We start from the raw sequence: 70258 nt of genomic DNA, 5'->3' as shown, positions 1-70258 counted from the left end.
AGGATACAGGACATGTAATATTGGTATTGGGGTCCCGTCTGGTATCCTGATTGATGATCCCAAGTTTGCCAATGCGTCTGCTTCGGCGTTATCCTCTCTTGGTACCTGTTCAAGTGTAAAAATATCTAAATATCCTGCTAATTTTTTGAGAATACCGAGGTATTCGATTAATTTCTCACCCTTGACTGCGTAGGATCCATTAAAATGATTAGTAATTAACAAGGAATCAACATATACTTGCAAATTCTTGATATTCATATTCTTAGCCAATTCTAATCCTGCAATCAAAGCTTCATATTCTGCCACATTATTGGTAGCAGGAAATTTACACCTAATAGCCTGGGGTATTATGTCCCCCTGTGGCGATTTTAGTAGTATACCTAAACCTACACCTCTTACATTAGATGCACCATCAGTATATAATGTCAAGGATTCTAAGTTTTCTCCTAGCTGTTGCACTTCTAGGTCTACTTCATTCTGAATATCACTACTGAAATCAACCACAAAGTCTGCTAGAGCCTGAGACTTTATTGCATTTCTAGGTTCATATATTAGATCATAGGCACTTAATTTTACCGACCACTTAGCCATTCTACCCGACATCTCAGGTTTCCTAAGCACATTCTTAACAGGATAATTAGTTTTAACATGAATCCTATGTGTCTCAAAATAATGTCTAAGCTTTGTTGATGCCATAACTACTTTCAGCATTTAACAAACTTTTGCTAACATAATAAACAGGATACTGCTGACCTTCGTGATCCTTTACAAGGACCGCACTTACTGCATTCCCTGATACTGCAAGATACAGGGATAATGGTTCACCATCTTCAGGCTTCATCAATAGAGGCGCGGTTGAGAGATACTGCTTCAATTCCTGCAGGGCTGCTTCATGCTTCTCACCCAATTCAAATTTCTTATTCTTTTTCAAGATATCATAGAACTCTTTACATTTTTCCGAGGATCTTGAGATAAATCTATTCAAGGCTGCCACTCGTCCTGTTAACCGTTGAACATCCTTTATATTCGAGGGTGACTTTATATCCAGGATAGCTTTGATCTGCTCCGGGCTTGCCTCTATCCCTCTTTTTGTCACCATGTATCCTAAAAACATTCTTGCCCCCACTCCAAAATGGCACTTTGCAGGATTTAGTTTCATATTATACTGGTCCAGGATATCAAATGCTCCTTTAATATCCTGGAGATGATCCTCAGCCTTCTTGGATTTGACTACCATATCGTAATTGTACACCTCCATGGTGTCCCCCAGTTTGTCTTTAAACATCATGTTCACCAATCTCTGGTACGTTGCACCTGCATTTTTCAAACCGAAAGGCATAGCAGTATAATAGTAAATACCTGTTGGTGTCATAAAAGCAGTATCCTCCTGGTCTGAAGGTTCCATTTGGACCTGCTGGAATCCTGAGGATGCATCCATGAAGGTTAACATTTCATGACCGGCAGTGGCATCCACCATCGAGTCTATATGAGGCAGAGGGAATGGGTCTTTTGGACAAGCTTTGTTCAGGTCTGTGTAGTCTACACAAACTCTCCACTTCCCATTCTTCTTTTGAACCACTACCACATTTGCTAGCCATCTAGGGAATTTGACTTCTCTGATCATCTTGGACTTCAATAATCTTTCAACTTCCTCTTGGATAACTGCATTCCGCTCAGGGGCGAATTTCCTTCTCTTTTGTTGTATAGGCTTGAATGACCTGTCAATTCGAAGCTTGTGAGTAATAATGTCTTTGGATATACCTGTCATATCCTCATGCTTCCATGCGAATGTTGACATCCTGCATTTCAAAAAGTTAGTTAATTGATCTTCAATATCCTGAGGGATATTGGTTCCTACGAGCACCGAGATATCAGGGTTATCCCAATCCAGGATAACTTTCTTCACATCCTGCTCCGAACTCTCCACGATATCCTGGGCCCGCATCTTTAATTGCTATGCTGCACTTGATTTGGTCAAGGATTTCATTGAGGATGAGTAACATTCTTTCGCCTCCTGCTGATCGCTATCGACTTTGTCAACTCCCCAAGGGGTAGGGATCTTGATGCATTGGTGATATGTTGATGGTACGGCCTTCATATCATGGATCCAAATTTCATGAAAAGTTTATTTTTGTGTAACTGTTTAAATGAGAAATAAAACATTACAAATTTCATGAAGGCAAAGTTTATACATGTAAAGCTTGCAAATTCATGTGGGTCTATGGGCCCCTTTCCCCTGTTCCCTATTAATAAGTTGAATACATAATACTCCTATGGCCCAAGCAAAACATAAATGAACTCAAAAAAAGAATAAATGAACGATACAATTAAGAATCGAACCCGAGAACCTTACTTCCATTACGAGTTGCGGCTTCCAACAAGCTGTAGTCATCGTTTGTTATATTTTTCTAAAATAAATTTATATACAATATCTATAAATTTTTAAATAATTTTGGGCCCTCTAAGACTTTGGGCCCTATGCGGTGGCACCTCCCGCACAGGCCCAAAGCCGGCCCTGTGTTTGATTCTTTAGGATTGACACTTGGATATGATGAGAATCCGCTGCTACTTTTGGTTGAATTATGATCAGCTTTTTCCGTTGAATCACCAACACTGAAAGCAGTTTGGATTTTTGGACTTCTCTCAGATTCTGGAACCGGAACACCACCTTTGTAATACATCTTTACATCCTGTTGACCACTCGGATTACTCATCCTAGCAATCTTCTGTTTTTCCAGATCCTGACTTTCAATCTTTTCTATAAACTAAGATATAGTCAACCCATCATAAACACCAGTGTTTTTCAGAATCATCAAATATGTTCCCCACTCTTTCTGTGGTAACGCATCGGCTAACTTGTCTACCCACTCATCACGATCTTTTTTAATACTTAACATCGACATTGATCGTACAAGATGGCAGTATCTCTCAATCAGCTTCTTTGTGTCTTCACCCGGTAGACTGCTGAACAGATCAAACTCTTTCTTAAGCAACGCTTTCTTGCTCTTTATCATTTTCTCGCTTCCCTCAAATTTGACTTTAAGTGCATCCCAAATTGATTTTGCTGTTTTGTCGTGCTGTAGCAAGATAAAGATGTCTTCTTTGATTGCTTGCTGAAGCAGACTTATCATCATTTTCTCAGCTTTGTACATAGCCCGTTCCTGCTCCGTGAATTCTGATAACTGTTTGTCAACCTTCAGTTCTGTTTGAGGTAACACATATTTCTTCAATATACACTCCCATGATCTAAGATGATTCGCCTGACACCAGTTCTCGAATCGATCTTTCCACCCATAATATTCTTCGATACTCGTCAATTTCGGGGGCTTTTGGGTGGTTCCCGTTTCGTTCTCTAAGTTCATAGCCTGAGCAATCGCAGTTGGACCAGATGGTGTTGCAAACGCGTTGTAAAACTCTGAATCCATGATGACTTAGCACGTTTTCCAAGAAAAATGACAAATAAGCGAAACTAGTTGTTCACAGAAGCGAAACCACTGAATTGTACTTTAAGCGAAACTGTGATGTATCAATAAGCGAAACTGTAGAAGCGAAAACTCTGATATGATCAATGAAGCGAAACCAATAAGCGAAATTCCATCACCGACTCTTGAAGCGAAACCTTGAAGCGGAAACCCTGATGAATTTGAAGCGAAACCTTACTTATGGTGAGACACAAGCGAAACTCTTTCGTAATTTGAAGCGAAACCACTGAAAAATGACCGAATAAGCGGAACTATAAAGCAATTTCAAGCGGAACTCCAAAATGTCACTAGAAGAGAAACATTTCAAGCGGAACTACTAAGTGTCCAAACAAGCGGAACCTAGTTCGAAGATGTTTTGACCCATTTTTAATTCGAATTTTGGCATGAAACTTTCCAGGGTTTGTTTTTGATCAATTGCGCACAATCTGAGAAAATTTGACTCAGTTCTGACCGGTACAACTTTCTGAAATGAAAATAGAAGGTGTAGAAGTAAGAAATGATGATGAATTCCAGCTATTCTCTGTAGAAAACCTCCTCCAAAGCTCTGATACCACTTGTAGGATCGTGTTCTCGACCCGAACGAGTCGTTCAGAGGCAATCTCCTATGTTTCAGGTGCGGAATAACAAGAAACGTAGGTAGAAATAGCTTGTTCTTCACTTTAATCAACTGTTGTATTGATTTATCAACTTTTACAGCTCAAACGTCACACCGGCAGCACCTCGGTATGGAAATCACCAAAGTTACAAATGGATTCGCTTCAGGGGTTTATATAGTGATGAGGTTTCGCTTCAAGTGATATGATCACATAAGCAAAACCTATCACTTTGACATTCAAGCGAAACCTCACCCTTTAAGCGATACCTTGCCCTAAAACCTATACAATCTCATATTTTCTCATATATTGAGCCCTAATCTATACAATGCAATGATTGACTTGATCCAAGACGAAATCAACAGATGTAGTGCACCAACAGAAAGCAAAAACCACAGCTCCCAACTCAAGATCATGAGTTGTGTAGTTCTTCTTGTGAACTTTCAATTGTCTTGATGCATACGCAATAACTTTACCTCGTTGCATGAGAACACAACCAAGGCCTAAGTTGGATGCATCACAATAGACAACGACATCATCGTTCTCATCGGGCAAGGATAGAACAGGAGCATCACAAAGCTTCTGTTTCAGCGTTTGAAACGCTTCTTCTTGCTTGGTCCCCACTCAAAAGGCTTATTCTTTTGAGTCAAAGCAGTGAGTGGAACCGCAATCTTCGAGAAATTCAAAATAAATCGACGATAATAACCAGCGAGGCCAAGAAATGATCGAATTTCTGTAGGTGTCGTTGGTGTATTCCAATCCTTATTGCAGCAATTTTGCAAGGATCCACATGAATACCCTGCTCGTTAACTATATGTCCCAAAAAACTGAACTTCTTTAAGCCAAAATTCACACTTGGAGAATTTAGCAAAAAGTTGTTCCTTCTTCAGGAGTTCCAGTGTTAAACGAAGGTGTTGCTCGTGATCGGCTCGAGACTTCGAATAAATGAGAATATCGTCGATGAACACAAAAATGAACTTGTCTAAATAAGGTTTACAGACCCTATTCATTAAGTCCTTGAAGATAGCTGGAGCATTTGTCAAACCAAAAGGCATGACTATGAACTCGTAATGCCCATATCTCGTGCGGAAAGCAGTTTTGGGAATATCTTCTTCGAATACACGAAGTTCATGATACCCAGAACGCAGATCGATCTTGGAAAAACAGGTAGCACCTTGCAGCTGATCAAAGAGATCATCAATTCGAGGTAGGGGATATCGATTCTTGATGGTAAGCTTGTTAAGCTCACGATAATCAATACACATTCGAAAAGATCCATCTTTCTTTTTCACAAAGAGGACAGGAGCTCTCCAGGGCGAAAAGCTTGGACGGATGAATCCTTTATCAGATAATTCTTGAAGCTGTTTCGATAACTCATGCATCTTAGAAGGTGCAAGACGATAAGGTGCCTTCGCAATCGGGTTGGCATTGGGTACAAGGTCAATATGAAACTCGACTTGACGAACTGGAGGCAAACCAGGCAGTTCATCAGGAAACACCTCTGGATAATCCCGAACAATCGGAATATCCTGAATACTCTTGCACTTGCTTTTCTCCTCGGTGACATGTGCCAGAAAAGCAACATATCCTTTTCGTAAATACCCTTGGGCTTTCGTACACGACATGAGTTTCAAACCAACAGATGGTTTCTCGGCACGAACTTCCAGAACACCGCCAGATGAAAGAGGAATACGAACAATCTTATCGAAACAAACAACTTCGGCATGATGTTTGGTCAACCAATCCATCCCCACGATAATATCGAAACTCCCAAGTTGCATCGGCGTGAGGTCAATAGGAAAAAGATGGTTATCGAGGTTCAACTGACAACCACGAATAACAGAATCGAGTACGAGAGGATTACCAGTAGCAACTTCGACAGATAAGGGTTTCCTCAGTTTAGTTCTAGGTATAGCAAGCAAAGGCTCAAAAGATAACGAAACAAAACTCCTATCGGCACCAGAATCGAAAAGAACAGATGCAAGTTGATTGTTAACAAGGAACGTACCGTTAACAACCTCGTTGTCCGCCCTTGCCTTGTTTGCATTCAGATTGAATGCTCGTCCACGAGCGGGATTCATATTCGCGTTCGCGTTGGCATTCGGGTTGACATTCGCATTTGCATTCGCATTCACCAACCTCGGACAGTTGTTGCGGAAATGACCCATTTCTCCGCCATTGAAACACGAACCAGGTGGGAATCTCGCAGCATTCCCGTGAACTTGTGCTGGAACCTGAGCAACCTGATTTTGGCCAAAACAACAGATGTTGGCCAAATGCCCAAGTCTACCACATGTAACACACTGTTTGCAAGCCTGTTGGGCAACATGGTGACCATTACATCGAGCATAGTGAGGTGCGGTACCGGCATATTACTTCTTCGCTGGAGGTAAGGCTGGTGGGTTCTGAGGGTTCTGTGCAGTGACTGCAAAGTTCTGGGAAGCCTTGCGCTTCCTCGACTTTTTAGAAGACTCACCCTGCTTCTTACCCTTACCCTTACCCTTTTCTTGAGCAGAATCGGCTGACTTCTTTTTATCACCCTTATGGGTCAATTTCCCTTTTCTGACCTGAGACTCGGTCAGTGTAGCAGCTAACTCAATCGCTTGACGGACAGTGGTAGGGTTACTGCCAGTCACAATATCTTGCACAGAATCGGGTAATCCATCGATATACCTCTCTATTGCCTTTTCCAACGGGGTAACCATCGTAGGACACAACAAACTGAGCTCCTCATATCGATCCGTATAAGCACGGTGTTCTCCCCTGTCTTGTTTCAAATCATCGAATTCTCGTTCTAAAGCTCGAATCTCGTGACGGGGACAGAACTCTCTCATCATGAGCGCTCGGAGCTCTTCCCAAGTTTGTGCCATTGCTACATCGGCACCCCTATCACGCATCACTCTGTTCCACCATGTAAGAGCACGCTTCTCAAACACACTAGATGCAAACTCAACCTTACACTCACTCGGACATTGCACATGCCTGAATGTGCTCTCGATACTCTCGAACCACTGTAGGAGCGCAGTTGCTCCTTGCGACCCAGAAAACTTCAATAGCTTAGCAGAATTGAAATTCTTGAAACTACATTGTGCATTATTGTTATTATTGTTGTTGTATAACTCATGGATCTGGGTTACTACGCCAGGAAGTACTGCAGCCATTTGCCGAGCAACAAGGGTTGTGACTTCTTCAGCAGTAAAAGGTTGAGCATCACGTCGAGGAGGCATTGTCTAAAAAGAACAATGAAACATGAGAAACGAGTGAGGTCCACAATTGGAAAAAACAAAGGAAAAGAGGTATTGAAAACATTAACAAAACACAAGGAAGACGATCAGTCGTTCGTTACCTCGAACAAACAAACGATACGCAGTGACTAATCAAAGTAAATGGGTCATAATAATGTATCACCGAAGACATGCTCGCCTATAAGTGAACACTCACCCCACGAGTTCCCAGGTAAGAGTGACTGGTCCGATACTGCGGATTTGTACGAACACTCTAGCCTTAGACAGAAAACTCAGGGTACAGGCATTCACTCTTCCAGTTTGCACGTGTTCACATTATTTAGACCCAAACTTTGACGAGATTTTGAAAACTGAGAGAGTTCAAAACCTTATAATCAATCATACAAGGATAGATGAGTAATTTTCAAAGCGGATTTGTTATTGTGTTCTCGTTGTGGTTATCACCTAAGGATAGGTGACGGTATTGTTTTAAAATCTAAACACAAGTACATTTGCATTAGAGTCCTAGAAAGTTATACTCTAGGTCAAAGCATTACTAATAACCTAATTCCCTATAACCATTGGCTCTGATACCAACTCTTATGTCACACCCCGACCACGTAAAACAACAAATCGTGGCGGAAACATCGGGGAGTGTTGTAACAGAATTATTGTTTCACAACCATGGATACAAATGTTTCGTTTTATTGATTTATTAAATAATGTACATTGTCTTTAAACTAACACAAACAAGTTACATATCATCTATCATTGTTTTTATGTCACTAAGGCCACGTCCAGATCCTAAGTGAACATGCTTCCTATCAATCAACATCATGCAACACCACCTGAAACATATGTAAAAAAAACAAAGTCAGTAAGAAATGCTGGCGAGCACAAAGGTTTTATAAGAGTATCAGATTCACGGCTCGTTTATATGTTGCAGTACCTCATTAGACTACAAGAGTCAAAATACAAACCTCATTTTGAAAGTGTATTGCAACATGATTAACCAACTCAAATCAAGTTGGTTATTGTTTATAAAATCTCGTAACCATGATTCTTAACCCCAAAACATTTGTTTTAGTAAACCAATTCGTAAAACATCTCGTAAAAACTCGTTAATAAAACTCGTACGGTTTATATCATTTCGAAAACCTCGTTGTGTGACATCGTTTCAAATCGTTTCCCAAGTGAACTAAATAATGCCATGGAATATAATATGATAAAAGCACTTATATATAAGATGTACCAGCGGCGTATCTACCATGCTTTTATCATGCTACACCCGTCCCATTATCTAATCACAACCCAAAACCAATCGTTTAACCAAATCGTTTATCTCGTTTAAGTGCAAATCGTTTAACTCGTCCCAAAATCGTATTCATTTTAATTGTGAAACTACTTATGGTCGTCTCGCTAATAACATTCAAACCTTCATGACTCGTCTAACTCGTTTCTCGCATTAACAAACCCCTAAAGGGTAAGTTAACAATCATCAGATTCGGTCGTTACCTACATAACCCCCACACATAACCATGGGTGTAGTCTGATAACGGGATTTGTCAGATCCTATGATACCATAACCTAATACTGGTCAGTTTGGCCAAAATTAATGAATGTCATTCGTTATGTAACTACAACCAACAAGTTCGTTCACATTATCGAAATCGTTATTAGTTTAATATAAACCTTTTAAATCGTTTTTGAAACCATCGTTTAAAATATCGAAATCGTTTTAATACATATGAATCACCCCAAAACAATCGAAAACAGTAAAATGGGGGAACTATGTACTCACATCGAAGTGCAAAGTATCCTCAATCTAAAGAACTCAACAAGCTCAATCAAACGAAGGAAACTCAAGCAGCACCTAGTAATCGAATCACTAGTAAATAAATCGACACCTAAATCGGAAGATCGGATAAAATGACGTCTTGTAAACAAAATGAGTATTGGAACTCATGTGATATGGTTTAACAAAGCCTACGTTCTAGATCGAAACCTAACCTAAGTGCTTTTGACACGTTACGACCCATTAAGGTAGCTTACGCCACTTTAACGCGTCGTTCGCGCAAACGCGTGTTCGAGACGTCTAACTAGTCCTATGACAAGTATTATATGCCTAAACATGCTTAAATATGTTGCATAATCAGTTAAGTGGCAAAAATTTAAGTTACATATGCTTAAATACCAATTATGCATGAAAAGGGCATTTTGGTCATTTGCCTAAGGCATATAATCTACCTATCATACAACTACTTAAACTAGGTGACCATAAGGTATAACCTCGAAAGGTTATTCCCTATACAACTATGGTCACTAAACATGCTTGGTCGGATCCTAATGATCGACCAAACGGGTCGAGTTCAGAAGTCTAAGCGGTGGTTTAGACCGCTTGACTTACGACTCTAAACAAGCACTAAACTAAAAGTGACGAGCTAAGCATGTTAGAACATGCTTAACTTAGTTAGAAAACAGGTTTTGATATCAAAACAAAGTGTTTTGATACCTAAGAGTAGTTTGGTTGCAAAATACGCTTAAATGCGCATTTTGACCGAAACTACGACTCGTCACTACGCCTAGTCAACGTGGTAATCAGTAGGTATAGTCACTAAGGACTATAACCATCGTGATTACGCTCATGTTGTGAAGTTCAAACGAACTTCGTGTTGACCAACTCGTGGTCAAAGTAGAAAGTCAAACACTATTTGACTTTCACGCTCGAAAAGCGATAAAAGAACGAAGGAAGCTTTCAAAGGGTCCTTGCTAGGGAGAACTTGATCTTAAAATCTCAGGTATGAAGTATTGTAACTTCAACTTAGAGAAATCAGATCAAGGGTGAAGAGAAATGGAATGAGGGCATACCTATTGATACTTTTCGGTTCACCGTTAGGATCATTCCTTGCTAAAGAGGGAAAGATCTTGGCCTTACATGTGGGCTAGTGGTATTAGGATACAAGGGGTACACAAATACCAGTCCATAGCATGTAAATCAGGGGTTGAAAACCATTGGAACAAGAGGAAAAGACCAGATTCAATGTTTCTGCATTTCTGCTGATCTGGGAACTGCTTACGGACCGTAAGAAAGTGCCCATACGGTCCGTAAGAACCTTGCAGACCAGCAATTTTCAAAAATGGCAGATTTAGTCCCTGAAGCCCCAAACTTGGTTTTCGATGCATTTTTGACACGTGTAAGCCCCGTTAACCCCATTTCAAAGCTCTAAATGAAGTTAAAGTATAGAGAACTTAAAATATGCTCAAAAACTTCTCGGATGTCGGCTCGTTTGGTCGTACGATACCGTTGTTCGGTTAATTACGACGGAAGTCGTAACGAACGCAAAAATGATCCAGATTAAGCGACAAATGGAATTTTATCATGCCAATCACTAAATTAAAATATTTTAATGATTACATAAATTTTTGGGTGTCTGGATATATTCAGAACGTAAGATATTCGCGAAAATGCAAACTTATGCACTTTTCGACGCTTTTAATCCCTATTGATCAAATAAGTTTATTTTAGCATACCGAACACCTCAAAGCCTATTTCTAAGCTATGTAAAGGATATTTAGGGTATGTTTAACTTATGATCAAGTTCCAGAATGTTCGTTACTATACAAATCGGTATAGTTTCGCAGTTTGACACAAATAGTCCCTACGATCGAACAAACTTGTTTTCGACACACCAAACCATCCAAAACTTATTTCTAAGTTATGTGAAGGTTATTTAAGGTATGTTAAGCCTATTTCACTATCCTGGAGTGTTTGTCGCATTAAACTGATAGCGTTTACGTACCAGTTTGCGTATAACCTTCCAGAAAGCAATTTAAAGCTTGAAATCGGAATCGAATCAAATTGCAAAATCATCAAACACAATACACACATAATAACACCAAAACACATTGTTTTATTAATCATTAACATTGTTTTACATTTAACATCGATTACAGAGCACATTTGTCACACAAGAAGCTGTATGATAAGTTCCCTAAGTGTAAGTTTACAATTCAAGAAGTTCATTTTCCCAACCATTGACGTTAACGACCCAGAAAAATAGGAGATTTATTTGGACAGAAATGTAGGAGAAAGTTTTACGGTTGCTGAAGGAAAAGTTGTATGGTGCACTTATTCAATCTCTAGCTAAGGGAAATGAAAGTTTAGTTGTATACTATGATGTGTCACGTTTGGGCCTTGAATGTGCGTTTGTACAAAAGGAAAAGTGACAGCCTTTATGCCAGACAACTGAAAGTGCATGAGAAGAACTGTATGACTCATGATTCAGAGTAGGAGCTGTTACATATTGCCTTGGAGGTTTGGAGAGCATGTTTCAGGCGTGAGTGATGAATTTTGATAGAAGTTGGGATACTCATCTTCCATTGGCTGAGTTTCCCCTACAACTATAGCTATCACATAAGTTTTGAAGCCGCTTTGTTTAAAGCCATGAATGGAAAGAAATGTCAACCATCTCTCTTTTAGGCAGAGGTTGGCGAGAGACAACTAACCAAACACGAAATCACTCAGGAAACCACCGATAAGATTCTCTCAATTAAGAGAAGGTTGAAAATTGTCGATTGACCAAAGAAGTTATGCAGATAATCAAAGAAGACCATTGCAGATCCAGGACGACGATCGTGATCTGTTGAGGGTGCCATTGTGGAGAGGAGTTGTTAGGTTTAGGAAAAGGGGGAAAGCTGAACCCGCGTAATTTAGATACTTTCGAGAGCCCATCTCTAGTTGGATCAGTCGTTTATAGGCTCAAGCTACCTCAGGTGTTGAACAATGTACATAAAGTGTTTCATGTATCCAACCTGAAAGAGGGTATCTGTCAGATGAAACACTGACTGTACCCCCTGGTGAGGTTCATGTAGATGATAAACTGAATATTTATCGAGGACCTTGTAAAAGTTTTAGAATGGAAGAGTCAGAAGTTTAGGAGAAGTCGGATTAAGTTAGTAAAGGTCCATTAAAATTCTAAATGTGAACCAAGTTCACATGAGAGCGGCAGACCAGATATAATGGAAATATCCCTTATCTCTTCCATCTAGTGTGAAATTGAAACCTGTAGTGTAAAATTTCGGAGACAAAATTTTCTAAAGTGGGGGAGACTGTGACACCCGACTATTTTAATCCTGTACTGTACTAGTGTGACACGTGTTATGAATAAATAAAGGCAACACTTTACTAAATATGGTGTTAATATATATTATTTGAGGGTTGGTAAATCTAAAATTTGTTAAAAATTATGTTGGAAATAATAAGATGAACGCTTATTGTGTAACGAACAAAATGCGAAATGAACGTCGGTGACCGCCCGCTTAATGTTAAAATCCTAAAAATATTCCGTTATGATTAAAATTATATTTTAACCATATTTGTGAGGAAAAAATGATTAAAATGCTTAAGATCCCTATTTTGTGAATTTAAGTGCATACCGCGCGTGTCTTACAAAATACAGACGACGCAACCAGTCGGGCAAATAAAATATTGTTCAGTAATATTACGGCGAGTTAATTTTTATACGATGATAAAAATAATTTAAAACGCCTTAAAACGCGATAAAACGCAAGATAAAATACCTGGTAGTCAGTAAAATACCTGTTTTTAGCCTACTATACATATAATATATGTATGTATACATGGTGTATGTGTGTGCATGTGTAGGTGGTGGCCCAAAAGGGTGCCCACCTTTTCTTGTTTCCTTCCATTTTGCTAAGTGTTGCACAATGTATAATACACAATGATTAAACACCCTACAACACTTCATGTCTTCACGATTCAAAATTCACAACTCTTCATCTCTCCCTCCTCTCTCTCTCTTTGGGACGAACACTCCCACCATCACCTCCATTTTTTATTTTTGTTTAAGTCTTAAAGAATAAAGTTCAATCCAATCTAGTTTCAAGTTCATTTGAAGATCCAATAAGGTTTCCAAGGTGAACTCCAAGAAGAACAAGCCCTATCTCATCAAAATCTTATCAAAACCCACCAAAATCTTGAAAGGTATAAACTTATTTTCAAGTTCATGTATTTGTTTCTTGATGATGATGATGATATAAGGTTTCTCAAACACATGGATTCTCCACAACACTTGAACTCTAAACAACAAATAGGTTTTTAATCAAAATAAAATGGAAGTATGTGTGTGTACATGTGAGGCCATGAGTGTGTATTGGTGTGTGTTAGAGATGGTGTTTTGTTTAAATGTCAAGTTTTGAAACTAAGGATACTTAAAAAGTTCATGCAGATATGATTGAAAGTAATTTACATGAAAATGATTGTGATTAAAGTGGATTGATGAAAAGTTCATGATTGGATATATGCATATGGCCGAAAATGTGTATATGTATGGATTGGTGGTTCTATTTTGAGTTTAAGTTGAGTTTTAATTGACGTGATTCTTGAAAGATGATTTTATGTATGATTAAAAAGGGTTTTTGAGTAAAGATTATATAATGGATGATAAACTTATAAAAAAGTGAATTCTTGTTAGTATATATACACACATGTATGTGTCGTGTATATATAAACATATGCATGAACATGTGGGTTTTTGTTTGATTGCTTATAAATGTGTAAGAATGTTGCATGTAATGGAATGAAAATGATTAGATGAATGATTTAAGTGAAGTTGATGCTTTTGATTGTTTGAAGATGTGATAAATGTCTGTTGAATGCATTTAAGTTGTTAAATAATGAAGATATGACGATCATGCATTAAGTGATTCTACATGGGTGTTTGTGATGATTAAATGATGATATGAGAATAAACTTGTAATAAAATGAAATGATATAATGAAAATGAATTAAATCAGATTATAATCATGTTAGAATGATGCCAAATAATGTGTTTGATAGTATAAAATTTATGTCATAAGTTTAGTAGCTTTGCATGTTGTACACGAAGCATAAAAAGTATTAAATTGGGTGAAAATGCATGATTTATGTGACTTACATGAAATCTGAACTAATATGATTATTAGTACCCTTTTATTCAGTAAATAACATGTATTGTGTTAAAATATGAAGTTGTGACAATTAACTCAGATTATAATCGTGTTAGAATGATGCCAAATAATGTGTTTGATAGTATAAAAGTTATGTCATAAGTTTAGTAGCTTTGCATGTTGTACATGAAGCATAAATAGTAGCAAAATGGGTGAAAATGCATGATTTATGTGACTTACATGAAATATGCACTAATATGATTATTAGTACATTTTTATTCAGTAAATAACATGTATTGTGTTAAAATATGAAGTCGTGACGATTTGGGATGGTTATAGTAAAGTTCGGTACAAGACTATGCGTTAAAAATGAAAAAATCGGCTTTTAAAGTGATTTTTGCAAAACTGTTTTAGATCAGATTATAAACTGATATTTTTATGATAAATATAAGTATGTTAACTTATATTAAGTATCTATGGTGTTTGGCTAGTCATACGTGACTTCCTACGCCCAAATCATTACCGAAACGTTAAAATACGCATATAAGTATGCGAAAATTGGTTGTTCAAGAGTGAACTTTATGTTTTACAATGCGATATGTGAATATAAGTATGTGTTGTGATATATTAAGTGTTGACATGATAGTAAGAGTTAAGGCTATGCATGTGCGTTTGTACGGTTAAAATGTAAATTTTGTTAAAAGTTACGTTACGTATATATAACTTATGTATCGAGCATGAAAATAATACATAGGCTAACTTGACGAGTTATTTTGTATATAAATGATTTAAAAATGATAAAATGTATAAGTTGATGAAATACGTGAAATACGATATACGTCGAATATATCCATATTTATGTAAATATATTATGAAGCGCAAATGGTAGATATATTGTATATGAATGGATGTGATAACGGTTATAACATAATGAGGTCACCATAAAAATCGTTCAAGTCACAAAAATCTTAAAATATATGTATATATATGAACACATATGTATATAAAAATGCTAACATAATCAAAACATGGACTTTTTGAGAAAAGAAACTTAAAGTTATGTGAAAATTCTAAGTATTTAAGAAACTTAGTTGTTTATAGAATAATAGGTTATTAAATCATTCCTACTTAAATTAGGACGTGTAGATCAACTTGGGGGATTGCGATAATATAAAAACGCACTCAAAGGTGAGTGTCACTAACCCCTCTTTTACTGATTTATACACTGTTTTGGGGGAAGAACACGCCTTTAAAAGGATAATTATATGTTTTTGTATAACACATGACTTTGAATAAATTATAAATATACTTTCGTGGAAAATATAATTTGGAAATATGAATGATATAAAAATTGTTTTCGAGGAAAACGGGGATTGATTGAATATAAATACGTTTCGGGGAGAAACGAGGAGAATTACGATGTTTGGGATAAAACGACCGTATAGATTTAAAAATTATTTAAATCTAAGTGTGACTTTCCTATATTTCCACGAGAGTAAGTATCGGAATTGGCTTGCGACTCGATAGGGACTGCTATGAATTTGTACACTGCACAATATTAAATTTGTCTTTCTAGTAGGTACATATACTGTTCAATTGAGGGGGGCACCCAGATGCATCCTTGCCATTTTTAATCATTAAATCATGTATGTGTGGAATTGTTGATCTACTGGGTTGACAACCCCACTGTGACCGGTAGCTCCGTGTCATTTAAGCGGCGAATTCATATCCTTAATTGTGTCTAGCTTGATTAAAACCTCACTCTTACTATATAGCTCGTAATGTCTTGCAAACTTACGAATCTGGATGATTGGACTATAATTTAATATATAAACCTTGGGAAAATGATCTCTATCGGAGGTTTTCAAAAAACGCTCACAATAGCTGACCCTCGGATTTTTATAAAGGAAATAAAATTTACTTTCTTAACTCTATGTAGACGCTTTATCGTTAAAAATCTATAGTAAGAAAGTTTTCCTTAAACAAATTGTTACGAAATTGAATATATGAACTCACCTTCCTTTGTATTGACACTTGATTTTTAAGTGTTCTTCAGGTACATGAGTTCGGCTTCAGGATTTTGGTATGTTTTGTCTTGTGGTTGTTTAATGCAATGGTTTAGTAAATAACGTTTGGAAAACTTTTAAAACTACTTTTGGGACCGTGTGTACTACGATCCATAAGAATCAAACAAAAATGTTGTGGTTGTGGTTTATGTTTAAACACTAAACTTTAAACTTTAAACTTATGTTTTAAATAAGTTACATGTCCAAAAATTTATATTGCATCATCCATTAAGACACTTATGGGTACCGACCTCCGTGACCGCCACGTTTGTATTTCCGCTGCGACGTTTTTGGGGTGTGATATCCAGCTATAATAATTGACCAGCATCTTGGATGTGGTAGGTAGGATGTAATTCTTCCCGACTTGGTGAGGACATAATTCTTCATCATGTTACATATCTCTGTTCCATAATCGATGTTGTACCCATAATGAGTCTATACATGATTGTGAGAATAGAGGTATTTATTTGATCAGCTACTCCAATCTTTGAGGTCAGACACTTGTTCAATCTTTCCATCATTACTTGCCAGAATGCGGGTAATTTATTTCTTTTGAAATCTCCAATCCTGATGATTCGTTCTTTGTATCCAAGCTCCTTTAACTGCTTCAAAAGTTCTTCCTTGTTAGGTGCTTCCATATAACTTGCTTTGATTGGAAGTTCTTGCCAATCTCTAATTTTTCTCGGAGTGATTGTCACTGAGACAGTTCCCCAGAGATGAGCTTTCATCTCATCATCACCAGTTTCGTTGAGTGTATGAACAAGTTGTTGTATAATGCTTTCATGTACATCTTTGGTTTTTGTCATTGCTTGGTTAATCGGACAGTTCAGCAGAAATTCAACTAAAAGTTGACATCTTTGCTCATACAACGAGTGGTTGACTGTTCATCTTGAGGTGGTTGTCTTTGACGGCCAGAAATTTGTCTTCTCTGATGAAGGGGACCTTGTGTCCAACTGCTGGTATGTTGAGATTGACAAAGGTGGATGCAGACATGGTGGATTGAAGATGAGTTTCGCTTTTAAAAAACAAGAGGGTTTTAGGGCTTGTAAATGAGTTATGAGGTTGAAGGTGAATGTTTAAAGTCCTGACTTTTGAAATTGGTTATATAGGATTTGTGGGGCAGAGATCATGGGTTGGTTAGTATTTAAGTTGGTTTATAATAAGTTAATTATGAGTTAACTTTATCTAAACCGTTTTTAAATTTTTGATATATCTCCATCAATGCAAATTTTAATTGGAGAATACTAACGGTCATGTAGTACCTTTTGCCTCTTGTGAGACCCCCTTTTTGGAGAAAATGTCCAATTATATTCATTCTAGTAACCTGACATCTCCTGAGCAGGTGTACATCATTCCCCCTTTTTGAAAGGCAAAATTTAACTTCTAATGATGTCATTAGAAATTGTGGTCTAATATGTTGCTCATCGAATATTCTTCCTTTCTTTTGATTTTCATTAGAAAGTCATTAGAAACGCTTCTTCCCCCTTGATAGAACACATGTCCCCCTTGATAGAACACATGTTTTTTTACTTAGATCATAGGGAATAAGTAGTGAAACAGAGATAGTACTTACATTTTTTTCTCGTAGATCTTGCTATGCTTCCTTTTTCCTTTTTTTAACGGATTTTCAAAGAAGGCAAATTTTGTCCTCCTCTTTCTTTTTGTGCTATCAGGAGAAAGAGAAATAACATGAAAAGTGTTTTGACCAATCTATCAGAAAACATTTTGATCCTTCGATTTGTTTTATGGGCTGGCAGAAAACACTCAAGATTTTGATCATTCATTTCTGATCATGTTCTTCAGTTAGCAGATCTATCAGAAATTTGATATATTACATCAGATTTACCAGATTTGCAAAATAACTTATCAGATTTTATCAGAAATATTCGTTAATTTTATCAGAAAGTTTTTCCTTTGATACTAAATGATATTCTATCTGATATTCATAATTCTAGTTGTTTTGAAGAGAAATCTTTTGTTTCTTCCTTGTTTTGTTTTAGTTTTTTTGTTTTGTTTTTAGAAAAGAATGAAGAAAATAACACGTATAAAATATATACAAAGGAAAACTACAAAAAAAAGAAGTAAAACTGAATCTAAGTTGAAAATAAGTTCAATAAAAGCCCAAAGTTAAGTCTCAAGCCCCGTGTTGTTGGCAGTTGGCACCAGATGTGCATTATGAAAATTCTATTGGAAGATCATCTCAGCTCTAGGATACCAAACTGGAACCCCTCCGAAGTCTAGCTGATTTGTGATCAACCTCATCAACAAACGAGGATAGATCAGGAATGGTCGGCTAGAGAACAAGTTACTTACAAAATCTCTCATTAGATAATGAGAGAAGTTGTATGGAACATCATGCACTAATGCATGCACTGGTTCTATGAGCTTGTAGGAGATCTAATTGAAGTTCATAATCTTCTTTGAGAAGCATATCCCAAGTTGGGTGACAAGGAACTGCCAAGGTTGGGTAAAGCCGGACTTGGTAATGCCTCTTACTAGGCCATTTACATGATATCCCATCTTGGTCAGTGTGTTGTTCAGCTCATGGTGGGTGAAGGAGAGCACGTTGTTATCATCATTGAGATGAAGCACCTCTCTGATGATGTACTCGTTTAGGAGAATGGGCCTTCCCATCACCCATCCACCAATGGTGGTCAATCTTCCCTCGTGGAAGATGAGCCTGGCATTGAGCCAAAACTCTTGCAAGATATCTAGATGAATCTAGATATGAGCTGTCAAGGCATAGGCCAGTGGGCTATTGAGTAGCATGGCCAGGATGATGTTGCACCCCTCCCATAATGGACCTGCTACGTCCATCCAGATCCTCAGGTTGTGTCGTGGGTGGTAAGCCAAAGGGGAGTATGTGCTTTCGATTTGTGCCATGGTTAAGAAGTTAGGGTTTGGAGGATGAAGAGTTTTGTTTTAGGGTTTCTGAGCAAAAGATGAGGATGAAAGTGACTGATGATGTGGAGAAGATCAACAAGTGGTAGTTATTTATAAATGAAAGTGCATCTTTGCCATAAATGACACCTACCAACTTAGATTTTGTTTCCTGTGTTTTTGTTTATAGTTAAGATCTATTGTCAGGGGTATAAAAGAATGTTAAGAGATAGATTTCTTCTCATTTATGATCCAGGCGGCTATGTTATGAGAAACTCTCATCATGATCTGTCCAGGTGTCGCTTCTTTCCCTCTAAGTATTGATGAGTAAGCAATGAATGTTAAGAAAGAATGAAAGCATGCATTAGATTTTTGCTCAGATTTTCTACTTTGTGATGCAAACAACCCTTAGTGAGAGACCTTCAATTTTGAGATTTAAAAAATAAAGATAAAGAGAAGAAGAAAAAAAATTTCTACGAAGAGAATGTACAGAAATGTATTGGTGAAGTGGTGTATGTGCATGGAATGTGCATGTTTGAGAAAGAAAAAGAAAATTTTGAAGCTTTATCAGATTTTCTGTTGACTTAGTCAAAATCTGATAAATTTAGGTAAACTTATGAGATTTATGATGAGTCATCAGAATTTTTATTAGAATTCTGATAAATTTTCATTTTATCAAAAATTTTTTCATTATGTGACAAAACATTTTCTGAGTTTTCTTCATACCTCATATTGACCATTCCCAATTCGCTGACTAAAAAGTTATGTCTTTTCTCATCAAGAGGTTTAGTGAAAATGTCAGCAATTTGGTTTTCTGTTGGAAAAAAGTACATTTCAATATTACCTATCTCCACATGATCTTTTATGAAGTGATATCTGACATCAATGTGCTTCGTTCTTGAGTGATGAACTGGATTTGACGTTATTGCAATTGCACTCTTAGAATCACAAAGTATGGGAATCTTTGTCAGGTTTACTCCACAGTCCCTAAGCTGAGTTTGCATCCATAGCACTTGTGACCAACAAATTGCTGCTGCTACATATTCTGACTCAGCAAGGGATGTGGATACACAATTCTGCTTCTTGCTTGCCCAACAGACTACTTTTTCTCCCAGCATTTGACAGGCACTAGATGTGCTTTTTAAGTCAAGTTTACATACTGCATGATCTGCATCTATGTATGCTATCAATTTTAAATTTGTGCCTTTAGGTTACCACAAACCAAGATCTGAAGTTCCTTTTAGATATTTGAAAACTCTTTTTACTGCTTTAAATGTGACTCTTTAGGATTGCATTGATATCTTGCCAGAAAACATGTTGAAAACATGATATCTGGTCTGCTGGTAGTCAAGTATAGTAATGATCCTATCATTCCCCTATAAGTTTTAATATCAACCTTCTTACCACCTAGATCAGAATCAAGTTTGTTTCCTATGGCCATGGGAGTTTTTGAAGATGAACAGCTTTCAAGTGAGTATTTTCTTAAAATAGTTCTGACATACTTTGATTGACTCAGAAATATGCCATCACTTTGTTGTTTTACTTGTAATCATAAGAAAAAGCTTAACTCACCCATCATACTCATTTTAAAATGATTGGTCATTAGTTTTTTGAACTTTTTGCAAAAGTCGGGATTGGTTGATCCAAATATAATGTCATTAACATAAATTTGAACCAACAAAGTGTGCCCTTTATGAGTTTTGAAAATATAGTTGTATCAGCGGTACCTTTGGTAAGCAAGAATTGATTAAGAAGTTTGAGAGTGTTTCATACCATTCTCTTGGAGCTTGCTTCAACCCATACAAGGCTTTTTTAGTTTATAAACATGTTTTGAAAATGTGGGGTCAACAAAGCCTTCGGGTTGTTTCACATACACTTCTTCCTCAATTTTACCATTCAAAAATGCTGCTTTTATGTCCATCTTATAAACTTTGAAGTCTTTGGATGCTGCATAAGCAAGGAAGATTCTCACCACTTCTAATCTAGCAACTGGTGCAAAGGTCTCATCATAGTCTATACCTTCTTGTTGACCACCAATCTTGCCTTATTCCTTGTTATGATACCTTGTTCATCAATTTTATTTCCGAATACCCATTTTGATCCAATGACAGATTTGTCTGTTGGTCTGGGAACCAGATTTCATACTTGACTCTTTTCAAATTGGTCAAGCTCTTCTTGCATTACCTGTACCCAATCTGAGTCATTGAGTACTTCTTTGACAGTCTTTGGTTCTATCATGCTCAGGAAACCAACATGTAGACATTCATGTGCTGTAGTTGATATTGTTTTGACACCTTCTTCTGGATTCCCAATTATGTTTATCTAGGAATGTCCCTTCATCCATTTACTATTGGTATGTGAATTTGCTTGATTTGATGGTTCTTGTGCTTCCCTCTGATATGTGGCCTCTACTGAGTTAAGAGGATTAGAATTCTGACTTATATTTGTATTTTCTTATGAATCTCCAAAACTCTGATCATTTGATTCAGGCATTTCTGATAAAGGCTCTAAATTATCTGCAGGGTTAGTACATGACTGATTTTGTTTGTTTCATTGTTTATGTAGTCACATTCTAGAAGCTCTTCTGTCAATTGATTAAGAAAATGCTCAGAATTTCCTTGACAGTTTGATATGTTTATATCTTTCAAAATGTCACCAGAAATTTCAATTTCTGATGAATCATCAAATGATACATACAGACTTTCTCTTATTGTCCTAGAATTTAAGATAAAAACTCTGTAAGCTTTTGAGGATAGAGAGTATCCAAGAAAAAAAAATCCTTTTTCAGCTTTTCTGTCAAATTTCTCTAAACTATCAAAATCACTGAACACAAAATATCTACAACCAAAGGTGTGTAAAAATTTGATATTTGGAATCCTTCCATTGATGATGTGATATGGTGTCTTTTGTTTATGATAGTTCGGTAGCATTTGCAACAGCTTCTTCCCACAAGTAAATGGGCAGTTTGGTATAAGCAAGCATTGTTTTTGCTGCTTCGACCAATGTTCTATTTTTTCTTTCCATCACTCCATTTTGTTGTGGAGTTCCTGGAACAGAAAAATCATGAGAAATTACATTGCTAAGAAGGAAGGTCTCAAGTTTTGAGTTTTTAAATTATGTTCCATTATCAGATTTGATTCTTATGACATGTAATTTCAATAGATTTTTAGTTTTTTTGAAAAAAAAATTATAATTAGATATGGGGTCTCACTTTTCTTCCTTAGAAATTCAACCCAAGTGTACCTTGAATATCAACTACAATGACCAAAATGTATTTATTTCTAGAAAAACTTATTGTACTGACTGGTCCACAAAGGTCCATGTGCAAAAGTTCTAAATTTTGAGAAATAGAAGACTCAGTTACTGTTTTGTGTGAGCTTCTTTTTTATTTTCCTAGGTCACATGCTTCACATATTTTATACTTTTTGGATGAAATAAAAGGTAGTCCTTTCACCAGATTTTTAATTGCTAGTTAGTTTGGAGTTTTGAAATTTAAGTGGGCTAATCTTTTATGCCATAACTAACTACTACCTTTGTTTTCCTTTGAAAATAAGCAGAGTTGAGGATGCTCAATTTCTTCCTTAAAATCAAAGTATTAGATGGATTTTCGTATTCTTTTCCAACTAATAAACACTTTTCTGGTAAAAGGGTTACTTGCAAGCCTTTGTCACGAAATTGCCAACAACTGGGAAGATTGTATTTCAAACCCTCTACATAGGCTACTTTCTCAATGGTTAGTGATCCACACTTCATACTGCCATATCCCAATGTTCTCCCCTTTACCCCATTACGAAATTTACCAATTTACCTAGTTTCTGTTTAAAGTTACTGAGTAAGCTCTTGTCCCAGTCATGTGCTTGGAGCTTCCTGAATTGCAGTACCAGATCTGCTGCACATGATGGTCCAGAGATGGTAAGGTTAGAGATTTTTTTGGTACCCAAACATGTTTGGGTACTTTTTCTGATGAAAATTTGCTTAAACTTTCTTCTTCAAATGAATAGTTCTCATCAGAATTTCTGTTAAATGTTGAGTCATTAACAGATTGTTTGTTTTTAGAAAGATATTGTTGAATAAGCCTCGGTATTTCAACACACATGCAATCTATTTTTTCAGAATTTCTTGATAAACTAGAGTGCGATGGAAGGTTGGTAGTTCTTTGGAATTTGGGATGAGTTCTTTTCGAATTTTCTAAGAAATTTTGTTTTGTTTCATGCCTCTTTCCCTTTAAATTGGATTTTGATGATAAAGAAAAATTGTCTCTGATTTGCAGGATTCAGCATCAGATTCTGATGTCATTTAGGTTGTTTAATAGTTTTGCAAATCTGTTATGTGTTTCAGAAAGACTCTCATTTGGAAGACTTTAAACCTTTCATAAGAAGAGACACAATTTGTTCGTTTGTTTCTTTTCATTCTTTCTCCTCATTCATAAAGATTTTCCAATTGATCCCATATTTCCTTAGCAGATGCACATGCATCTAATTGAGAGAATATGTCATTAGGAAGTGCCATAATCAAAAGTGATTTGTCCCTTTCATCAGCCTCCACCTTATCCTTGTCCTCTTTGCTCTAATTTCTTTCTTGTTTTGGAGCCCAAGAGGCAGGTATTTCTGATGTTTGCTCAATTACTGGAACAGTTTGGATTTCAACACTAGGTATATGTGTGCATCTCTCAATGGATTGAAACAGAGCTCGATCATGTCCATTTAGGAAATTGATCATCCTGATTCTCCATTGGGGGTACTCCTCTCTAACCAAAGTCGGAGGCTTTGACATAGACCCAATATTGAAAGCATTGTTCCATGTTTGAAAGTTTACCATATTTAGATAAAGAAAAGTTAAAGAAAAACTTTGAGCAGTTGATCGTTTGAAAATAGTTTATTCAGTCTGCTCTGATACCAATTGTTAATCCCAGATGAAAATGCTCTTTTCTAAATTTGGCAAGTGATTTCAACAAGTGTGAAAATAATGTGCAGAAATAGAAATCAAACTTTCAAGAAACACAACTACAGAATTTTTAAGTTTATATCACTTTAAAACAAAGTTTACAAGGTGATTGTGAGGTTATTGGCTAATACAAATGAATACTTTAAGATTTATGTAATGAAGGGCAGTGGAGTTTTGTAGCATATAATGAATGCTTGGCTTAACTCATTCTCCCTTTGATGTTGGGTTCTCTTTTTATAGAGAATGTTTGACATGAATAAACATTTGTTTATTCATCCACTTGTCTGCATAAAGTAGCCTTTTGGCATATTCATAGAATCCATCCAAGGCCCACTTGCTACTTTACTGTGGTTGCAGAACCTTATCCTTTTGACAAGTTGGTTCATCAGATTTTCTGATGAATAACTTACCAGAAATCTGTTGGCTTGGCCATCAGATTTCTAATGAACAGAATGCACCAGATAGATTCTGATAGATTCTGATGATAAATACTAGATCTATCATCAGACTTATCAGATTGGTCTTTTCTGTTTGTCCTTCATTGCTTGTGATCATTTTCTGATATTTGTTGAAGATGATGTTTAGCTTTCTGCTTGTCCTGTTATCTTGTATCTTCTTTTTGCATGATCTTTCGACTTTGTCATCTTCAGGACATGATCAGAATGATCATATTTTCTTCAACACTTACAAAAAGTTTTCTAACAGATATTCTGTTTGGTTAACCAAATGAACGAACACGAGCAAAGTCTCGTTCGTTCGACTACGTTCGTGAACGTTCGGTAATATGTCCGTTTGTGTTCGTTCGTGTTCGTTTGTTTATGTTAATTTGTTAGAAGTTTTTGATGTTTGTTAATATTTTACTTTCCCTTTAAGTTTTATTTTCCCCCTTAATAATTATATTAAAAAAAGTAAAATGTAAACACTTATTTAAACATACTATAAGTTGAAAACTAAACACATTTTTTGGGATATGTCTTAAGTAACTTTAGATAATCGTAAGGTATTTGTAGTAGAGTTCTTGTGTCTTGATTCTTGATTTATCATTTAATGGTTGTATTTGACTACTTGTATCCAATGTTTAAGGCCAACGGTGTTTCCTTTATAAAATTTGAAGTTTAATGTCCGTTTGGGTTAATTTTTACCCGTTTTTGTTCATTTTTATTTGTTTGTGTTCGTGACCAATGTTAACGAACTGTTCTCGAACACCTGAAATTCTTTAATAAACGAATATAAACATAAACTTCAGTTCGACATGTGTTCGCAAACAATTCACAAACATCTACATTTCCCTAACAAACGAACACAAAAGGGTCTCGTTGGTGTTCATTTATAGTGCTAGGACAAGCACATGGTGATACCAAATGAAAAACAAAATAAAACAATCTTCGCACATGGATTACTTCTCTTCATCAATGCATAGCCCAAGTTGTTTCATTGTACTACAAATTATTAATTAACAAGCAACTACCAACTACCTGATTTACTTCATTATTATAAGAGTAAATTGCCAAAAGCGTCCCTAAGGTTTTGGTATGTATGTCATTTTCATCAAAAATAATTTTTTTTACAATATAATCCTTCACTTTTGGGGTTTTTTGCCATTTTCATCCAAATATCTAATTTTCTTTATTTTTTTCTATTAAATATTTGGATAAATTAATGACAAAAAAATCTCAAATCTCAGGGATGATTTTGGCAAAAAAGTTAAACAATTGGATAAAAGTGGCCAAAAAATCCCAAAAGTAAATGACTATATGGTATAAAAAATATGTTTTGAATGAAAATGACAAAAATGTCCAAACCTCGGTGACAATTTTTGCAATTTACTCTTATTATAATAACTAAATATAATATAACAATTTATTAACTACGGATAACTTTAAAACTTTTGTTTTGACAACACATGTTTATGTTTTTAAATCTGAACATCATAGGTTTCCTTTTCTACAAGTTAACCACACCACCGAACCATCTCAATTAGATTATTTCATACAGTATTTTAATTTCCAATTTACTAATAAAGTTGTAATATCTTATATGTTTGAGTTAAATGTGTGTTTGGTCAATGTGGTTTGCAAAATTACAGACTTGATCTTAAGGGTTCATTAATTGCATACTTGGTCAGAGTGCTTGCTATTTTAAACTCAGGTAATGCTTAACATTGACCTTTGTTAAATTTTTCAATTATGTTTTTGTGAAATGACTAAATATTTCTGAACAATTAAAAAAATAAAAACTAAACCAAAAAGATATGGGCCAACCGCTCATCTTTTTCTCCTTCATCTCTCTCTAACCCACCACCTCCACATTCAACCCACCACACCACCTCCTCCACGCTCTTCCCTCCGTCTGCTGCTCCCGTTCTAATACCTATCAAGGTATGTAATCGATCTCTTCAGTTTCACGCCATACGCGTCTATTTAGCCCTAATTGCTTGTTGAATTCTTTTCAGTTTCAATTACATTAATTAACAGATAATCATTTTGATGTAGGTGTAGGTGTATGATGTTAATAAGTTAAAGTGCTTGATTATGAAGTGTTGATATGTTAATTACAGATTAATAGTTTACTGTAATTGCTTGTTGAGTTGTTTCGCTGTTTCAGTTCCGTTGATTAGCAGATAATGATTTTGATGTAGGTGTAGGTGTAGGTGTTTGATGTTAATAAGTTAAAGTGCTTAAAATTGAAGTGTTGATATGGTTAGTTACAAACTAGTAGTTTGTTGTAAGCCAGGAAGTGCTTATTGAGGTGTTTCTCAGCTTCAATTTCGTTTATTAGCAGATGAATAAGTCGAACCGCAGATAAGGAAGTGGTAGTGATGGTGGGTTGACGGTGGTGGAGGTGGTGGTGGTTGTGGGTTGAAGGTGGAGGTGGTGGTGATGGTTGGTTGAAGGTGGAGGTGGTGGGATAGAGAAAGATGGGGGAGAAGAAGATGAGGGTTGAGTCATATCTTTTTGTTTTGTTTTTTAATTGTTAAGGGACAATTTAGTCATTTCACAAAGATTTAACTAGAAAATTTAACAAATGTTAGTGTTAAGAACCACCCGAGTTTAAAAATTGCAACCATTGGGACCAAGCGTCTAATTAGTGAACCCTTGAGACCAAATCTGCATTCGCAAACCACATGAACCAACCTGACATTTAATTCTATTTGTTTTCAATACTCCAATTCTATAAAGTTTAAATTCATAAAATATTTTAAACATATTTAACGCGTTGGCATTTTTAGATCTCACCACCACCACCATTGGGTCTGATATACCCTAGCCACCGCCAATAAATTACCTTGTTGATACTGTAAGTTACAGTGAGTATTGGTATAGTAACGTGACCATGACAAACTAAACCAATACTGGCCAAATAGCAACAGCACCGGTATCTATTTTTATGGTCTCGATCGATGTCAATCACGTGTCAGTATCCTCTTGGGCATATCTTTCTCGGTTACTATACCAAGTGGCGGTACAGTACAATACAAACCGAACAAAGAAAGCACACCCCGGTTACTATACCAAGTGCCGGTACAGTACAATACGAACCGAACAAACAAATTAGAGACCCCGTAACGCGAAGAATCAATTCTAGTTACCCGTATTTATTGAGAAGAAGAGCCAAACCCACGCTTACTTAACTAACGAGTGTTAGTTTGACTACTGTTTGAGCTCATTTCAAGTTGTATTTTTTTGAAGGTGGAACCCACGCTTAGCTAGTAATCACACTCATTACTCAAGGATTTTAACTTGAAAAAAGATTTCTAGTTCATTACCAACTTATTACAACCCCACAATTAGCAAGCAATTACACAATTCCAAAACGGCGCCGTTCTAAGCATCCTCTCCCCTTCTTGCTCTAATCTTCAGCCACTCAACCACATCCCCAAAGACAACCTCCACGTCATCATCCGGTTCACCAATCAACTGATGCCACATCCCTGGATATATCTTCATCGTCTTATCCTTACTAGCGGCGCGTCGATACAACTCCTCCACACACGCCGGATCACAAACAATATCTTCACCACCGTGAACAATCAGAAACGGCACATCCACCTCCGTAAACCGACTCTGCACCTCCCTACAAATCCTCAACAATTCTTGCGCCGTGGAGGCGCGTGGCTTTGCCACCGACCTTCTCGGACTCGCAAACGCTAACTTCCGCTTCCACTCCACTTTAAACGAGACATCCGGTATCGATCCGCGCGTGGGCACCACGCGCCACGTCGGAATCACCATCGCTGCGAGTGACAAAAAATGTTCCAACGGCCACGGCGGTTTGTACTTGTCGCTGATTCCACACATTGCGCCGTTGAGGATAAGTCCGTCGTACGGTTTTCCTTCACGGCGGAGCGTGATTAAAATCGCGATTGCGCCACCGAGAGATTCAGAATACAGAAACGACGGAAGCGACGGCGCGTGCTTCTCACGAAACGAGTTAAAGTACGAAATACAGTCGTCAACCACCGGATTAATATCCGGAATATGATGCTGAAGACCATCAGAGAATCCGTGACCTTGATGATCGATCGCGCATACGGCGAATCCGGCTTTTGCGAGGTGAACGCATGTGAGTTGGACGAACCAGCTGGACTCGCCGGTGTAGCCGTGAACGGCGCAGATGAGGCCGGAGATTTTGGCCGGTGGAAGTGGAGTCCATGACTGTGTGAAGAGTTTGAGGCCTCTAGGGTTTGTGAAGTAGTCGGAGGAGTGAGAGACGTTGTGGCGGGAGTAGAATTGGTCCGGTGTTAGGGTTCCGAAAGGGCTGGTTTCGTTGGCTTCTGAGATTGGATGCACCATGGTTGGTTAGGGTTAGGGGGGAAGGGGTGGTGGTTGATTTATAGATGAGGATTATTGTAGGAGGGAGGCGAGAAGAGCGTTGCAACAAGACGATAATAAATGTTGGATGGAGCTGGTGATAATAAATACATTATGATGCCATACACTGTCTCGGTTAGGTTAGAAAATGAGCCTAGCTCTGCTCGGTTTTACTGACTTGTTAGCTTGACTCGGTTTAGCTTGAATTATTTTAGTGTGTTAATATGTTTTATTTTTATATGATGGTTTGTTAGCTCGACTCGGTTTAGCTTGAATTATTTTAGTGTTTAATATGTTTTATTTTTATATGAATTACTCCCTCCGTCCCATTAAAAGTGCTCTGTTTTGAATTTTCAAAATTTTTAGTTATAAACTTTGACCTTAAATAATTTTCTTTGTGTTAGATAATACTTGATGAAAGTTATATGATTTAAGTGTGTTTTTTCAAGTATTTTTGTCGGGATAATTTTTATGAAGTTTTATATAACACAAAAAATTTATAAGTATAAGTAAAACTTTATAAATAAAGACTTTGATAATTCAAAATAAGACACTTTTAGTGGGACGGAGGGAGTATATATAGTAAAAAAATATTTATTATTGTCTTTGGTTCGAGCCAAACCAAGCCGAGTCGAGCCAGAACTTAGACTTTTAGCTCGGTTTATAATCGAGCCAAGACAGAGCCGGCTCGTGAACAACCCTAAATTAACACAAGGTGTGATTTTTATTTTTAAATTTTATGTGTTATAGTACTATATTTTTATTAAAAGTGAAACTATATTTCAAATTGGACTAAGTGTTGTGACGTGGCACGACGTTATTGTTGATGTATAGAAAGAGTTAGTTTCGTGGTTATTTGAGGATTGCGGTAACGTTAAAAATGAGTGGCTTATCTTCCTGTAAAAAAAACACTGTTAATAATGTGAGAATTAGCATCAATATAGGACTAAGGTAATTTATGTTTTCGTGAGTGAGTAGTTGACAGAATTGAATGCGGTCTTCTCATTGAGACAGAGACTTGATCATCTTTTAAAAAGTAATGCTTTTAATCGTGAATCTTTGCCACAAACGAACTAGTTTGCATAACGAGATTATATTTAGTCGGCACTAGCTTATTTGTTGTACTTTTAATCGTGAATCTTTGCCACAAACGAACTAGTTTGCATAACGAGATTATATTTAGTCGGCACTAGCTTATTTGTTGTATAGTAGCATTAGGGGATCGCTAAAATGAAAACCACCTTTAGTTGTAACAACCATGGGAACCACTTTCTGGCCCTTGATCAACTATATGGATGGATGTGATTAAAAGTAGTTAATATTAATATTAAAAGTTTTTGTCTTATTATGTCTTTAATATTATTATCCAAAAGGGTATTTAAGTAAAATCACTCTATTTTGTCTTTTTATATATATTAATTTTAAATTACCTTTTTGTCCTATTCATTAATTAGTTTTTTTACTTAATTATTTTTTATTTATAAACAGAATTTTTTTTGTTAAACAATTTTTTGAAATCAAATTTCTTTTATAATTTTTTTAATTTTTAAGATTTTTACGCCCGGCCTTTTCACGCCTCGTTTTTTGACGCGCCGTTTTTTCGCCCGGCTTTTTCACGCGTCGTTTTTTTTTACGCGCCGTTTGTACGTTTTACGCCCCGGTTTTTTACGTTAACATTTTTTTTCACGCGCCGGTTTTTTACGTTAACATTATTTACGTTTTACGCACCGGTTTTTTGAGTTTTACGTCCCGGTTTTTTACGTTAACGTTTTTTTTACGTTTTACGCGCCGGTTTTTTACGTTAACGTTTTTAACGTTTTACGCGCCGGTTTTTTACGTTAACGTTATTTACGTTTTACGCGCCGGTTTTTTACGTTAACGTTTTTTTACGTTTTACGCGCCGGTTTTTTACGTTAACGTTATTTACGTTTTACGCGCCGGTTTTTTACGTTAACGTTTTTTACGTTTTACGCACCGGTTTTTTACGGTAACGTTTTTTTACGTTTTACGCTCCGGTTTTTTACGTTAACGTTATTTACGTTTTACGCGCCGGTTTTTTGCGTTTAACGCCCCGGTTTTTTACGTTAACGTTATTTACGTTTTACGCGCCGGTTTTTTATGTTAACGTTTTTTTACGTTTTACGCGCCGGTTTTTTACGGTAACGTTTTTTTACGTTTTACGCTCTGGTTTTTTATGTTAACGTTATTTACGTTTTACGCGCCGGTTTTTTGCGTTTAACGCCCCGGTTTTTTACGTTACCGTTTTTTGCGTTTTACGCGCCGGTTTTTTGCGTTTAACGCCCCGGTTTTTTACGCTACCGTTTTCTTTTACGTTTTACGCGCCGGTTTTTTTACGTTAACGTTTTTTACGTTTTACGCGCCGGTTTTTTTACGTTTTACGTTTTACTTAAAACATTATAAGTTTTACGTTAAAATTTTTACATTTTACGTTTTTACGTAAAAAGTTTTACGTTTTACGTAAAAAGTTTTACGTTTTACGTTTGGCGTAAAACTTTTTACGTTTTACGTAAAACTTTTTATGTTTTACGTTTTAAGTAAAAAAGTTTACGGTTTACTTTAAAAAGTTTACGGTTTAATTTTTTTTTCTTTTACAAAAACTTTTTTGCACAAAAACGAACGCACCCAAAAAATCGTTACCCGGTAGGTGTCTCAGATAATTTGTGAAGGGGTAAGGTCCCAAAAACCTCATAAAAAGGATTCGAGACCATACCACCAACTGGCCTTTCAACCTTTTAACCTTGCGCGACCGCGCATTGGTCTTACAGAAAGGAGGAAGAAATCAACAAGCGATAGTCGCGCGCCCAAAGGAAAGCATAAAATCCTTGCGCCGCCTTCCATTTAGCAAGGGTTAAAACCCTGAGATCAATACTCCTGCCCAAATATCCAAACTTGGATATCATTTTATCCAGACTTGGGATTTTATCAGCTGTGTACACACAATAAGGTGTCACACCAGATTACATCAGTAATCTTCTAGAAAGAATATAATCGTGCACCACTCAGACGGTTATAACCGTCTGGACACGTGTCATTATCACATACATTCATGAAATCACAACGATAGCATGTAATTGGAGAATGATCTCCGCATAAGTCACTTTCCACGTGGCAAATCCCCAACCATAGATCAAGTCACGATCCGTGTGCATTCACATCGGATCAAGGCAACTTGACGTGGAGTTAAAAGAACTTAACGGAAGGAAATGTAACCGCTACGACGTTAGCATCTTCCGTTATCTTTTCAATAACAGATTTTCCCTCCTAAACTCCCGGTTATAAATAGGAGAACTATTCAGGTATAAACTCAGATCACATTCACTTCTCAAATACTTTATCTTCTCCATTACCAATACTTATTCTCACACCGGAGTCGGGTCAAGGAGAGAACCCTCTTCTACCCTTGACGAGGCTAACGGTGCTCTGTTTTGCAGAATCACCGGAGAAGAAGCTCGGTAGCAACTGAATCAATCGAGAGAGAACTAACCCTTTATGCGGATTCAAACCCCCTAGATACTTCGGTTCCGACCATTTATCTAGTGTTTCTTCATTGGCGCCCACCGTTTTCTCAGTTTTTCTAGTTTCTACCTCGTTTCGGTTCAGTTCATTCCATTTTTTCTGTTTTTGCACATGGCAGAAAATTCATCTTCTCACCGACAACTCGGTCCTCGACCAAATGTCGGAAACAAATTACCAGTAGAAGGGATGGTAGAAGAAGCCTCAGACGATAATGAGGTTCAATCTAATGGAGCAAATGACCCTGTCACCCCAGGGATATTTCCTACAGATCCCGCTCAATCAATTTTACCACCGGGAGAAACTCCGATATCATGGTATGTCCGGTCACAAGGGGCATTAAATGCAGTATACACACAGTTGTGTGCTCAAACTGCTCCCGTAACACAATCACGAAGGCCGGGATCTAGGGCCCATGCTTCCCAGCGAGAAGAATCAACTTATGATGGTACAAGCGGCTACCAGAGGCAACACCATGAATCACACCCTCGTCAAAGGCAATCGGTTCATGATAGGTTGGGTTCCCAATGGGATGCTCACACCGATGAATCAGATCAAACATATCGTTTGAGTGCAAACACTAGCGTATTCAACAGACTACACCCAAACTCTAACAAATCCAGGCCTCGAGCGGTTTACAACCCTGAGGCAGAGCATAATTATGACTTAGTTTACCGCCCTGCAGAAGCAGCGGAAAACTCAAAGTTTATACTGGAGATAGCTCTGGCTCCATTGGAGAGGGCAAAATTACCATCTAACGTCGGGAAATTCAATGGGTTAACTGACCCCGATGATCATCTGAGAGTCTTCACTAGTGCAGGGTTGGTTGGCGGTTGGACTCTTCCGCTTTGGTGTCATTTGTTTGTTCAAACATTAACTGGCCCAGCGCGAATCTGGTTTGATAACCTACCGACGGGGCAAATCGAGTCATGGAAAGACCTGCGCCAAAAATTCTTAACACACTTCAGCCAGCAAAGGCGTTCCATGCGGGATACATCCGATGTCATGAACATATGGCGTCGGGATGACGAGAATCTGGAGGACTTTATCACCAGATATAATAAGGAAGTGTTGGAGATCGGTGGTGTTCACGAACAACTAATCCGTGCTCAGTTTAAGTACGCGGTCAGATGTGACGACATGGTCAAAGTATTATCCGGAACAGAGGGCCTTCCCAAGAGTTGGGAAAAGATAATGGCGGCGGCCAAGGTTTATGTGCAGACGGAGAAAAACCTTACTACAAACAGGCCACCACCACCACACAACAGGCCCACAAGATTTAAGCGCAATGGGCGAGAGAAGGTTCAAAAAATCATGGCGCGAGTCATCCGGAAGTCGTTCCTCTGAAGATGCTCGCACAACAATTAACAAACTCTCTGCTCAAAGAGAAAACAAGCATGAAAATAGGGAAAGGCAGTGGACCCCCCTAACAAAGTCCCCGGCAGAGGTTCTGAGTACTGAGGATTATCAGTTCAAACCACCAATTCCGATGAAGAGTAAACGTGGTCAAGACCTGGCGCAGTACTGCGAATATCATAAGGACACTGGGCACACCACAAACAACTGCATATCCTTGCGCACAGAAATAGAAAAAGCCCTCAAAAATGGGGAGTTTACGCATCTACTCCAGAATATGCGCAAGGAGATTAAGCAGATTACCCGGGGAGAAGAGACCTCCAGCAAACGGGCAAAGACTTAAGGGACTCTGTAGAGTTCCCCGCAAGAAAAAACATCAAATATGGTGAAACTATCAGGGAGTAAGTTAAGTTCCATCTAATTATTAAAGACTTTGTAACGCCTCTGAGCTTTATCCATGAATAAAATTACAAAGTTTCTATTATTTTTTACAAAATGCATGCAATTTCTTTTTAGTAAGCGCAAAAACATTATGGTAGTAAAAAATAAGCTCCATGCGCGGTCAGTGGTCACATCACAAACGACCATAAAATTCACACATGAGCTTCATACCAACTTCATTCGCCTTACTCAAGTAAAAGCAATTGTACTCATGCAAAATATTGTAAAGTCATTTAAACAAATAGAAACATATTACCTTCAGCGTACAAATACGCCCTGAAAAGATTCAAACACAGCAGTATTTCGAATTTTTGCGCAACAGCACAACAAAACAAGGATTTACATCCCACGAAAAACAAATTGTTCAAAACAATTACATCCTACACTAAATCTTCACCCTCATCCGGAAAGATTTCCTTAAGCTGCGCTACGTGATCATCCGATTGCAGCGCCACATTTATCAACTCCATGATTGGAAGTTGCAAGTTATTAAACTCTGTCTTCATGGAAGCAAGCGCAGCGGCAGTATTCACGCCAAAAGTAGCAGCCTTGCTATCATCCCAGCTAACCTTCAGCGCGTCATTCACATGATGGGAACATTCTGCGTAACCTTGCGCATACCCATCCCGCCGTCCAGCAACCACCAATTCAGCAACAGTTTTATCCAGTTCTTTAGAGTTTAATACAGATTCAGCAACCTATGAAATCAAGCGAAATTGGTAAAAAAAGAGCAAAGCAAGCGTATACATGATTTCACAATAAAAAAAGGAAAGGAACTTACACAAGCAATTCTGTGATCTTTCAACCAGGCCATATCATTCTTTAAAGGCTCTAGCTCGCTTTCCGCTGTGACCCGCGCCGTTTCTGAATTTTCCAGTTTTTCTTCAACCTCAGTCAAACGGCGGGAGGTTTCAGTATAGTCGGAACGCGCAAGCTCCAGGTCTTTCTTCAGTTGTTCCTGGTCAGAAACCAAAGCAGTAAGTTCCTCTAGTTCTTTATCTCTAATGGCAAGAGTGGTTAAAGCTTGTACCTCCCGTTGCTCACTCCGTTCCCTATGAGAACGCGCCTCCGCCAGCGCAGCCTCTGCATCCGCTTTCTCCTTCTTCAATCTTTCAACCTCCGCATCTTGATTCTTCAGCTTTTCAACATCAGCCTTGAGGTTACTAATAATGGTGCGAAGGTTTGCTTTCTCAGCATTATCTTTTTCGCAAATCTTCCTCCAATTCTTACGTTCCTCGGAAAGGAGAGCAGCTTCAGCTTCTGCCTTTCTTTTCCAACCAGCAATAGACCATTCCTCAGTCTTGCGCTCAGCCTCGAACATGGCTTGATCATCTTTTAATTTAGCCATCAATTGAGCCAGACGTCTCTCATCGCTGGAAAATTTCTTCTGAGCCGCCACAAAAGATTTCTGCTCTTTATGCATACTATACCACTCACGAACAATACGGTGGGTGGTAGAGACATGAGAAGCAGTCTCAGCAACATAAGACTGGTAGGCCTGCTCATAAGACCGGTCTTCCTGAAATTTGATCTCCCCAGGTGGAAGTATTCCCTGCAACCAATCTTGGCACACATGCCAGTCCGCGAAAGTATCCCCCTTCTTCAAATTCCAAACGGGGGCGTGAAGGTCAGCAACATCCTTCTCTGAATAGGTCCAGTAGTAATAATCTCCCAAAGTTTCCTCTGGGCGGATGGGAGATTATTTACTAACACCGGCAGACGAATCTTGCTCTTCAACCGTCGCCCTCTCAGCATGCTCCGGCATAGTGTCTGAAGGAGAAGGAGTAGGAGTTTTCTCAGTTGCCCCTCCCCCTGGTCTTGAGCAATCACCTCAGGGGCCGAAGGATTATCAGCATCATTCACCATACCTAGGCCAGCATCAGCAGGCCTCTCAGTTTCAACAGTCTTCTCTACATCATCATCTGCACCCTCTGTAGGGTTCAACTGGTCAGCCGCAGAAGCATGCGGAGGGGTAGAAGGAAGTTCTTCATTCACCACGGATCGCAAGTTCGTGGGAATTGGAGCAACAGGAGCTGCTGTAAAAATAAAAATCCGTAAGGATCTAATCCATAAAAAGGAAATAAGGGAAGATGCTACTTACCAGGAACATATTCCGTAACAAAAGCATCAAGATTCCCTCTTCGGGTAATTTTCTTTTTCTGAACCTTCTTAGGAGGTTGACCCTCCGCGTCAGTATCAGTTTGTTTTCTCTTGCTTGCTCCCCTTTGCACCAAATGCTCAGGGCTAGATTCCAAATCAATCAGATCATCTGGGTTGGATGGAGGGATATCAGCAGAATCTTTCGGTTCTGGTTTAGGTCGCCTAATAGTAACTGCAGGCGCAAGACCCTCCAAAGTATCAAAACCACCACATAATCACACTTGTCAGAAGAATGGCGCATACCTTTCTTCTCCCCAACATTCTTAGCTTTAGAAGATTGAGTCTTCTCAGCATCACTCTTTTTTGGCGCAATATTACTAGTTGTCGCACGTCTTTTCTTCTCAGGGCCTATGCCCAAACTTGACAACTCACCTATAAAGCGCAAAGAGCAATTCACTCAAACGTGCAAACAACAAGAAAAAACAAACAGTATGCACAATCTTACCCGCACCAACAGCAGGCTGTTCAGCCAAATCCGCGTCCCGCGGAAGAGCAAAATTCCTCGCAATACGATGGTACCAAAGCTCTTCATCAGGCTTTTTCTTAATGGTACCCATCTTTCCCCCTTCTCTCTTATATGCAACAACATACAACGAAAAAACTGCAAGAAAAGGGGAACATGCTCAAAAAAAAATAATAATAATAATAATAAAGAACAGGGGAACATGCTCAAATCATACCATGGCCTCCCTCTGTATACACAGGCTTGTCGTCCCGGTCCATCCTCCAGTTCAAACTCATACCAGCTCCAACAAGGGCTTTTTCCGGCAAAATAATGTTAGGAATTTCCTTCAAATATTGGTACCAAGTTTCATCAGAAGGGGTCCGGAGCGTTTCAACAGGAACATCTTCCTTTCCCCTTAAAACCATTCTTACCGGAATCACTCCGGCCTTAATAAAGAAGAATTTTTGCTTCCAACCATGGAAAGATTTTGGGGGATGAAGCAAAATTTTCTTTGCAGTGGCTCTCTGAACAAATGAATAGAACCCTTGGGTACAATGCATTTGATAAAAAACCCTAAATCGAGGAACGGTTGGCTCAATATGCATGGTCCGACACACAAACTCAAAATGTCGGACCCTAACCATGCCAATAGGATGCAGTTGAGAAAGATGAATACTGTAAAACTCAAGAATTTCAAGAAAAAACTTTGTTACAGGCAAACGAAAGTTGCCATCACAGAAAAAATCCCAAAAGAGGGTAATATACCCGGCCGGAGCGTCTGCTGTCATCTGCCCCTCTTCAGGGAACAGAGCACCCCAGCTCTCTGGAAATTTGAAATTCTGAACTAAACCGTCAAAAGACGCTCTCGACCACTTCAACGGTGGAAGTTCAGTTGACATCTCTTCAGCAAGACCTTCTTGATGTTCTCCGGTTGACATGAGAAGGAGAATAGGGGATTTTCAATTAAAGAAAGGAAGGGGAAAAGTTTTCAACAAAACAATGATGGCACTAAGAGGTTACCCAAACGTTATATACTTATCGCAATAAATAGCTTCGGTAACCGTCACAGCGATTTTTCCGAGTATCACAGTTCCCCAAAACAGCAGAAAAAGTACACACGCGTCTGCACGCGCGCGTGAAAAACACGAATAGCAGCTCATACCTGACAGTGTCAGCCTGTTCTACAGTCCTAACTGTACCATCCCCTAAAGTCAAAAGATTTCCAAAATCTTCAAAACAAAATTAAAATCTTCTCACAGAAGATTTCTTATTTTTTCGCGCCCAAAAGACATTTCTCTCTCCTAAGTCCAGTGCTCCACTTATTTGCATAAGTACAACACTAGACTGGGGGGACTTGAAGGGGTAAGGTCCCAAAAACCTCATAAAAAGGATTCGAGACCATACCACCAACTGGCCGTTCAACCTTTTAACCTTGCGCGACGGCGCATTGGTCTTACAGAAAGGAGGAAGAAATCAACAAGCGATAGTCGCGTGCCCAAAGGAAAGCATAAAATCCTTGCGCCGCCTTCCATTTAGCAAGGGTTAAAACCCTGAGATCAATACTCCCGCCCAAATATCCAAACTTGGATATCATTTTACCCAGACTTGGGATTTTATCAGCTGTGTACACACAATAAGGTGTCACACCAGATTACAGCAGTAATCTTCTAGAAAGAATATGATCGTGCACCACTCAGACGGTTATAACCGTCTGGACACGTGTCATTATCACATACGTTCATGAAATCACAACGATAACATGTAATTGGAGAATGATCTCCACATAAGTCACTTTCCACGTGGCAAATCCCCAACCATAGATCAAGTCACGATCCGTGTGCATTCACATCGGATCAAGGCAACTTGACGTGGAGTTAAAAGAACTTAACGGAAGGAAATGTAACCGCTACGATGTTAGCATCTTCCGTTATCTTTTCAATAACAGATTTTCCCTCCCAAACTCCCGGTTATAAATAGGAGAACTATTCAGGTATAAACTCAGATCACATTCACTTCTCAAATACTTTATCTTCTCCATTACCAATACTTATTCTCACACCGGAGTCGGGTCAAGGAGAGAACCCTCTTCTCCCCTTGACGAGGCTAACGATGCTCTGTTTTGCAGAATCACTGGAGAAGAAGCTCGGTAGCAACTGAATCAATCGAGAGAGAACTAACCCTTTATGCAGATTCAAACCCCCTAGATACTTCGGTTCCGACCATTTATCTAGTGTTTCTTCAGTTTGCTATCATCATCGACGCCTCAAAAAAAATATAAAAAACCCAACAAAACAAAAATAAAAAAGAACGAGGGGATTCTGGAAAAAAAAAGTTTTGGCTCAGATTTTCCGAACATCAGAGGCTGCAAAGTGGGGTTGCGGGTTCAAAAACCTACCCTCCACCATCCTTGCCGCGCCATCGTCCTTTTTTTTGCATCATCACCGCCGATTCCAAAAGCCACCAGATTCAACATGAACAACATTCAAACCCCAGATTCAACATGAACAAACATTCAAAAACAGAATATCATTCAAACGCATATTCAAAAGGATCAAAACAAGGTCCCAATAACATCATGAATACCCAGATTCAAACATGAACAACATTCAAGCCCAGATTCAACAGAATCAAACCAAAAAGTCAAACCCCCAAGATTCAAAACCATATTCAACAGAGTCAAACCTGCAGCAAAAACACAAAAGATTCAACAGATTCAAACATTTCAAAAGCACCCATGAACATCATTAAACCGCTTCAACAGTCTTGCTAAGATTCAAAGATTCAATAGATTCAAAAAGCACCAGATTCATTAAAATCAAACCCCACAAAAAACACTTACCAAACAAACACATGAACATCATCATAAAAACAAACCATCAAGAAAAGTCAAAAACACAAAGGTGAAATTACCAGATTCAACGGAATCAACCATCAACAAGTGGTGACAAAATGTCAAGAAGTACAGATCTACGAAGAACTAACCACCACCATCACCGATCTCTGCACAAAAACCCCCACCGGTTTCCCCACAAACCACCACCGCCCTTCCGGCTCTGCACAACTCCCACCAAACCCCCGCCCCACCACCGCGTTCAGCCTCTATTTGGGGCCATCGGCATCAACTTGTCGGTAGGGGACCAGGACCTCCGCCGCTCACGGCGGCGCTGCTCATTTGCCTCTACATCGCCGGTGGTGGTGGTGGTTCTTCAACGTGTAACGGGGATGGGGGGTTGTGGTTGCGATGTGGCGGTGGGTGTGAGGTTGGGCTGGATGTCATCGAAAGAGAGATGGGATGATGTTTGCTTTTGACATTCAAAATGAGGATGAAGATGAAGGAAGTTCTTCATCAGACTTTCTTTTTGACATTCAAAAAATGAGAAATGAGGAGAGAGAGAGAGACAAAAGTGAGGATTAAATAGAATGTGACATTTTAGAAAAAGCTGGATAGTATTTAATGAGGAGAGATGAAGGATATGACAATTGGGGTAAATGACCAAATTACCCTTTCTGTTGTCAAAACCTGATTGGTGGAGACGGGTTCTCATGGTTCTTACAACTAGGAGTGGTTTTCATTTTAGCGGCTCCCTAGTAGCATTATTTGCATAATTATATATATATATATATATATATATATATATATATATATATATATATATATATATATATATATATATATAATATATAATAAAAGAAACCTGTTTTGGGACACTTGTCATTCTCTCATTTAATTGATTAAAATTATTAATAATACTACTAATAATAATATTTAATCTAAATTAATACAAATTTTTATTATTAATAATATTTAATTAAATCTAAAATCTAATTTTTTTACAAAATTTATTTTATTTTATTTATATATAAAATACTGGCCGAGTTACATCAATATCGCAGGTAAGCGAGCAACAAGTTGCGCCGCTACCCCTTTCTGAATAACAAACCCTAGCCTATTAAAGACAAACCCCTGGCCCCCTGTTGATGAGCAACTGCGGAGGGAAACATGCTTGTGTGGATCTCACAGGAGTCTCCCCCTTAGCTGGTTTAAGGAAAAGCGGGTTTGTAGCAGGACAGGCTATAAGGAAAGCGGAATCTAAAAAGGTGGATAATATTTAATATTTAATCAAATCTAATAAGAATTCATACGAATTTATTATTATTATTATTATTATTATTATTATTATTATTATTATTATGTTTTAAAATAAGTCGTATAGTTCTTATTAGTAGATGGATTATTGAATTAGATAAAGATTAGGAATTAGAGTTTTATATCAAATAAAGTACTTTGGAGCAAGTTATATGCAGTACAATTATATATTAGATTTTATTATAAATAGAGGTTGAGGTGGTAATGTATCTATACTTTATTATATAATAAAAGAAACCTGTTTTTGGACACTTGTCATAATCTCATTTAATTGATTACAATTATTAAGAGTGAATTTCAATAATTGTCCTTTATCTTTATACTCATTTTCAGGCGCTGTCCTTTATGTTTAAAATTGACGAGTCTTGTACTTTATGTTTTCAAATCATACACGTTTTGTCCTTTAGCCCTAACCAAGTTAGATTTTTCTGTCAAAACTGGTCATGTGTAATGCACATGAGGGTAAAATTGTCTTTTCACCATATTATTTAAAAATACATATAAAAGAAAAAAAATATTATATATCATAACAAAAACCCTCTTCTTCCCCAAATCAATCTCATTTTAAAACCTTAATTTCTCTCCAACAACATGTAACATGACTGCCATATCTTGAATTCATGACTGCCTGTACAACTCGTGATTCCTCCAATTCAACAAACTATGGTGAGCTGTTGATCATGGGGTACATGTATATGTTAAGAAGAAATGGTCAGAGTTTTGGATCTTACTCCACATACACACTTCCTTTGTACAGTATATTGTTAGCTACTAAAGAACACAGATGCTAATTAATTTGTTCATCATTTTATTTCACTTCTTGATTGTATAGAGTTTTGATTTCAAAGAATATTAACAGTATCTTATCAACATTGGAGTATTGGTTTCAAAGAATATTAACAGCTCGGAGTAAAATTAGGCTTGCAGTCACCATTTGGAGTATTGGGATCAACCAATGAGAATCCTTGTGGGTATTCACATTTTGGTCTATTGTTATCAAGAATGCAAACACCGTTTAGCCCACAAGCTTTGCTATCTGTACTCCTACATATGTCTTCTGGCACAAACCATGTAATTTCCGAGCTTGTAGCCTCCGTGGAATTCTTGGGGTAGAAGTATTGAGTAAAAACCCCATCGGAATCAAGAGTAACTCAATGAATTCAAGATCTGGCAGTCATGAATTCAACATCTGGCAGTCATGTTGCAGGTTGTTAGAGAGAAATTAGGGTTTTGAAATGGGATTTATTTGGGGAAGAAGAGGGTTTTTGTTATGATATATAATATTTTTTTCTTTTATATGTATTTTTAAATAATAGGGTGAAAAGACAATTTTACCCTCATGTGCATTGCACATGACCAGATTTGACAGAAAACTTTAACTGGGTTAGGGCTAAAGGACAAAACGTGTATGATTTGAAAACATAAAGTACAAAACTCGTCAATTTTAAACATAAAGGACAGCGCCTGAAAATGAGTATAAAGATAAAGGACAATTCTTGAAATTCACTCAATTATTAATAATACTAATAATAATAAAAATATTTAATCTAAATTAATATAAATTTTTATTATTAATAATATTTAATCAAATCTAAAATCTAATCTAACACAAATTTTTATTATCAATAATATTTAATCAAATCTAATAAGAATTCATACGAATTCCAAAGGTTATATTAACTTGCAAATAATTAAAAAAAAATCCACTTAACATCACAAATGTTTCTGTTAAATTCGATTAATTAATTTGTTCAACAATCACTATTATCTTTATCATTCAGTACGGTTAACCGATTTATCATCATACAACCTTCCACCTATTCAATCATATGATTTTTCAATCTTATATTAACTAAATAAATAATGATTAATATTCAATCTTATCCTACTTTAAATATAAAAAAATCCGTTAGTTCAGATTAATATTCAATCTTATCCTACTTTAAATATAAAAAAATCCATTAGTTTTTTTAAATATATTTTTTTTTATTATTTGGTATATAAAATCATATTTATTCAACACATGTAATACACGGGGGTTTTTAAAAATATAACTTTTTTTATTATTTTGTAAACAATATTATATTTATTCAACCCGTGTAATACAATATGGTTTTAAAGATATATTTTTTTTATTATTTGGTATATAGTATTACATTTATTCAACCCGTACAATACATATGGTTCTTATAGATATAACTTATTTTATTATTTAATATATAAAATTACATTTTTTCAACCCGTGCAATAAAGGAGGCTTTTAAAAAGATAATATTTTATTATTTGGTATATAAAATTCATTTATTCAACCCGTGTAGTACACAGGGTTATAACCTAAAATATATATATATATATATATATATATATATATATATATAGGGGAAGGGGGTAAGATCAAATAAAAAGTTTATTTTGCCTAAGTAGGATGAGAAGTAATCTTAACCATCCATTTTTCAAATCAATGGTTAAGATACAAGTGTAGGAGAAAGGAGGAGTGGAAGGGTATCTTAAGAAAATCCTATTTATGGACTTTGTCTCTCCACATGCAAGGCACATGCATATTCCACCCCCATTTTTTAAACGTTCATAACTTTTTTATATGACATTATTTTTTCATAAAAATTTCACCGTAAAATCGAGCTTTTTTTATCTTTAATTTGAGTACCATATTGCTATATAAAATATGAAGACTAAAAAAACCCACTAAAATGTGTTGTATTTCTATGTTGTATAACAATTTTTGTACTGAATTTTTATACTATATTTTTGTGCTGAATTTTTTGTCTTAAATTTTTTTTTCTCTATTTTTGTGCTGGATTTTCTTTTACTACATTTTTTTGCTGAATTTTTTCGTGCTATATTTTTTGTACTAGATTTTTTTGTGCTATATTTTTTTGTGCTAGATTTTTTTGTGCTACATTTTTTGTGCTATATTTTTTGTACTAGATTTTTTGTGCTATATTTTTTTGTACTAGATTTTTTGTGTTAGATTTTTTTGTACTACATTCTTTGGTTGTATTAAAAAAAAAACAAAATGGTTGTCACATGTCATTTTCACTCCTATTTAATAGGTCCAAAATGCCCTTCATTCCTATTTATTAGGAATGCCACATGTCATCATCACAATCCTTCTTAGGCTACTTAGGCAAAATCTACTTTTTTGTGGATCCTTCCCGTAGGGGAACGTTCATTTGAGAAGAAATTTAATATGAGAAGAAAAAGAAGAAATGACATAATAGTAAAATATTAAATAGCTTATAACTCCTTTCATTAATTATGTTAGCTCTCATTAATAAAGCAAAAAACATTTTATCCTACACATTTCAAAATTTATCCTACATATATCTTACACTTACCGAAATTTACCCTACGCATAGCTAAATTTATCATATACATTTAAGAAATTATCCTACACATACTAAAATTTATCCTACACATGTCAAAAATTTTCCTTTATCCTAAATTATTTTATCTTGAAAAGGTACATTTAAAAGTATGTTACAATTTTAATTAGTTAGCTAATTAATTACAATTAGAAATTTACCTATATGCCCTTATTAATAACATTAAATACACATATTAAATGAACTAAAATGGAGTATTTCTATTGGTTTAAAACTTATTCTTTTTATTCTTACAAAATTTTTCTTCTCATTTGAACTCTCCACTGTGTGTGTATATATATATATATATATATATATATATATATATAGGGAGGGGCTCATGCGAGAACCACCCTTATTGTGAGAACCTTGAGAACCAATGTGAACACAACCTAAAATAGCTAAAAATAACCTAAAAAAACTAACCCCCACCCCCCCCCTCAAACCCCCCCCCCCAAGCTAACCCCCCCCCTAAAGCTAAATGCCCTAAAAACCTTCCCCCCAAAAACCTAACCCCCCCCCCCCCCAGCTAAAATGCTAAAAAATAAACCCCCAAAAAACCTAAAAAAATCTAAAAAAAAATCTAATTTTTTTTTAATATTTTTTATGCTCAAATCGTTACTTTTAGTGGCCAAATTTTTTTTAAAAAAAAAAAAAAATATTTTGGCTTCGAAAAGTAGCGATTTTTATATAAAAAATATTAAAAAAAAATTTGTGTGATTTTTAGCTATTTTTGGTGTGTTCACATTGGTTCTCGCGGTTCTCACAATAAGAGGTGGTTCTCGCATGATCTTCTCCCTATATATATATATATATATATAGGGAGCCGCTAGAATGAGAACCACCCGAGTTGTAAGAACCGCGAGAACTACACCCCACGGAGCGCCGTTCGCCATGATTTTTTTTACAAGTAGATGTGTCTATTATAAACACAGCTGTAAAAAATCATGGCGAACGGCGCTCCGTGGGGTGTAGTTTTTTACCCCACAAGTTTGGTGAAAAAAAAAGAAAAAAGAAAAAAAATTAAAAAACACCAAACTTGTGGTGTAAAAAACTACACCCCACGGAGCGCCGTTCGCCATGATTTTTTACGGCTGTGTTTATAATACACACATCTACTTGTAAAAAAAAATCATGGCGAACGGCGCTCCGTGGGGTGTAGTTCTCGCGGTTCTTACAACTCGGGGTGGTTCTTATTCTAGCAGCCCCCTATATATATATATAGGGAGGGGCTCATGCGAGAACCACCCTTATTGTGAGAACCTTGAGAACCAATGTGAACACAACCTAAAATAGCTAAAAAAACCTAAAAAAACCTAAAAAACCCTAACCCCCACCCCCCCAAAACCTAAACCTCCCCACCCAAAAAAAACCTAACCCCCCCCCCCAAAAAAAAAAAAAAAAAAAAACCTAAACCCCCCTCCCCCACCCCCCAAAAACCTAAACCCCCCAAAGCTAAAATGCTAAAAACTAAACCCCCAAAAAATCTAAAAAAATCTAAAAAAAATCTAAAAAAATCAAAAAAAATCTAAAAATTTTTTTTTGAATTTTTTTTTGAATTTTTTATGTTAAAATCGCTACTTTTAGAAGCCAAAAAAATTTTTTTTTTGGCTTCGAAAAGTAGCGATTTTTTATAAAAAATATTAAAAAATTCAAAAATTTTTTTTTTGTGTGATTTTTAGCTATTTTTAGGCATTTTTGGTGTGTTCACATTGGTTCTCGCGGTTCTCACAATAAGAGGTGGTTTTCGCATGATCTTCTCCCTATATATATATATATGCCGGTTATCATACAATATGCGTAATCGTACATTATGTACGCTATAACCACAACCGTCAGATCATCTCATTTAAACCCCCTGCTTAACTATTAAATTAATCAAATTAAAATATATATATGAAACCGCCAAGGTTAAAATCGTCCATTACGAAATCAAAAACCCCTGATAATCAGCAAAAAAAAACTCACAATCGATCTATTCTTATTCAAAATCGTATTCGAAAATCCAACAAGTAATCAAAAATCGATCTATTCTTATTCACCAACTCCTTCTGCGATTTCATTATCTGCTGATTTTGTAAGTTCAGGCAAACAACAAATCGATAAACCGTCTATCGAAGAAGATGATGCAGGATGAAAATTATAAAAATATGCGAAATACATATAAAACGTGCGAAAAAACATTGCAGATAAAAAGAAAGGTTGTGTTTTCGTAAAGTGTGCGAAATCGCATATTATAACATGCGATTTAAAAAAAAAGAAATAATGTTTAAAATGTCTTATAGTGTGCGAATTCATGACTTATACACATGCGATTTCAAGAAAGTTAATAATGTTTGATCATCTCTTATAGTTTGCGAATTCATGATTTATACACATGCGATATCAACAAAAAAGTTAATAATGTTTAAGATTTCTTATAGTTTGCGAATTCGTTTTCGAATCATATGCGATTTTGAAAAAAAAATGCTGCTAATACTTTCCTGTAAATTTGTCATAAAATGCAAAAAAAAAAATATGAATTAATAACTAAAATAAATAAAAATTAACTATTTTATATAAAAATGAATTTATTACCGATGTGACTGTAATATGACATGTAATGATCAATTTTACCATAAATACTACTGAACTTACCACCCTACCTACTTAATAAATTAACTATTTTAATATAAAAAACCTAGATATAACTACCTTCCATATTAAGACACAGAACACGAAAAAACACACAACAGACCAACAAAAATGGCATCTGAAGATTCAGAAAAAATAAAAAACATTGCAATAAAAGAACTATTGTCAACTCGCACGTTGACAGAAATAAGCACCAATGTCACCTCTTCTCATCTGATTCTTGATGTGCAGGGGAAGATTCTTGAAGAAATCAAGAAAAACCAAGAAATGTGGGAGAGACTGCTTGAAGAACCACCATCAAGCGAACAATAGCGGGTTCCTAAGCTCTCTCTCCTGGGCGATTTTCTTGATTCATCATGAAACCCTAATTTTCTTTGAGATTCATTTGTATAACAGTATGTGATTAGAGGTTGTTTATCAATTCTCAATAACGAACTAGTTAGCAATAGTAATCAACCTGAAATCAGGGTTTTTTTCGTTTTCTGCTTCATCGCCACCATAGTTGCCGTCTTGAGATCCTGACATATTAATCTGGTTGATATTGGTCGCGATTAACTGTGATTAATTTAGCTAGATTGATTCTCTGGGTTAATTTGTTAAGGATTGATTTTCGGCTCTAGGGTTTCAGGATTAGGGTTTTATTTTCTGTCTCTGGTTCTTCGTATTCTGGGCTTTTGGACGTGTCTGGGTGTGTATGCTGGTTTCTGTTACGTTGTTTTAGAGAGAGTTGTATTTCTTTCAATGATTGATCGTGATTTTAAAGGGAATAACATCCCACCGGATTTGGTGAATCGAGGTTTGGGCGATCAGGATGGTTATCCTTTTTCTCCGACGGCTACGGACGGCCTGAATGATTTGGCATCTCAAGAGTTAGGGTCTACTCCGAAATCAATCCCCGTTCGAGGTATTGGTCTCCGCGTGACTAACATTGAAGGTAAACCTTTGTTGCCGAGGAGAGGTATGTATTTTTCTGATAATGTTTCGGTCATTGATGGGCTTGCTGCTTTGTCCAAGCCGGTTAATATTGAAAGTGTGGAGAAGGTGAATGTTCCTGCTCAGGGTGCCAGTAGTCAGGGTATAAGTAGTCAGCAAGGTCCTGGTAATGTAGTAAAACCTGCATCATATGCTGATTCTTTTAGAGGAACTAATGCGATGAAGGTGAATTTTCGTTCTTTAGCGACTGATGAGAAACAAGATGGGTGTGATGTTGTCCTTTCTAGGGATTCGGTCAGAGTTGTGCATGATAAGCTTCCGAACACATTGTATGGGTATTTTCTGGGGGATCGGGTTGCATATCCCGTGGTGGATTATTATGTTAGGAATAATTGGAAGCGGTTTGGACTGCAAAAATCAATGATGAATGCTAACGGTTTCTTCTTCTTTAAGTTTGCGGATCAAGCAGGTATGCAAAAAGTTCTTACTAAGGGGCCATGGATTATTCGGTCACAACCTTTGTTCTTAGAAGTTTGGTCGCCGTCGATAAAGCTTGAGAAGAGAGAAGTGAAAAAGGTTCAGGTTTGGGTTAAGTTTCATGAGGTTCCTCTAGCGGCATATACGGAGGATGGGTTAAGTTTAATTGCAACAACTATTGGCGAGCCAAAAGCTTTGGATTCGTTTACCACCTCAATGTGTGTTGATATGTGGGGTAGGAGTAGTTTTGCTCGTGCTCTGGTTGAAATTTCAGCTGATACCGATCTCAAGGAGGAGCTAACTATTGCGGTCCCTTGTCTTGATGGGGATGGTGTCACGGCCCCGACCCGGTTTGACCCGTTTCAGGAGCCGCGGAACAGAAATCCCGTGATATCTATTTAATTGATTTTTGCAGCGGAAGTTTATCATTAGGATCTTTTTAAAGCTAAAACTTTTCCTGACTATTTTATTTCACAACTCGGGATATAAACCCGGTAATTTACAATAACATGATTTCACTGAGAAATCTTTATTTTTACAAAACATATTTATTTATTTTATAATGAGCCACTTTCTTAAGCTTGAAATGCTCCCCAGCATTTTTCCTGAATTACAATAGATCACCTGAAACATATTTGAAAAAGATTTTGTCAGCGGGAAATACTGAGTGAATCATCCTATTTAAAATGACTCGTTTATTATAATTTATAGTATTAAGAGAGATTACAATGTTTCTGATATCTACCAACTACCCACAGTATTTGTCACTCGACCGGATCTGTGACTATGGTCATACCACTATTGGCTGCCCCAATAGTGACGAATATCACTTAATTTAGGTTCGCCCACCTAAAGTGATAAAACACAGTAATGTATACAAAACCCCACATACTGGCTGTAACTTGGTGATTACATAAACTTAATCACTGTAATTATAACTTTTGAAAACATGCTTCTGAAAATAATTTGATAAAAAGAGAATGACTCACATTGCAGATTTAACACGGACAAATATGGATTAGCCTTGTTAACCTAATTCAAATAACAATGCACACAAAACCGGGTTAGTGATCAATACAGCATTTACAATAACTCACGAGATCAAATTCTCACAACGAACGACAAAGTGCGATACTTAAATATCCATCGAATTAACGACGAACGACAAAGTATAACCCTAATGTGGGCGGCACTTAAACATCCATTGGATATATTGATCGGTCGGAAAATGAATCGTAATAGCGATCGAGTTATTACCCTGTTTTGTGGCAGCACTTCGTAAATTAGTGTGTGGTGTGGATTGTTATTGCTATAATTCGACGTACACAGAGAATTCTTATGTCGTTTTAACTTCAGAAAGCAAGTGCCAATGTCTGCTATTTATACTGATTTTTGGACACGCTTACGGACCGTATGCCATTTCCCTTACGGTCCGTAAGGGAAGCAGTCTAATTATATAGGCTAGCTGGGTTCGGGACTAGCCTTGCTGACTCAACTCTTAAACGAAATTCAATTTGGACAACGAATTTTATTGATAATTATCACTAGGGTTTATCCCCCCCTGAGTTTTAGGGGCCCTGATCATGCTTCCGATTGTTCTGAAAATTTTAGGGTTTATGCAGAATCACTTGGGTGTCTCAATTTAGGGTTTTCTTATTGACTAATTAAATTAATAATTAGGATTTTTTTTATGAGAGTTGTTACATCCTCCCTACCTTAAGAAAAATCTCTTCCTTGAGATTTATTGGAATAGATGAGGGTATTTTCGCTTCATTTCTGATTCTAACTCCCAAGTGTATTCTGGCCCTCTCTTTGAATCCCATTTGACTTTGACTAGCACTAGTCGTTTGTGTTTGAGAAACTTGATTTTCTTGTCTTCTATTTGCAGTGGTTTCTCTACAAATTTCAGTTTTTTCATTTACCTCTATATCTTGAAGAGGTACTACCAGGGATTCGTCTGATAAACATTTCTTGAGATTGGATACATGAAATACATTATGTACTCCAGCTAACTCTTCTGGTAGTTGTAACCGATAAGCAACTGGTCCTATACGTTGGATCACTGGAAATGGTCCTACGTATCTTGGACTTAGTTTTCCTTTCTTACCGAATCGTACTACTCCTTTCTAAGGAGAGACTTTCAAAAGTACTTTGTCTCCTATCTGGAATTCTAGTGGCTTGCGGTGATTATCTGCATAGCTTTTCTGGCGATCTCGAGCTATCTTCAGTCTTTCCTTGATTCGAGTTATCTTGTCTGTGGTTTCTTGTACAATCTCTGGTCCTGATAATTGACTTTCTCCTGTTTCCGCCCAACAAACTGGGGTTCTACACTTGCGTCCATACAGTGCTTCGAATGGAGCAGTTTCGATGCTTGAGTGATAACTATTATTATAGGAGAATTCAATTAAGGGTAAATGGTTATCCCAATTACCACCAAAATCAATTACACATGCTCGGAGCATGTCTTCTAAAGTTTGGATCGTCCTTCACTTTGCCCGTCTGTTTGTGGATGATATGCCGTACTGAGGTTTAGTCGAGTTCCCATTGCTTCTTGGAAGCTTTTCCAAAAATGGGAAGTGAACCGACTATCTCTATCTGATACAATGGAGAGTGGAACTCCATGTAAAGATACGACCTTATCTACATACAACTTTGCCAATCTTTCCATGCTAAAGGTTTCTTTCATAGGTAGAAAGTGAGCAGATTTGGTTAATCGATCCACAATTACCCAAATCGTATTATTACCTTTTCTGGTTTTGGGTAACTTAGTAACAAAATCCATTGTTATAAGTTCCCACTTCCACACTGGCATCTCTAATTGTTGTAGTAGACCTGAAGGTTTCTGATGTTCTGCCTTAACTTGTGAACAAGTAAGACATTTAGAAACATATCTAGCTATATCCTTTTTCATTCCTATCCACCAGAAATTCTTTCTTAAATCTTGGTACATCTTATTGTTTCCTGGGTGTATAGTATACCTAGATTTATGAGCTTCTTCTAAAATCTTAGATCTTAAATTTCCCTGCTTAGGTACCCAAATTCTATTTTTGTGGAATTTCCAAATTCCATCATTTCCTTGTTCCAATTCTTTTATGTAACCTTTCATTCCTTCACCATCATCGTTGATTGCTGTTTCCTGAATCTCCTTCAATTGTTCCATTAAATCTACTTGTAGATTTATTCTAAGAGCACGGACTCGCTTTTGCTTCTCATGATACTTACGACTTAAGGCATCTGCGACTATATTTGCCTTTCATTCGTGATATTGAATATCACAGTCGTAATCACTCAGGATTTCCATCCATCTTCTTTGCCTCATATTTAACTCTTTTTGCCCAAATATATATCTTAAACTTTTATGATATGTATAAACAGTAAACTTACTTCCATACAGATAATGTCTCCATATCTTAAGGGCAAAAATTATAGCTCCTAATTCTAAATCATGAGTCGTATAATTTTCTTCGTGCTTTTTCAATTGTCTTGAAGCATATGCAATCACCTTTTTGCGTTGCATAAGCACACATCCATATCCTAGTTTTGAAGCATCACAATATATTTCAAAATCTTCAGTTCCTTCTGGTAAGGCTAAGATTGGAGCATTTGTTAATTTCTGCTTCAAGATTCTAAAGGCTTCTTCTTGTTTAGGTCCCCATTCAAACTTAATGGCTTTACAGGTTAGCTTAGTTAATGGTACAGCTATCTTGGAAAAATCCTTAATAAACCGTCTATAATACCCGGCTAAACCTATAAAACTTCTAATTTCTATTGCAGTTTGCGGAACCTTCCAATTGGTAATTGCTTCTATCTTAGCAGGATCTACGTGAATACCTTCATGATTCACCACGTGTCCTAAGAATTGCACTTCTTGTAGCCAAAATTCACACTTCGAGAATTTGGCGTACAACTTTTCTTTTCTTAACAAAGTTAAGAGTGTATGCAAGTGCTGACAATGTTCGTCCTGACTTTTTGAATAAATAAGTATATCGTCTATGAAAACAATTACAAATTTATCCAAATATGGTTTAAAGATCCTGTTCATCATGTCCATGAATGCTGCAGGTTCATTAGTTAACCCGAAGGGCATGACTGTAAACTCATAATGTCCATACCTAGTTCTAAAAGCAGTTTTAGGTATGTCTTCTTCTTGAACCTTTAATTGATGATATCCGAAGCGCAAGTCTATCTTAGAAAAGTACCTAGCGCCTTGCAATTGATCGAAAAGATCATCAATCCTACGTAATGGGTATCGATTCTTAATTGTAATCTTATTTAGCTCTCTATAATCGATACACATTCTCATTGATCCATCTTTCTTTTTCACAAACAACACTGGAGCTCCCCAAGGGGATGAGCTAGGTTGTATGAATCCTTTACTTAATAATTCATCTAATTGCTTCTTTAGTTCTAACATTTCAGTAGGAGCTAACCGATAAGGTGCCTTGGCTATCGGTGTAGTTCCTGGAATTAGATGAATTCTAAATTCTACTTCCCTATCTGGTGGTAATCCAGGTAAATCTTCTGGGAATATATCTGGGTATTCTGAGACTACAGGAATTTCCTTAAGTTCTTTACCCTTAGTACTAATGATTACTGAAATCATATATACTATTCCTTGTTTTCGTTCATAATTAGCAACTTTCATTACTGATATGAACTTCATGGGTTTACGCGGTTTATCTCCTGTAATCATGATTACTTCTCCAGTAGGTGTTTGAATTTCTATAGAGTTTTTATCACAAATAATTTGAGCATGGTTGGCTATTAACCAATCCATTCCTAACACAACATCAAATTCAGCTAATTTCATAGGTAATAAGTTTGCAGCAAATTTATGACCTGAAAGTTCTATTTCTACTTTTTGCAAAACCTGATTGATTTTACTGAATTCCCATCTGCGGTTTCGACTGTAAAAATCTGCCTAATGTACGTTAATGGTAACTTAAGAGCTTGGCAGAATAAAGTATTTATAAAACTTTGATTTGCACCGAGTCAAATAATACTTTTGCGTATACGTTGTGAACTAGGAATGTACCAGCTATCACATCTGGAATGAGCTCGGCTTCTTGAGTGGTTAGCTGGAATGCCCTGACATTCTTCTTAGTAACTCCTTCGGTCGCCTTGGGTTTGTTGTCTACTGGTTTGACTAATTTAGGACATTCTGTTTTGAAATGTCCGGCTTCTCCACAATTGTAACAAATTATGGATTTCTTTCTGCAGTTTTCTTCACGATGTCCTATAGTTTTGCAAAAATTGCAAGTTATATCACATCTTCCGAAATGTTTCTTTTTGCAAGTTTTGCAGAATGGCAGAGTTGAAGATTGCCCTGCTCCTCTTTTCTTGAAATTACTACTATTACCCACCCGAAATCCTTGGGTAATTTTCTGAGCTAGTTCCTTTTTCCTGTCTTCATCTCTTGTGCGTACCAGTTCATCAGTTAGGGTATTAGCTAATTCTACTGCATCGTCAATAGTGCGAGGTCTCGCAGCTTTAACGATATTGCGAATTTCGCTAATTAATCCCCAAATATAGCGAGAAATGAGTACCGGTTCGGGCGAAGCCAGTGTTGGTACCACTCTAGCATATTCAAAGAATGTCGAAGTATAACCGCGACAATCTACACCTATCATCCGATGATTTAGGAACTTATTTGCCATTTGTTCCTTTTCATACTTAGGACAGAATTTTCTTTCTACAAGATTCTTAAATTCTTCCTAAGTCATAGCATAAGCCCTATTTCTTCCTTTAGCTTGTAACACAGTGTTCCACCATTCGAGTGTTCCTTCTTTAAAAAGATTTGATGCGTACATAACCTGATCATTTTTGGCACACTTACTTATTGCAATGACTGCTTCGGTTTTCTCTAACCAACGCAGTGAGGCAGTTGCCCCTTCATTGCCTGCAAATTCAGTGGGTTTACAAGCAAGGAATTCTTTGAAAGTGCAACCAGGTGTTGCAGCTTTCAGTTTCTTAGGGAGCGGCGTATGCTGGGATTCATTATCATGATTAACATGATTATTGCCCACATTTATACTATTACTGAAGTTATCTTCAGAAATACGTTTACTAGGAATGATGTGTTGCGGTTCGATTGGACTTTTTACAGCAGCAACGATTGTTGGAATAGCATTGGCTATCCCTTGAGCAACAATATTTTCAATATCTTGCCTAGTCATATATTGATCCCCTGGATGTTGATCCGACTGATTAACCTCATTTACCGGTTTATTACCAATGTTTGCCATCTGATAATATATATATAATATTTATTAGTATCCGATAAATAGCAATAAAAAAAAACAATCAGATAATTTATAATACATGTATAGTCAAACTATCGATTTCTCGATTCGATTTTATATCGGTTATAGTATGCCTCACTACACACCCATATCTTACAAAGTTTTATTCGTAGGTATTTACAGACTGATTTCGCTATTACTTTTACTACATAACTATAGTTTTACCATCCTACTATCTTTCATCACTTGTCGTCCTAAAAACGAAATTCCCTTTCATCATACTTCCAGGCAATTTGTCCCCCTATCTCCCTGATTCTGTTTCCCACATCCATCAATTCTTCACAAAAATGGCGAAGTTCAGCCATATTTTCATTACTCATTGGTGGATTAGGTAGGGGTTCTGGATCGAATTGTGGAAGATAGGAATAAGGATCGTTGACAATATTTTGAAATTGCCAATCATTCGTCCACCATTCATCCATTCCTATAGGTTGGGAGTGAATTATTGGTTCTGGGATTGCTGGTTCAAAATTCATAGGGAGTTGATTCTCAATAGGATAGGTAAAGATATTAGTATTGACAGGCTGAATAGTCTCATAGCTTTCCAATAGAAAGTCTATTTCCTCCTGAAAAGTTATTCCCTGATTTTGATTGGAGCTCTCTCCAATTTCCATCTGACTTGGTCTAGAACCTTGTCCAACTTCCATTTCTATTTCCTTAGAATATTCCTCAAACTGCATTCCCATTTGCCTAGAATCTTCCTTGATTTCAGTTTCCATCTCCTGCTGTTTACAACTTTCCTTGGATACAGTTTCTTTTCCTTTTTCTAAAGGATTGTTTATTTTAGGAAGTTTGTAGCTGGCTTTTTCCTACGTATACGACTCCCCCATACATAATTCTTTCTTTTCTTTCGTTTTGGCTTTGTCAAAGGTAGAGCATTGAATTCTACAGGTTGTTCCACATCAGGAAGATATTCAGTAATTTCTTTGGAAACTTCTATATTCACCGGGTAAAGATTGAGGTTTTGAAAAGCTTCAGATATCTCACTTATGCTATGTAGCATATATGCACAAAAATGCTAAGTCAAAATTTTGGAACAAAGTTTAACAAATAAACATTAAAGTTTTATTGCACACTATTTGTACAAAATAACAGGAAAGAACACACTCAGATTTATTTATTTATTTACTGGGAAGTGTTATTACTAGACTTAGGGTGTTAAAGATCTGCATGTTCTGCTACAGTGGCTAGCATATACAAATTTGCCCATTTCTCATCTAGCTTGTCTTCCCAAGGTGATTTATTGATTAATTCCTGGGTTTCCTTTTTAATCTTCTTTTCTCGGATTTGTTCTTTACTTTTCTTAATAATCATAGTCCTTTTTCTAGGAGAAAGTGGTTTCTCATATTGTGCTTTTCGCACAAATATTCCTTCTTCAGGAATTGCAGGGAGTTTTGAAGATTTGGTTTGGGATAAACTTCCCTCTTCGTTGACTGACCTATCTAATTTAAGATAGATATTTAGCAGCTTTTGCTTACCCATACTGTAACTAACAAATAGTCAGTTTAATAAAACACATAATCACATAATAGTAATCAGGAAAAATTAAGTATTTCTAAATACTTAATTAGCTTAACTCAGTGGCTCTGATACCACCTTATTTCTGTCACGACCCCGACCCGGTTTGACCCGTTTCAGGAGCCGCGGAACAGAAATCCCGTGATATCTATTTAATTGATTTTAGCAGCGGAACTTTATCATTAGGATCTTTTTAAAGCTAAAACTTTTCCAGACTATTTTATTTCACAACTCCGGATATAAACCCGGTAATTTACAATAACATGATTTCACTGAGAAATCTTTATTTTTACAAAACATATTTATTTATTTTATAATGAGCCACTTTCTTAAGCTTGAAATGCTCGCTAGCATTTTTCCTGAATTACAATAGATCACCTGAAACATATTTGAAAAAGATTTTGTCAGCGGGAAATACTGAGTGAATCATCCTATTTAAAATGACTCGTTTATTATAATTTACAGTATTAAGAGAGATTACAATGTTTCTGATATCTACCAACTACCCACAGTATTTGTCACTCGACCGGATCTGTGACTATGGTCATACCACTATTGGCTGCCCCTAGGGCTGTAAATGAACCGAACATTCAGCGAACAGTTCGTGAACCGTTCGGCGGGAAGTTCGTTTACGTTCGTTCGTTTAATAAACGAACGAACATGAACAAGAAATTTCGTTCGATTAGTTAAATGAACGAACATGAACAGAGGTCTCGTTCGTTCGATTGTGTTCATGAACGTTCGGTAAGGTGTTCGTGAACATGTTCGTGAACATTCGTTGATTTGCGTTCGTTTATGTTCGTATGTTTGTGTTTTCATTGAAGATCTTTGTACTTTCTTATATTTTATTTGTACTTTTTATATTATTAAACTTTTATTTATTTTATTACCCTCACAATTAAATTAGGAAACCCACTCTCACCTTGTTTATGTATTATTTCCCTTTCATTTCTTATTATTTACATCGACGAATACGATCGACCTCCGTTCCACAATAAGGGATTCAGGTTCGAGTGCTACTCTCTGGGCCATCTATCTTTATCCTTCGTCGTGTTCGCCAAATTTATTTGTGTTCGTTTGTGTTCGTGAACCGTTCGCGAACACACTCATTTCCTTAATGAACGAACACGAACATAAAATCTCGTTCGGTAAGTGTTCATGAACCGTTCGTGAACACATTTATTTCCTTAACAAACGAACACGAACAAGGCCTTGTTCGTGTTCGTTCGGTTCGTTTACAGCCCTAGCTGCCCCAATAGTGACGAATATCACTTAATTTAGGTTCGCCCACCTAAAGTGATAAAACACAGTAATGTATACAAAACCCCACATACTGGCTGTAACTTGGTGATTACATAAACTTAATCACTGTAATTATAACTTTTGAAAACATGCTTCTGAAAATAATTTGATAAAAAGAGAATGACTCACATTGCAAATTTAACACGGACAAATATGGATTAGCCTTGTTAACCTAATTCAAATAACAATGCACACAAAACCGGGTTAGTGATCAATACAACATTTACGATAACTCACGAGATCAAATTCTCACAACGAACGACAAAGTGCGATACTTAAACATCCATCGAATTAATGACGAACGACAAAGTATAACCCTAATGTGGGCGGCACTTAAACATCCATTGGATATATTGATCGGTCGGAAAATGAATCGTAATAGCGATCGAGTTATTACCCTGTTTTGTGGCAGCACTTCGTAAATTAGTGTGTGGTGTGGATTGTTATTGCTATAATTCGACGTACACAGAGAATTCTTACGTCGTTTTAACTTCAGAAAGCAAGTGCCAATGTCTGCTATTTATACTGATTTTTGGACACGCTTACGGACCGTATGCCATTTCCCTTACGGTCCGTAAGGGAAGCAGTCTAATTATATAGGCTAGCTGGGTTCGGGACTAGCCTTGCTGACTCAACTCTTAAACGAAATTCAATTTGGACAACGAATTTTATTGATAATTATCACTAGGGTTTATCCCCCCCTGAGTTTTAGGGGCCCTGATCCTGATTCCGATTGTTCTGAAAATTTTAGGGTTTATGCAGAATCACTTGGGTGTCTCAATTTAGGGTTTTCTTATTGACTAATTAAGTTAATAATTAGGATTTTTTTTATGAGAGTTGTTACAGATGGGTTTGTAAAGGAGAAGATCTATGTTGAGTATGAATGGTGTCCTCATAGGTGTGGCCGATGTTGTGTTTGGCCACAATGCGGATAGCTGCCCTTTGCAATCTTCTAAAGTGTCTTAAGACAGACCTCAACAGAGCAAGTTTCCTGGTTATGACAAGAAGATGAAGTAGCCGATTCAGGATGGTGGACCTTCAAAGCGGCAACCTATTGTGGATGAAGATGGGTACACTAATGTGCAAGGTAAGAAGGCAGCTAGGAAGGTTGGGTTTAATGTCAATAAACCAAAGCAAAAGTTTGAGTATAGGCCTATTGTTCCTAAGCCGAAGGGTATAAACAAGGTAACGAAAGCCGTGGAAAACTTTGTATCTTCTAACCCGTTTGATGTGCTGAATGATACGGTTCCGGATAACAACGCTGGGAGTTCGAAGGGAGGGGATGGTAGAGTTCAGGATTCGGATGATGAAGAGGTAATTGAAGGTTACAATGAAATGGATGACTTTATGATGGAAGGCACTCGTAAGTCAAGCAATACAGGGGCAAGCACTCCTGATCCATTGGTGTCCAATGGTTAGCTTAGCTACATGGAACATTAGGGGGTTGAACCGCCCCCTGAAACAAACAGAGGTTCGCCAACTTCTTCATGATAGTAATCTTAGTCTTTGTGCAATCCTTGAATCTCATGTTGATGTTGCTAAGCTTAGTAAAGTGCGTTCGGCTGTTTTTCGTCGTTGGGATTGGACGTCGAACGGGAATTGTTGTGTTAAAGGTACTCGTATTATCATAGGGTGGAACCCAGAGGTGTTTGATGTCATGGTCTTGGCTCAATCATCCCAAGTTATTCATTTACAGCTTGTGTTTAAAGATGACAAAAGGATTCTATTCTGTTTAGTTGTATATGCGGATAACTACTATGTCACTAGAAGGGATCTTTGGGCTCAATTATCGTTGCATAAGCATATGGTTGCAGACAAACCATGGATAATCATGGGTGACTTTAACTCGGCTCTCTTTTTAGAGGATAAATCTATGGGCACGTCTGCTATTTCAGTGGGTATGCGTGATTTTCAGGCTTGCATTTCAGCAATTGAAGTTATGGATGTTAATCGCTCGGGTCTTCATTTCATGTCACACCCCCAAAATCCACCTACGGAGTATCACCGCTTGGGAGCGTGACTGATCAGGATCAAGCCACCAATCATATAGAACAACATATATATAATAAAAGTAATTGCTATTAAACCAAACCAAATCCATATGAATGGTGTTCCAAAAACATAAGTAGGTTATCATTGTTTAGCGGAAGCGTATAATCAAAACCCAGCATAATTAATGTATCAAATGTCATAAAGTGTTTATCAAGACAATCACGATCCAAGCCCACAACGACCTGCTCCTCCCTGTGCAAGCTCCATATACCTAACGACCTGCAAGGCATGTAACAGAGGATCAACAACTAGTTGAGCGAGTTCACAGAAAGTAAATGCGTAATAGTAAGTTCGTTTGTAACATGTGGCTCTACTGGGCCGGTAGTACGTTCTATTGGTGGGGGCTTCCCATGTCGTATAACCACTAGACTATTCGTAACCATAAGTATCCTTCACAACCGAGGATAGTAGTAAGTATAAATACACGTAGGTTTTACGTGAGTATCCTTCACAACCGAGGATAGTAATAAGTATAAGTACACGTAGGTTTTACGTGAGTATCCTTCACAACCGAGGATAGTAATAAGTATAAGTAGACGTAGGTTTTACGTGAGTATCCTTCACAACCGAGGATAGTAATAAGTATAAGTACACGTAGGTTTTACGTGAGTATCCTTCACAACCGAGGATAGTAATAAGTATAAGTACACGTAGGTTTTACGTGAGTATCCTTCACAACCGAGGATAGTAATAAGTATAAGTCTACGTAGGTTTTACGTGAGTATCCTTCACAACCGAGGATAGTGAGTAGCATAAGTATGTGTCCTGCACAACCGAGGACAGTGGTATGGTAGTCTAGTATTAGTGTCAGTACGAATCTATTCAACCTTAACCCTTCAATCCCATTCCCTCAACCCGGGAATCCCATGCCTTGGTAAGAGTGTGAACTCACCTTGGTTTGCTCGGTATGCTAGATTATGCACTCACAAGTAATTAGTTAAGTCCTATAACGTGCAGGTATACACAATCAGTCCAAGATCATAAAGATTCGCATGCAAGTTCATATCAGATATTGCTTGGCAGTTAACATCATGCACCACATAAACAGGTTGTCACATTCATAACATTCATGTTTCACACACGTGTCTTTCACAGTTTGCTGTAATATCGTTATTCATTAGCATGCTCGACAGAACCATGTAAACTAACGGGAGTTGACAACCCTTAGAATTCACATACTAACAATGTTAATACATTAAGACAAAGCACCTCAAAGAAAGTCGGACAAGTATAACACTCCTAAAAGTTGGACATCATGCTTCACATTAAAAGTCGGACATCATCATATATATATCATTCAATACAAAACCTCGGACAACATGCACATATTAAAAGTCGGACCTAGGGGCTTGCTCCTCTTAAAACTCGGACAAGAGAGTCCCCACTTCACAAAGTCGGACTAGGTGGGGGGGGTTTCCCCACAAGGAAACTCGGACCTCTTGGACACTAGATAAACTCGGACACACACCATGTGTTAAAGGTCGGACCATAAGGGTCATGAAACTCGGACCCCTATGCTTTGATTTAAAAGTCTTTGATTTAAAAGTCGGACAATGGGTGAGGCTACATAACTTGGACCATAGCATAAATAAAGGTCGGACATACTCCCCCCCCCCACTTAACATTCAAACTCGGACCCTGTTTGCTAAAAATATTCGGACCAAAAGTTCATGATAAACTCGGATCATGTGATGTGCACTGAACTTCGGACTATCATTAAAATGAAGTAAACATCGGACCTTTACATGTATAAGAAACTCGGATAACTATGATCATCATAAACTCAGACAACTAAATCAATCATACGAGTATTTCAAGTTCACAGTTACGTTTCTTCTACAACAGTTACGTTTCAACGCTCATTCCAAACCCTAGTTCATGATTTACACAATGCAAGATCAAAATCAATCAACTGGTACTTAACAATCAACAATCATCCCAAGAACCATCTATCAAGCATGTAACTAATCATCATCATCATCACAATGTTTCTGAATCAAATTAAAAACACAGAATATTATATGAAAACTAGGGTTTACACATGCTACAAGAATCAAGAATAGATGACAATCAAACAATCAATAAACAATGATTAAGCAATTACCTTGATTGATTCTAAATGGATTGAAGGATTAAACTTGATGCAAAAGACTTGTGAAACCGAGAGTGATGAGAAGATGGTTGTAGAGAGGATTAGAGGATGTGAGGGTACGTGTTTTGATTCTTGTGATGATTAGTGAATGATTAGGGAAAGAGATTAGGGTTTTAAGTTGTTAAAGTTTCACTAATCACTCTACACACCCTTAATTATTACATTTTACACAAGCACCACATCTCACAACAATTTCATAGTTTCACCACCAAGTTTATGCATTTGGCAATTCTTTCACAATTAACACATAACCATATATAGTCACATAATACCGTTTCATTGCATCAAACGTATACACTTTCAAAGCAATCAATTGTGCAAGTAAACAACTAAATAATAAATGAACGTGCAATAAATGCGAATTAGAATCTTGGAAATTCGAGTTGTCACATTTCACGTGGACTCAAAAGCCCAAGAAGGGTATTGGTTTACTTAAGAAAATTGATAGGGTCATGGCTAATGTCCATTTTGTTGCTGATTTTCCGAATTCGGTGGCTGTCTTCCATCCATATAGGCTTTCAGATCATACTCCATGCATTCTAAAATTCCAATGGGCTTCTAAAACAAAACACAAACCATTTAAGTTTTCCAACTTTTTGGTTCATAAGCTGGATTTTATAAGTATTGTCAAGGAGGTTTGGGATGTTAGAGTTAACGGGGTATATCAATTTCGGGTTGTGAAGAAGCTCCGCCAGCTAAAGTCTCCTCTTCGGGCTTTGTTATTCAGGCAGGGTAATCTCCACAAGAAAGTCATAGAGTTACGTGGCAAGTTGGATGATATTCAAAAGGATATTGATAAGGATCCCATGAACACGAACCTTAGAGCTCGAGAAACTAAGTTAACGGCTTCCTTTCAGGAGGCATGTCTTGATGAGGAAAGGTTTTTGAAACAGAAAGCTAAAATGGAATGGTTAAGGGCGGGGGATTCGAATACCGCTTATTTTCATGCAGGTGTGAAAAGTAGGAATCACCGAAGCCGGATTGAAGTTATTTCGGATGCTAATGGTATTATGTATGAGGCCGACAATGTTCATTCAATTTTTGTGCAACATTATGAAAAGTTTTTGGGTTGTCAAGATGATATCTCCATGCAGCCGACTCCGGATCTTTTTTCTAAATGGGTAAACCCGATGGATGCTTCTCATATGGTTCGTCAGGTTACGAGGGAAGAGGTTAAGACCGCCATGTTTTCCATAGGAAATGACAAGGCCCCGGGTCCAGATGGGTATACTACTGCTTTTTTCAAAGCTGCTTGGCCGATTGTAGGGCATGATGTTTCAAATGCAGTCATTGATTTTTTCTCTACGGGTAAGTTATTTCGTGAACTAAATCATACTCTGATTGCTCTTGTGCCGAAGAAGTCTTCCCCAGTTATGGTTACCGATTACCGTCCTATTGCGTGCTGCAATGTTCTTTTCAAGTGTATTACTAAAATCATAGCCGATCGTATTAAAGGAGTGCTCCATCAAGTTGTTAGTATCAATCAATCTGCGTTTATTCCAGGTCGAAAGATTTCAGATAATATTCTGTTGACTCAAGAACTCATGCACAACTATCATAGGCATTCGGGTCCCCCCCGCTGTGCGTTTAAGGTGGATATTCAGAAGGCTTACGATACGGTTGACCGGAGTTTTCTGAAAAATGTTCTCATTGGGTTTGGTGTTCATGCCAAAATGGTCGAGTGGATTATGGTTTGCGTTTCAACAACTTCCTACTCCATTTGCATTAATGGAAATGTGCATGGGTATTTTATGGGCAAGCATGGTTTACGTCAAGGTGATCCGCTATCCCCTTATTTATTCACGCTTGTTATGGAGGTTTTAACGTGTATTCTTCAGCATACTTCTCGTATAGATGCTTCGTTCAAATTTCACAACAAATGTGAGAAACAACGGACTATTAACCTTTGTTTTGCAGATGATCTTTTCTTATTTGCGAGAGGTGATGTCAATTCAGCTAAGTGTATTATGTCTTCTCTTACAAATTTTGCTAACATGTCTGGATTGTTGCCTAGTGTTCAGAAAAGCACAGGGTTCTTTTGTAATGTCCCTTCTCATATTAAGGACCATATTTTGGCTATTATGCCATTTGAGGAGGGAATGCTTCCTGTTCGTTACTTGGGTGTCCCTCTTATCTCATCAAGACTTCTATATAAAGATTGCAGTGTTTTGGTGGAAAGGTTAGATCAACGTATTATGAGCTGGAGGAATAAGCTTCTCTCTTTTGCTGGTAGGCTACAGCTTATAAATTCGGTCCTTTCATCGATGCATGTGTACTGGTCCTCTGTTTTTATCCTTCCATCTCGGGTTATTCTAGAATTGGAAGCGAAAATGCGGAATTTCTTATGGTCTTCAGAAGGCTCGTTTCATAAAGGTAAGGCGAAGGCTTCGTGGAAGTCAGTTTGTGTCCCCAAGTTTGAAGGTGGTTTGGGTATTCGGCGAATTGGGGATGTAAACAAAGCTCTTATGATCTCTCATATTTGGAGTATTTTGGTTAAACGAGAGTCCTTATGGGGTGCTTGGATTCATTCGTATAGGCTAAGGGGTAAGAGTTTTTGGATATGCAAATCTGTTTCTAATTGTTGTTGGAGTTGGCGTAAACTCTTACAACTTCGGCCTACTATTAGAGATTTTGTTTGGTCCAAGCTAGGTGATGGTAGCACTACTTCAGCATGGTACGATTACTGGTGTCAAATAGGGCCGTTGGGTAATTTTATCTCGCCTCGTTCCATTGCTACTGCTGGTTTTGATATTACATCTACAGTGCAAGCGGTTCAGCTTAATGGTGTTTGGCGTTGGCCGGTTGCTTGGCGAGATTTGTTTCCGGTTCTAAACCACATTGATCATGTGCAGACGATCCCCAATAAACGTGACCAGTTGTTGTGGAAGGATGGTAATGTTTTTTCGGAGCATTCTTCTTCTCGAGTTTGGCAATCGCTTCGGCATAGGAACCAAGAAGTCGATTGGGTTAATCTTGTCTGGTTTCCGCATTGCATTCCAAAACATGCTTTTTTTATGTGGCTGGTTATCCGAAGGAAATTATTGACTCAGGATAAAATCCTTCAATGGGATATCTCGAGGAGGAAAAACATGAATAGGATGTGTTGTCTTCTGTGTTATGCGGATGTTGATTCACACTCTCACTTATTTTTTGAATGTAGCTATTCCTTGCAAGTGTGGAATTTGGTTCGTTCAAAAGGTGGTATGGATAGTGTTGGGCCTTTTTGGGATGATATTGTTGAATGGATGGCTGCTCGAGCTCGCTCAAAATCGGCCGCTAATTATGTTAGTAAGCTGGTGCTCGCTGCTGCATTCTATTTCATTTGGCAGGAGCGGAACTCAAGACTCTTCAAAAACCAAACAAGGCCTCCGGATGTACTGAGTGATGCAATTCTGCAAACGGTTCGTTACAAGCTAATGGTTGTGAAGTTCAAGAACACGGTGAAGGTGCGAGAGCTGCTAGGCACTTGGGAGATTCATGATATGTGACACCCCAAGAACAACCAGGAAAACCTCGCAACTTAACTAACTCCTTAGTAACCACGTGCTAAATTTCGGGACGAAATTTCTTTCAAGTTGGGGATGATGTGACACCCGTAACTTAGAGGTAAAACCGTTCGTTTCGCTTTCGCAAAATAATTATATACTTATCTTATTCGACGAATTAAATTATAGATACCCTCCCCTCTTTATCAAAGTCTCAGATTCTTGTGCACTCTCTATTCCGGTTAGTATGGCTCTTGTATGTTATGTGTGTATTATGTTTATCTATGCAAGTCGTTCACTAGGATAAAGTTCGTAATGATTACATGATGATTTGTTATGAGTATACGATGAGTATGATGACTGTATGAGATAATACATGATCGAAACTGTTGTGGATTTAATAGTTACTATTTTGTTTAATTGTGTGAGTCCTTATATTCTACTTGGTCCAATTAAAAGTGTCCACCAAATTTTACAAATTCAAGATATATCAGTAGTCTAGCATGATGGTCTTGATTTAAACAAAAAGTGGGTCTTGAACAGGTGGCGGCCATGTGTATTTAGATAATCTAGGCAATTTTGTTATGATAATGATTATGGTTCAGTGGTGATTGATAGATGAATAAGGGTTGGTAATGTGAGTCAAGACTTTGTTATATAATTGGACCTTTACTGCATGATCAGATGATGCACATGGGATGTCAACATGTAATGAATATTACATGTGATGACAACAATGGATTTAATTGAATCAAGTGGCCGACAACTTATTCTTTTTTTTTCAATTCACTTTACATGCAAATCTTGCTTTTGGAATGATATAATTAATGCATTCAATGTTAACCAAAGACCACCCAAACGCATCTGATTTGGCCACAATACATCGAACAGTGTAAACAATTAAAGGTTGGACTAAATTAATGAATGGGCCGACAATTCATGTAATCGCTCGGTATTGGGTCTCGCTTAATCACCGGGCCGCACGCTCCTGTTGGTGGGCTGAAGGTGAATGGGGTTCACAGCTGGCCCAAATCGCATACATGGGTTTTGCGAGAATAATATTGACAATATAGGGATGTTTGTAATATGCTTGGGTCTGTGAACTTATATGTTGTTTAATTAGATGAGTTAGCTTATAATGGCTGCATATATTTGGTTGATAAGGGTTTGAGGTTGAGAAATTTATAATTATGCACTACAAAGATTTAATGACTATATCATACATCGATCTCGAACAACAGTAAGATAATTATACATGATGCATTTGAATTAGGGGAGTTAGTTAGTGGGCCGAAGCCTTAATACACGTGGATCTAATTATTAGTGTTGGTATACACGTAGATATGTAGTGGGCCGGGGCAGGTTAGGTACTTTTGGTTGGGCTTGGTGCGAGTATAAAGTGTATGAAATATTATTGTTACATGCAGATTCGTGGGTATAAGTTGTGAACTGTTTATGTGAGTTAGTATGATTATGGAATTGTATTGTGAAAATACATATAAACTGAATACTCATTGTAACCTATATGATAATGCGTGCCATATTTGCCTACCATATGTGGAAAATATACATCAAGTAAGTGAATTCTATGCAAACAAAACTAATTATTATTGGTAACCATACTAGGGTCCGGGTGACTAACAGGGAACAAGTAACCTTACGTAACATAATCTACCGAGCAAACCAAGGTGAGTTCACACAACCAAGGCATGGGTTCCCAGGGTGGGAATGGGTTGGATTATTTATTTGTGTTTACCTAGCACATTGAACTTAGTTATATGGTCCTCGGGTGAGGAAGGCTTATTGATAAGACACAACTAGACTAATGGTACTAAATTGAACTGATCTTCGCACACACGCCAGGGTTGGCCGCGATATTATGACTAATCTTCGCACACATGCCTAGGAAGGCCGCGAACTATACTCTAAACTTCGCATACATGCCAGGGTGGCCGCGATACAAACATACCTAGTCTAGAATACTTGGAAACTTTCCCTAATCTTCGCATACATGCCTGGAGGGCCGCGATACGAACCATTACGATACATGACTTAATGAACGAACATAAGGCTTACTTTCCTATTACTATTGCTGAACTGTTTACTGTGAACTCGCTCAACTAGTTGTTGACTCTCTGCTGCATGCCTTGCAGGACCTTAGGTACTTATGGAGCTTGCACAAGGAGGAGCAGGTCGTTGTGGGATACGGATCGTAGACGTTATGATAAACAATTGAACTTATAACTTTACCTTGGGTTTTCATATTATGCTTCCGCTACTTAATTTACGTTTTGTTGAACATCAATCATGTCGTGATGAATTACATTAACTACTTTTAATATTGAACGCTATGTTCGATATGATTGGTGGCTTGATCCTGGTCAGTCACGCTCCCAAGCGGTGATACTCCGCAGGGGGATTTTGGGGGTGTGACAGATTGGTATCAGAGCCATTGGTTATAGAGAACTTGGTTTTAATATGGGAAAAACGTTTTTATTAAAACCAGACTATAACCAGAACAGTGCTCTCAACGATCCACAACGACGCTTCGCTCCACGTGCAAGACTCGACATCCTAGGTAATAAGGTTTATGTTTATTGCCTACTTGCTAGTTACATAGAATTTTGCTCATGTTATGCTTAGATAAACGTAGCGCCTGTTGATTGAAAACTTGTGTGCTTACCCTTTCCTGTCATTCTTTTCTTCCCTTTCTGCGTCAATACCCTCTTTTGATACGTTGTGAGTGTGCATTCTTTCGTTTAACTTGCGTTACTTCATCAACTCAACAAGCATGTCTGCACCGTCCGCATCTTTCGACAAATCCCGGGCGCCAGGGAAGGCACCCGCTGCTACTCACTCACCCCCGCGTCAGGTGGAGACGCGTGCGGCTTATAGGAAGAGACTCGCGCAGGGCGGGGAGTCGTCCTCCCGACCTACGCATGCATTACCAGTTAACTCGCTCAGCGCCCAGGCCGAGTCGGCTGTGAGTAAGGCCCTCCGAGATTATAACCAGATTCTAATAGGACAAAACCAAGTCTTAATGGAGCAAAATCAGAAATTACTAAAAAAGGTTGATACCCTAGGAGGGCGAGTGGAAGCTCAGGAGAAGCAGATACAGGAACTTAATAGGAGAACTACTGATTTGAAGGTAGAAGCCCTAAAAGGGCGCGAGGTACAAGGTCTGATACTGAGAGACGCTCGAGTGGATCATGAAAGGCTTAACTCGCATGCCGAAAGGATAGGTATGATGGATTGGAGGGTCCATCAGTTGGAGGAAGCCCGTTTCGCACCTGAACCCGAGCCAGCTCCAGTCCCGGCACCTCCAGAACCAGAGGCGGAAGAGTCTGATGAAGAGCCTGAAGAGGAGGAGGAAGAGCCGGAAGAGGAGGAAGAAGAGCCAGAGGAGGTCTCGGATAATGACGGAGACGATGATGATGGGAGTGACCTCGGGGATGGAGACGTGGACGACTGACTTGTCTTTCACTCGTATATCTAGTTATTCTTTTTCTTTTCAGTTGTTTTCGTGCAGACACTCGTGGTGATTAAAACTTTTGCGAATATTCGATGTAGTGACTTATATGGGTTAATTTGAATGGATTTTCTTATTTTATTGTTTTAGGGATATTTCTTGTACTGAGTTGTCACCTTACCTCTTTTTCCCCTTGCACTACAAGAGTCACATCTTTGACTCTACAACAGTTACCTTAATTATGGTAAACCTCTCGCTAGCCTTTGTACTAACCGGTGCCTATTGGTCGATGCAATGCCTCTTGTTCAAGTTCATTGGAACTCCCATCGTGGCCCAGAGTTCACCTAGAAACAAGTAAATCAAAGGAAACGCAAGTATCCCCAGTTGTGCAAGGAACGTAAGTCTACTACTGAAGCTACAATGGAATTTCGGGACGAAATTCCCAATCAACGGGGGAAGGATGTGACACCCCAAGAACAACCAGGAAAACCTCGCAACTTAACTAACTCCTTAGTAACCACGTGCTAAATTTCGGGACGAAATTTCTTTCAAGTTGGGGATGATGTGACACCCGTAACTTCGAGGTAAAACCGTTCGTTTCGCTTTCGCAAAATAATTATATACTTATCTTATTCGACGAATTAAATTTATACTTATATAATTTATAGTGTGCAAATGTGTAGTCGAAAGCAAATCCGTATTGTGTTGAACTGACCCGAAGCGTTTGAACCTAAGCACATGTCTCGTTTGTTGATTCAACCCACTCGCGTAACTCGAAACTTATGAGACCCGAACTATAGCATGAAGATTATACATGTGTATTAGTTGAATAATTGTATATTTATGTTAGTTGATTATATAATAATAATAATAATAATATCAAAACAACAATTCCTTTGTTGTACGCATGATTATCGGCCAACACTCTCAATTCCTTTGGGTTAGCAGCCAAAACCTTCATATGGGGCTCAAGCCCATATCGGATTCTATTCCTAATCCGTTACAAATTGTGAAATCCTTTTATTAGATAAAGTAAACTGCATGATAAATAAAACATATATATATATCCTAACTTATTACTCCAACCCTAGCACATTCTCCTACCTGTTTTCGGCGAACGGCAGTAGATACCCTCCCCTCTTTATCAAAGTCTCAGATTCTTGTGCACTCTCTATTCCGGTTAGTATGGCTCTTGTATGTTATGTGTGTATTATGTTTATCTATGCAAGTCGTTCACTAGGATAAAGTTCGTAATGATTACATGATGATTTGTTATGAGTATACGATGAGTATGATGACTGTATGAGATAATACATGATCGAAACTGTTGTGGATTTAATAGTTACTATTTTGTTTAATTGTGTGAGTCCTTATATTCTACTTGGTCCAATTAAAAGTGTCCACCAAATTTTACAAATTCAAGATATATCAGTAGTCTAGCATGATGGTCTTGATTTAAACAAAAAGTGGGTCTTGAACAGGTGGCGGCCATGTGTATTTAGATAATCTAGGCAATTTTG

The 70258-nt window shown here is 37.4% G+C and overlaps 3 protein-coding genes across 7 annotated transcripts; 2 read left to right on the top strand and 1 right to left on the bottom strand.

Moving 5' to 3' along the window:
- The first annotated feature begins 26341 nt into the window (after window positions 1-26341).
- Window positions 26342-48944, top strand: LOC110878040. 5 transcript variants are annotated; one of them, XR_004865862.1, is made up of 2 exons: window positions 26342-26515; window positions 41891-42345. XR_004865862.1 is itself a non-coding variant. In XM_022126301.2 (2 exons), the coding sequence occupies exon 2, from the start codon at window positions 47790-47792 to the stop codon at window positions 48858-48860; it is 1071 nt and encodes a 356-aa protein (XP_021981993.1). In that variant the 5' UTR covers window positions 26342-26515; window positions 47280-47789; the 3' UTR covers window positions 48861-48944. The 5 variants fall into 5 exon arrangements, 2 of the variants coding, with proteins under 2 accessions (XP_021981993.1, XP_035832741.1); XM_022126301.2 differs by lacking the exon at window positions 41891-42345 and adding an exon at window positions 47280-48944; XR_004865861.1 differs by lacking the exon at window positions 41891-42345 and adding an exon at window positions 26919-27180 and having other exon boundaries at window positions 26348-26515.
- On the bottom strand, window positions 27717-29020 carry LOC110878041 (caffeoylshikimate esterase-like). Its single transcript, XM_022126302.2, has one exon. The coding sequence runs from the start codon at window positions 28928-28930 to the stop codon at window positions 27962-27964; it is 969 nt and encodes a 322-aa protein (XP_021981994.1). The 5' UTR covers window positions 28931-29020; the 3' UTR covers window positions 27717-27961.
- A 19365-nt stretch (window positions 48945-68309) lies between the features above and the next one.
- LOC110876009 (troponin I 3-like) lies at window positions 68310-68741 on the top strand. Its single transcript, XM_022124192.1, has one exon. The coding sequence runs from the start codon at window positions 68310-68312 to the stop codon at window positions 68739-68741; it is 432 nt and encodes a 143-aa protein (XP_021979884.1).
- The last annotated feature ends 1517 nt before the right edge of the window (window positions 68742-70258 follow it).

This window comes from Helianthus annuus, chromosome 9, assembly GCF_002127325.2.
Source record: "Helianthus annuus cultivar XRQ/B chromosome 9, HanXRQr2.0-SUNRISE, whole genome shotgun sequence".
In the NCBI taxonomy this organism is placed as follows: Eukaryota; Viridiplantae; Streptophyta; class Magnoliopsida; order Asterales; family Asteraceae; genus Helianthus; species Helianthus annuus.
The sequence above is the reverse complement of the archived record's forward strand: the minus strand, read 5'-3'. Positions and strand labels throughout refer to the sequence as shown.

Bases quoted from the DNA above. Each gene is read 5' to 3' on its own strand.
- LOC110878041 (XM_022126302.2), bottom strand. From the start codon at position 28,930: ATGGTGCATCCAATCTCAGAAGCCAACGAAACCAGCCCTTTCGGAACC.
- LOC110878040 (XM_022126301.2), top strand. From the start codon at position 47,790: ATGATTGATCGTGATTTTAAAGGGAATAACATCCCACCGGATTTGGTG.
- LOC110876009 (XM_022124192.1), top strand. From the start codon at position 68,310: ATGGAGCAAAATCAGAAATTACTAAAAAAGGTTGATACCCTAGGAGGG.